General features: G+C 42.0%; 2 protein-coding genes across 6 annotated transcripts; both read left to right on the forward strand.

Annotated features, from left to right (window-relative positions):
- The first annotated feature begins 1,351 nt into the window (after nt 1-1,351).
- LOC104589730 (Transducin/WD40 repeat-like superfamily protein) lies at nt 1,352-54,580 on the forward strand. Of its 5 annotated transcripts, none has more exons than XM_010248143.3 (13): nt 1,352-1,700; nt 2,261-2,357; nt 3,212-3,273; nt 9,625-9,681; nt 23,919-23,978; nt 26,909-26,965; nt 27,122-27,164; nt 43,253-43,384; nt 49,890-49,967; nt 53,163-53,496; nt 53,590-53,743; nt 53,866-53,969; nt 54,079-54,580. In XM_010248143.3, exons 1-12 carry the CDS (start codon nt 1,590-1,592, stop codon nt 53,953-53,955), a joined length of 1,275 nt encoding a protein of 424 aa, XP_010246445.1. In that variant the 5' UTR covers nt 1,352-1,589; the 3' UTR covers nt 53,956-53,969; nt 54,079-54,580. The 5 variants fall into 5 exon arrangements, with proteins under 5 accessions (XP_010246445.1, XP_010246446.1, XP_010246444.1 ...); XM_010248144.3 differs by having other exon boundaries at nt 54,094-54,580; XM_010248142.3 differs by having other exon boundaries at nt 53,866-54,580.
- Nucleotides 54,581-56,992: 2,412 nt separating this feature from the next.
- Nucleotides 56,993-59,154, forward strand: LOC104589731 (receptor-like protein 51). Its single transcript, XM_010248146.3, has one exon. It carries the CDS (start codon nt 57,156-57,158, stop codon nt 58,737-58,739), a length of 1,584 nt encoding a protein of 527 aa, XP_010246448.1. The 5' UTR covers nt 56,993-57,155; the 3' UTR covers nt 58,740-59,154.
- The last annotated feature ends 12,935 nt before the right edge of the window (nt 59,155-72,089 follow it).

A 72,089-nucleotide genomic window follows, 5' to 3' on the forward strand; every position in this document is an offset into this window, starting at 1 on the left:
TACGCCATCTATTAGAGAAATGACAAAGCTAGTTTCTCAAGCTTGGTGTCAAGGCTTGTGGTTGCAATGGTTTGTGTTATACTCTCAATTACACGGGTAATTCAAAATTTTTTTAATTTCATCTATATGTGTTAATTTGATTATGGTGTTGTAAATTTTGACGAAACATTGATTACAGAGCACTTGATTAAAGAGCACAGAAGGGATTTAGATCTTGCTTGAAAAGTAGAAAAGATGCTCGAAGCACAGAGGGGATTTAGATCTTCATTACTGCCTACTAGAAGCACAGAAGATCCTTGATTACAAAGCACTTGATCTCCAAAAATTATACTCAAATGCTTCCGTTTACTACAATGGTGGCTTCCGTACCATTGCCAATCCACTAAAACATTTCCAAGACACGCTAAGGAGACTCTAGAAATGATTAAGGCCATGAGTATGCGATGGATATGGCAAACAAAAAGACAGTGAAACAAACTTGAGAGAGAAGGCCGGCGGATTTGGTTCTCAGTTCTCAGAAGAAAATGAACAGTGTTTTGGAGGGTATCTTAATAAATTTATATCTAAATAGATAGACATAAGGGCAAAATAGGCATTTTAAAAAAACAAGCACATTAAATCGGCTTTTCAACCGAGGAAGAGGAAGGAGGGGTAATTGCATGTTTTTTAAAAAGTACAGGGGAGGTTTCTATTAAAATGAAAACACAAGGGAGGTTTTTATGATTGTTAGAAAACTCAAGCGAGGTTTTTGTATTTTACCCTTAAAACAAAGAACTCATCGATGAACTCACCAGCAGAGAATCACAACCATCTGATCTAATCCAATTATTTTTTCTTTTTTTGTCTCCATTTTCTCTCCCCATTTCCTCCTCTCTTCTCTCCTTAGAAGAAAAAGAGGAATATCACCAGCTGAGAAAAAGTAGAAAAAGCTTTACAAACGTTTCCTTGCCTTTTCCTATCTTTTTTCTTTAAACTAAATACAGTATATTTAAATCAATTTATGAAATCTCAGGATATATCTAAGCCTTTAACCTTTTAACCTTTTTTTTTTTTTAATGATAATGGGCTACACAACAGGGGTAGCCGATTGCCCTCCCCAAACCCTTACACCCTTAGACACCCTCCCCCCAAACTGGGTGAAGGTGGGACTCCAACTCAGGCTTAGCGGCTAAATGCGATGACCCAACACTTAGGGTGGGCGTTTGTAATTTACCCTATTTTTCACATTCATATTCCAAAGCAGTAAAAATCTAAAAAGAAATATCAAATATTAAAATTATTTGTGAAAATTTAATGATGTATTTCCCTTATAAATTTTTATTAATTTTCTAAATGTATTATTCTACAACCCACCACATATCCTATCCTATACCAGCCCCATTTGATTCACTCACCTACCTTCCGATGTTTACCTTATAAACTCACGTAATGAATGGGCCATCGTCCATCAGCCCATCAAGGAAGGAAAGACCGAATGACCGATTGATTGGTTATAAGCTTTTTCCCGGTAGCATAGTCGAATTCGAGAACCCGCGAAGAATAAAGAATCAAAAAGCTAACAGCAGAAAACCGGTAGAAGGGAATCAGCCATGACCACCGAGCAAACCATGAAGCCCAGACGATTGAGAGGCCACAAGGGAACTGTGACGTGCTGCATCGCCTCCCGTGACAGGCCTGGTGTCGTCGCCACCTCCGGCGAGGTACCATTTTATTTCTCTCTCTCTTCCTTCGTTTAATGCATTCACTTATAACTTATATCAAGAAAATGAAATACAATGAACTTGCAGATTTCTAGGCTGGGCATGCCCTCTGTTCTCTAGTCATTTACCTCGACTACACAACCATTTCTTATGTCTAAAGCTTGTTCTATGGGAAAAGAAAACATTTAATGTTATGCTCAAGAATTGCAATAAAGTCCAGATGCCTGTAATTTAATATTATAATTTTTCAATCGAATTAAGCTCGGAAACTATGCATGTGCGACTTTAAGAAATTGCTTGTATCATAGAGTCATGTCCTCATAGGCCATCTTGTTGGATGAATGCGCTTTTTCATGAGACTTGTAGATGAGCCCGTGTTTTGTTTATTGGCTATATATGAATAACAAGCATGTTGTAGTCGGTTAAGCACGGTGCATCTTCTTATCATGTTCATGACCTTTTCAATTAAAAAACAAAGAAGGATTACTGTAACCTCAATGATAATGTCAAGAGAAAATTTTGTTTCACTTTAATTTAGTTCTATAATCTGATGGAAACAGGATGGTTGCATTTGCTGGTTTGATATGCGTTGCAAAGATGTTTTATTTACCATGGATCTAGGGAAGAAACCTATTTCAGCTATGTGTTTCAAGCCAGGTAAGTGTTTTGTTATGTGTAAATTTGTTCCTTCCTTCCAGCAGCCACGCTTAATTAATTTCAAGTATACCTTTTTTATGTGGAATTCAAGATTAGTTTTTGCAAAACTTGTCTATTCCCTCTAAGGGGCCATTACTTGGTGTAATGGTAAAATCTTGGGCTGGGAAGGGTGAGAACGCAGATTCGAGTCTCAGGGTGGCCACTTTGAGCAATAAAAAAAATCCAAGGTTAGGACTTTACTAAGTCTACTCCTCCCAAGACCTCGGATGGTTGAGTCTCACATTGGGTAGTTACCTTTGTCTGTTCTCTTTAAACTTCACATCTGTGAAATATATATGCTAGTGCCTGTTTCCAAATCTTGGGCGGAGATCATACTGTGAGAACTTGATCCACATATGCTTTTGGGGATAAGTGAAAATTGAAACTTGATACCTTTTCTTATCTCATTCATTGGTTTTATATGCTTACATGTTTTTGGATTATGAGCTATCAATGACAAATGGTTTAAGCTGCTTGTGTGCTTTCTGCATTAATGCTTATAGGTCAAATATATTTAGGCAACTATAAGGTTTGCATGAAAGAATATGTTCAGAACCCATTAAAATTTAGGAAGTGTTATGGTATCTCCTAATCATTATAGCTATTTAATGGGAAGAAAGATACTTATCAAAAAAAAAGGGGAAGAAAGACTCAATAAATGCATAGAATTGTGAGAATATAAATGTTATTACCATAATATGCTCCCCCCCCTTTCACTTTGAGTCATCTACCTCTTTCCCATATTGTAAAGTTAAAAGCTTGAGAAATAGGCTAAGAATGGTTTTCTTTGACTGAGTTGTCATTCCTTGAGGCAGGAAACGAAGATGTTCTCTATGCGTCTTCAGGAGCAGAAGTCATGTGTTTTGATGTGCATTTGGTAATTATACATTCCTTAACATCTAAAAATTCCAGTTTGCTTCTTCTGGTCCTTTGATTGTTAATAAAGTGTCTATATGTAATTTTTTTACCTGTTTTATTGTTGGCCCCTTTACTTTTTTCTGTTGATTAGTTTCCAGATCTTTGGACTGAAGTCTTATCAGTGTTATTTAATGTGAGTTGTCCTTTATACATAAAAACAAGAGAAGATTATAAACTTACATTGATTTTGCAAATGCTCAAAATTCAAACCTTGAAAATCTTTCAAATTGATGTTCAAAAGACAATTTTCCATTAAAAAGGCTCTACTGTATTACAAAAGGGAGTAAGTTCCAGTGTGTCTCCTTTGCTGGAGACCCATTCTTAACAGTAAACATTGAAGTTGATGAATGCATTCTACTCCTTTAAAAGCTTGAAGGCATTATTTATTTGGCTGTATAGAGGTATGAGATTGTTTGGAAGGAAGAGCTCGTAAGCAGCTTCAGTGAGATATTTTTATGTAGCCTTAGCCAGGGGTGGTTGATCATGTTGAGTGGACTGGGATCTGGGGTTTTGTGTTCCTCCTGGTGTGGAGGCTTCTATTGTGGCTTTTCTTTTTCTTTTGATGAATAATTTGAGTTTTATTAAAAGACTTTATGTAAAATCTTTACAATCATCCCTTAGAGAGGCACGAGCTGCTACCTCTCATACAAAAAGAAAACACATTACAATTGTACCCTGAATAAAATAGACCTGTTCATCCCTTGCTTAGCCAAAGCATCTGCCATCTCATTTGCTGATCTCCTTACCCATTGTATCCTTAAATTCATATTCCTAGTTACCCATGTAAACTTTTTCATTTCACTCATGTAGCACTGAATTATAGACTCAGGATTTCTTAGCCATTCTACCACCACTTTTGAGTCCCCTTCTATCACCACATTTGTCAAGTTTAGCTCACTAACTGTCTGCACCCTTTGAATTGCAGCATGCAGTTCAGCTTTGAGATAGGCACCCATACCCACAGGGCCAGAAAAAAGTGCTATAAGTTTACCTACTCCATCACCACCCCTTCAATTCTAGAAGGGCCTGGATTACCCCGGCTACTCCCATTAAATTTCAGTTTAACAAAACCTTCAATTGGTGGTATCCAGACCACCTCCACTCTATCCTTTCTCTTAGAGCTTTTAGCAACTACTTCCCAATTCCTCCAGATATCATCTAAAGAGAACTGGGAGAACAACTCCAAAGTCTTGATCCAGTGGGTCACCCTAACCATTACACAAATCCTGATTTCTTCCTTGCTTCTCTCCTTCTCTAAGAAGATTCTTGCATTTATCTCTTCCCAAATGGTCCAAATCAAGGCTGTTCTAACACATCTCCACATTATCCTCCTGGTGGAGATTGTAACCCGGCTGTTTTTCAGACTGCCTTCTTGGGTCTGATTTCAGTCTGTAATTGAGTTGTTGTTTTGAATAACATTACATTACCTTTCAAAAAAAAAAAAAAAAATCTCCACATTATCCTCCCTCTCTTCTTTGGCCAAGTAAAACAGGAGGGATCAAATGATCTTTCCTTCCATCACCTAGCTCCCACTAGAAATCTCTCATAATCTTCTCAATTTTCTTGGCTTCTTTTTGGGGGATTCTAAACACTGATAGGAAATAGATTGGAAGGTTAGCAAGCATGGATTTGATCAGAGTAATCCTTCCTTCCAAAGATACACAATTCCTCCTCCAAGCTGCCAATTTCTTTGCACATCTCTTCACTATGGGGTTCTAGAATCTGCTTTCCTTGAGGTTTGCACCTAGAGGAAGTCCTAGGTAGGTCAATGGCCAACTAGCAATAGGACACTCTAAAATATTTGCGGCAAAGTTCAGTTCCTCTTCCTCCAAGTTGATTCCTGCCATGCAACTCTTATCAAGATTGATTTTCAGATTAGAGATAAGCTCAAATTTCTTCACCAACTCCTTTAAATTCCTAAACAAAATTTTCTCTCCACCCTCACAGAAGATAGGGGCATTCCAATTCTTAATGAAGTGCGTCTATGTAAATCTTTTTTGAAAGTGAGTTACGTGCCTCTCGGAGTTCCTCCTTTATTTCCTTCAGAAGCTGAAATCATTGTTGTGTTTATTGTTGTTTGGAGGGAAGATTCAAAATACATGAATCTTTCTCTCCCTCTCTTTTATGTGTTTTGTCCTTCTTGCCCCTATTATCTTTTTATCTCTTGTTTGTTTCTTTGTACTTTGATGGTATTTAATATCTTGTCCTTTTGTCTTAACCTCTTATAGTTACATGGGAAGGCTCTTAGTCCCATATTGTTGGGGAAAAGAGGTGAGGCCCTCCTAATTAATTAACTTTCTCTCCTTATGGATAGGGTTCCATTAGAGGATACACTATACATTTTCCTCACATGTCATGGGTGCTTTTCATGCATGTGAGAATGCACTAAGCCAAGCCGTCAATGTCGAAATGGCATTTTCATACATATGTGTGTGCATTGTGCTATGCACGATCTTTTTACTGCTTTACCATTTATTGTTTTAACTTAATTATTTAAGGTAATTTAATTTTAATTCTAGTTGGTTAATAGGACAATTGGTTTAAATGTTTCTTTGTCTTCTTCCTTGTAACTTGTATCTCTTTGAACAGGTGTTTGTGCTTTGACAACCTGTTGTCATACAAAGTATTTACAATTTTTCCTATCATTTCACTTTGTTATTTGAGTACTTCAAGTGATTCACGAAGGTTTGGTAAGCAAATGCATGTCTACCAGAAGCCTGTTAAGTTGTTTCATTTTGGAAATTGATTCACAACAACCTAGATGGACAATAAGGGCAAATGTAGTTTCAAGAGTGACCAACGGCATGACTGAAGAGTTCCATTTCCCCCTCTTTTTACTAATTTTCTAATAATAACATTTGTTAAATCCATCGAAAAAGAGTAGAAGCAATGCTATATTTGACTCTCCTGAAAAAGACAAGGATAAATATAAGCTACAAGGACTAAAAATAAAAATAATTGCAGATGCATAATAAAAATAAAATCTCTCCTAGCAAGGCAGACTCCTAATATAGATCAATGATCAATCCTCTCTACTTCACCTGTTTATATGATCATTTCAATCAGCAAGGCTAAACTCTTCAACTTTATATTTCGTTTAAGGATAGAAAATGTACATGAGAGGGTGTACACTCTGGTACAAAAAGAACAATGCAACTCCATCCTCAAACAAAATTTAAGAGAAGAGTAGTTGCTACCAGTGTTTTAAAAGGCATGGAAGGCGTATGCTTGGAGGCGCGCCTCCAGGCGAGGTGCTCCTAAAACGCCCTGTGGCGTATGCCAGAGGTGCTGACACCTTTGAGGTGTACGCCTCATGCACACCTCATATAAAAAGACTGAAAAAAAAGAAAAAAATAAAAAAAGGAAAGGAAAGGAAAAGAAAAGAAAGGGAAGGGAAAGAAAAAGAAAGAAAGAGAAGGAAAAAAAAAGAGAAAAGCAAAGGGAAGGGAAAAAAAGATAAGGGGAAAGAAAGTGGTCTGCCCCTGGCCCCTTCGGCTAGGGGGCTTCGCCCCCTAGACCCCCCCCCCCCCCCGCTCCCCTTTCAATTAGTGCTATGCATCTTTATTCTTCTTAATATGAAAGATTTTTATTAAAAATAAAGAAAAATGAGATCCCCTCTCCCTCTTCTTCCTCCTCCCCTTCCTCCTCCTTCCTCCTAACCCCCTCCTTGTGTTCAGGAGGCTTACGCCTCTTACGTTCTGAACTACGCCTCATGCTTCTAGGTAGTGGAATGCCTCGTGTCACACCTCCGTGTTTTAAAACATTGGTTGCTACACAAAAATTCCATTCCTACACTCCTAGTTGAACCATCCACCTCAACAAAATTTAAGAGAAGAGTAGTTTTATTTTTTATTATTTTTTTTAATTTTGATAAATTTAAGAGAAGAGTAGTTGCTATACAAAAATGCCATTCCTACACTCCTAGCTGAACCATCCACCTCAACATTGAGCACTTTATGAATTTGGTGCATAACTGGATTTTGATTTAAGATTTTGAATATTTTGATTTGTCCATTTGATAACCTAATTAAAAATTACCATAAACTGTTCCATATTGTTAATTTGTGGGTTTTAAATAGACTTCTTAAGTGGTGTTTTGACATGGACCAAAAAAAATCAGTGAAGCTACTTTAGAGACTCAAAAATATCTATAGCAATTCTGATAGTAAATTTTGATAGTGATTCTTTTGTCTCAACTAGTCCAACCATTCCAAATCCAGGTCAGGCGAGTAGTGTTCCAAACTTCCAATTGCATTTGATAACTAATTATGGTTTCCTGATTAAAGGAGTCACAATGAATTCCTTATCATATGACCTACTTGAGAAATAAAATATCCGTAGGAGGATCATGGATATTTGCATAATTCTTCATCTATTCTTGATCTTTATCAATTTCAATTCATGTCTTCTCAATTTATTTGAGTACAGATGAGATTTCAAATTCACCCACTTGAGCATTTTATCTTTCTTTATAAAATAAAAACATCCAAATACTTAATTCAATTACAAAACTTGACCCCATAAAGGTTAGGATGTTCCCTACTGCCCCAGTCTTTATTTCTTCTACCATACTTAATGATCATAGCTATTTCCATGTCTATTACCTCCTTCACTCATGTACCTCTCAATATCACAACATCCATATCTCTGCTATTTTCTACAAGAACTTATTCACTTCAAATGACCTAATGCTTAATTGTTGTCCTTTGGATGATATTCTATTTTCCAATTAATCAAATAATTTTCCCTGTTGGCCCTTTTGTATCTGCATTAGAATTAGAGTCTTCCCAAATTCTGGCCACCAAATTGTCATCTTAAGAAAGAGACAAATAATATTCAAGTGTACTTGCCAAAATACTTGATGGGATTCTGTTCTCTATTTTCTACTTATTGACTTTACTCTAGGTGGCTTTGGGAACTGAGCTTCATGCATAAGAAGCTTTTCTGGTCCAGTTTCTTGAGCTAGTATGTTGGGTCTTGGAAAATAAAGGGGTTTAAAATAGGTATATAGGCCTAATTAAGGATATGTATGAGGGGGCAACAACCAATGTTAGAACACCAGTGGGAAAGACTTCAGATTTTACAGTTACGATGGGTCTTCACCAAGGTTTAGCACTTAGCCCTTATCTATTTGCACTGATCATAGATGAATTGACTAAATATATTCAGGAGGAAGTTCCATGGTATATGTTGTTTGCAGGTGACATTGTTTTAATTGATGAAACTAATTAAGGATTAAATGCAAAATTAAGATCATGGACAAATGCCCTAGAAACAAGAAGTTTTAAAATAAGTAGGACCAAAATAGAGTATATGACATGTAAGTTTAGTAATAATAGAAGTGTAAATAGGATACACTAAGACTAAGGATTGGAGACCAAGAGATAATTCAATGTGACCACGGTACCTTGATTCAATAATTCATAACAAGGGAGAGATTAAAGAGGATGTCACCCAAAGAATAAGAGCAGGTTGGGCAAAACGGAGAGGTGCATAGGTGCATTTGGACTTCTGTGTGATAGGAGAATACCATTTAGGTTAAAGGGAAAATTCTACAAAACAAATTATAAGGTCAGCTATGTTGTATGGAGCAGAGTGTTGGGGAGTCAAGAAACATGTTCAGAAAATGAGTGGCAGAAATGTGAATGTTAAGATGGATGAGTGGAAAAACTAGAAAGAACAGGATTAGGAATGAAGCCATCCTTAGAAACCTAGGAGTATCTTCGATAAGTGATAAAATGAGAAAGAGTAGACTAAGATGGTTTGGTTACATGCATAGAAGACCACCAACAGCTCTAGTTAAAAGAAATGATTTGTTACAAGTGGAAGGGGCTAGAAGAACTAGGGGTAGACAAAAAAGGTCATGGGTAGTAGTAAGAAATGAAGTACTAATAATTTAACAGGGGATATGGCTTTAAATAGAATGGATTGGCGAAACATGATTCATGTAGCCGACCCCATATAGTTGGGATAAGGCATGGATGATGATGATAATTTTAAAATGCTATATAATGCACCTTTTATCTTTGTTCGCAATTTAATGGGTTTAATCCTGTTTTTAACCAGAAAAATAGTCTTTCTGTGGTATTAACTTCCATTTACATTATGCATGCATCATTGCATGTTTAATACCATGTTAGCAGGGATTGATTCAGTAGGGTATGTTAATTTTATTCCTCCAGTTGGTAGTAACTATTGCCCTTATCTAGTTGTTTACTGTTGATTTGGTTTCTGAAGAAGGTAGACAGATTCAATGTCTTTCAACTCCTAAGTTCAGTCATTTAAATTACATACTTATTTCACTTTGCAGGCATCTTCATGGAAGCCTTTGGAAAGTTACAATTATAACAAGGATGAGATAAACCAGGTAATTGTTGTGGATGACAGCTCCTAGAATTTGATCTTTCCTTGTGAACATGTTTTTCTTAGTTTATACTGAATGATATGAATTGCTTTGGATTGCTATTGTATCTTTCTTTCCCTTTCTCATCATTCTGAAAGTGTCCTTTCGAGCTCTTGTTGGCATTTCTATGTTTGTAAATGTGACCAACATTACCTTTTCTCAAAAAAAAAAAAAAGAGTAGTACTCAGTTAAACAGGTCTAGCTGTTTATAAGATGCTCATTGGGCTTATCCAATCTAAATCTGAGTATAAAAGTAAAAAGGGATAATCTAGAATAACTTATAAAACCAGTGGTTACATAATTTAGTACAAAGAATTGTACCATCCCTTTTACCCTCTGTATGCTTGCTTTGGGCTGCCAATGGTGAAACCGTGCGTGATCTACTAATCTCCTGTTATTGTACCTCAAGGGTCTGGGGTCATATTTTTTATGCTTTTTTTTTTTTTTTTCTTTTGAGAGCAAGATAATTACCACCACAAATGACTTCAGCATGATTTTATTTGTCATGGTTTTGTGATTTTATCCTTGGACTTCTAGGGGCAGGGTTATGTAGAGATGTGGGAGACCAACAGTTCTTTGGTTGGTTTGAGAGGAAATGAATGTGAGAGTTTTTGAGGCACTTGACAACGGACCTGTTCATGGGCTTGGTAGCCCAACAGGCTGGCCTGGCCCGGCTCTTTCTAAGTTGGCCTTGGACATGAATTTAGGCCTGCAGCCTTGGGCTTGGGCCCAAAATACCAGGCCTGACTTCCTTTTCAGGCCAGGCATGGGCTTTCTCAAAAAAACCGAGCCCGAGCCTGAGCCCGACTTGATAATATGTTATATAATAAAAAGATATATTTTATATAACCAAAATATATAATATGTTCTTTTCTTTGTTTCTCTTTTTCAAGCTATAGTTAGATCTTTCATTATTTTTGGGTTTTGAAGTCTTTTAATAAAAATAAATCAGGTTTTTATTGAGTAAAAAAAGAAAAAAAAACTTTTTTCCCAATTTTTTTAGCTGGGATTGGGCTTGGGCCTGAATGTGTTCTGTTAATATAGAGACAAATCCTGGCCCAAACCTGGCCCTGCCCGGCCCGTGAACAGGTCTACTTGACAAGAGCCAGAGATTCTCATTGATCTTATCACTTTCAGTGTAGCTTCTTGGTTGTGCACCAGAGACTAAGAGAGGAGTTTAGGGACTTCAACAATGATGTTATTATCAGAGGTTCCACTCAGGTTGCAGCATCTACCATGTCCATGGACATGCCAATACAGATTTGTTCTCCCCTGTTCATGGATCCACCAAAATTGATGGGTGCACTTTGGGAAACCTAACATAATCACCATTTCCCACTGGTCCAGAAGAAACATATAGGAGCCATCCCCCATTAACTCTAAATACTCATAGGAACATCTTTTTTTTTTTTTTTCCTAAAGGTCTTTCAACTGGTGTACACTTAGATTTTCCAAAACGGAGGAAGATGATGATTTTACACAGGTGGTCATTGGCTGGATGAGAGGTAGATGGGAAGGTCAGTCGGTGTTTCATTATTGTACCAGAGGCTAGATAATTGGCAACCCATAGGAACGTCTCATTCAGCTGGATTGGCAGATTGGTAAATGAATTAACTGACTTTTTATCTAGGATTAGGGTTACAAGGAGTGCTTGCACTGGGGTTCCAAAATTGCTGACTAGTTTTTGCTTCCTTGGATACTGGGCATATGATGAAGCTGTTTTGGCAGCCTAAGGTCTTTTTTTGTTTCTTGTTGATCCTCCTTGATTGTACTTGTTTTATTTACTTCATTTATAAAATGAGACCCCTGTTATTTTGATATACTATTAATTCGATTTACCTTACTTTAATGGGACCCAGATCTTAATGGAGTGTTCTCTGTTAAGTCATTTTATCCAGCCCTTCTAGAAGATAGGGAGCCTTTCCCATGGAGATGGAGGACATCTTCCTACCAAAATTTGTTTCTAATGTGGGCATCATACTTCAATGAGATACTAATGAACAACCATTCCATATATCAGGGTGAAGATGTTAGAAATGTCTGTGTTGTGCTTTGTGATGCAGCCCAGAATCCGCCCCCATCTCTTGATGCACTTCAAATTTTCAATACAGATTTGGTATCATGGTTTAAATCTGTTTGTTAGATAATGGGGCATTCCAGGTACTTGGTGGATGCTTGGACAGTCAAGGGTTTAGTAAAAAATGTTAATATCCTTTGGAGTTTACCTTACCTTGCAGTCTATTAGTGCATATGGAGAGAAAAGAATTCTTAGATATTTTTCTATAGAATTTCTGATCTTTGATGGGATGCTTTGTTATATTTGACAGGTGATAGGAAAGATAGAGTGCTTAATATTTCATTGGGCATCTTTATAGGCTGAATTTGAAAGATGTCTCTCCAATTTTCTGTTATGATTAGTGTGAAACCTTATTTAGTCCTAGGTTATAGTAGAGAAGAAGGAGAAGAAGAAGAAGAAGAAGAAGAAGAAGAAGAAGAAGAAGGGTTCGGCCAGTAGAGGAAAATCAGTCCTCTCTCTAGTCGACCCACTTGTATTTATCTCCAATAACATAGTTACAAGAAAGACCATATTGTCCCTCATAAGTGATGGGACACATAACTTAAACTTAAATAAAACAGACCTTTCACTCTCAAATAGATAAACCCAAATGACCAAAATACCCCAGTTTTGTGTATTCTAACACTCCCCCTCAAGATGGAGAGTATATGTCATATAGTCCCAGCTTGTCACAAATATAATCTACTCTGCCCCGAGACAATCCCTTTGTAAAGAGATCTACCCACTGATTTCTTGAGCTCACATGAGATGTTGTTATCACTCCACTTATCACTTTCTCTCTCACAAAGTGACAATCGACCTCAATATGCTTGGTTCTCTCATGGAAGATTGGGTTGGAAGAGATGTGAACAGCAGCTTGGTTATCACAGTATAGTCTCATGGGTTGGTCAACCGAGAACCCCATCTCTTGTAGCAAGTTCTTCAACCATAATAGTTCACATATGGTATGAGCCATAGCTTTGTACTCAGCTTCTGCACTACTCTTTGCCACCACTGTTTGTTTCTTACTTTTCCAAGTTACAAGATTGCCACCAAGGAAGGTACAATACCCTGTAGTTGATCTCCTGTTTGATATAGAACCAACCCAATCAGCATCTGTATACCCTACTATTTCAAGAGTCCCTCCACTTTGGTATAGCAAACCACGACATGGAGCACCCTTCAGGTACCTAACAATCCTTAGATCTGCTTCCCAATGAGGAATCTGAGGATGTTGCATAAACTGACTCACCATACTCATAGCAAATGATATATCTGGTCGGGTAATAGTCAGATAATTCAACTTTCCCACCAACCTCCTGTATCTTCCAGGATCATCAAACTCTTCACCTGCATCAACACTCAACTTGATATTAAGTTCTATAGGAGTCTCTGCTGGTTTAGCACCTAACAGTCCTGTTTCTTCAAGTAAGAACATATTTTCTTTGATATAAGTTAATTCCATGCCTTGACCTTGCAACTTCTATTCCCAGGAAGTACTTTAGCTTACCCAAATCTTTCGTATTGAAGTGGTCCTGTAGGAATTTCTTCAACCTGTCAATCTCATTACTATCACTCCCAGTTATGACAATATCATCCACATACACCACTAGCAAGATTTTCCCATCTTTTGAGTCATGGCTGAACACAGAATGGTCTACCTGACACTGTTTCATCCCAGTCTTTCACTACTTCACTGAACTTGCCAAACCATGCACGTGGAGATTGTTTCAGTCCATAAATTGCCTTTTTGAGTCTACAAACCTTACCATCCTCCCCCTAAGCAACAAACCCTAGCGGTTGCTCTGTTATGGGCCCGGGCGTAGGATCTTGTCACGGGTCGGTCCACGGGGAGAACCTCTTGCTTCCCCTTGCGCCTTCCCTTGCGTGCAAACCCTATTGTGGAAAACCGAATGGGTGATTTGTCCAAGAGACCACCCGAACTGTCCTCACTCTTCTCTTAACTGGAAACTGAATGCTTTATTCCAATTCACAACTCCTTAAATAGGAGATTACAAGAGGGGGTTCCTTGTTGTATTCGGCTAGGCTAGGATAATCCCTCTTTAAATCAAACTCAAACTCCTACTTCTAATGGTAAACAAACTCCTACTTCTAGTGGTAAACGTGGTAAACAAAACTCTTACTAAGAACATAAGATAAGATAAGGATAGATGGGATAAGGGATAATGTAAGCTGGTGGCGAGTTGGCGGGCAGAGCTATCGTGGCAAGATAAGTGTGGGCCCCCTGATGAACTGTCGTGTGGGCCCCTCCTTACTGCTGCTGCCGGCGGCGGCAGTAAGCCTTTCCCACGAATGCATCCATAACATCACACCCCTCCTGGGCAACGAGCTTGTCCCCAAGCTCGAGATCCGGATAGGCATCGTGAAGATCAGACCAGGGAATCCAGGTGGCCTCCGCTGATGGTAGTTCGTCCCACTCCACAAGGACCTCTAAGGTACCCCGGTTGATGCGGGACCAGACAAGAGCCCGAGGCTGGAGAATGGGTCTGTCGTCCTTCAAGGGGGGTAGGGAAGGTACTTGATCAGGAGGAGTCCCTGTAAAAGGCTTGAGTAGGGACACGTGGAAGGTATCATGGAGTCTGCTGTGTTCCGGTAGCTCGAGTTGATATGCAACCTTCCCGATCTGTCGTAAAACCCTAAAAGGCCCGTAGAATTTGGGAGCTAGCTTAGGGGGGGCTCTGCGTCTGAGGGAGAGCTGCCGATAAGGTTGGAGCTTCAGCCAAACGAACTGTCCCGGCTCGAAGGTGACTTCTCGGTGACACTGATCGTAGGCGTTCTTCATACGTGCCTGAGCTTGTTGTAAGCGCAAGGAGACTTTGGCCAGGAGGGCACGATCTTGCAGGCTGCGATCCACTTCTTCCAACCGTGTTGAACCGGGTTCGTAAGATAATAGACGGGGGGGGGGGGGGTCCCGACCATAAACAACCCAGAAGGGAGTCATGCCAAGAGAGGAGCGGTATGAGGTGTTGTAACACTATTCGGCCCACGGAAGGTATTCCACCCAACGCTAGGGCTGGTCTCCCACAAAACAATGGAGGTACATCTCTATTGTTCGGTTTACCACCTACGTTTGGCCGTCCGTATGCGGATGGTAGGCTGAGGAGAAGGCTAGGGCTGTTCCTTGCAGACAAAATAGCTCCTTCCAGAAAGTGCTAGTAAAGATCGGGTCTCTGTCACTTACGATGGATTCGGGTAGCCCATGCAATCGGAAGATGTGGGTGAAGAAGGCATGGGCGACTGAAACCACGCTGTAAGGGTGGGATAAGGGAAGGAAATGCGCATATTTGGAAAAACGGTCCACTACTACAAATAAGACCGACTTCCCTCCAACTTTGGGTAGGTCCTCGATGAAGTCCATGGAAATATCTGCCCAAATCTGAGTGCAAGTGGCTGGAGAAGGCCTGCTGGGTGCAAGTTTTCCCACTTTTGCTGTTGGCACATAGAGCAGTTCTGAATGAAGTCCCGCACTGAAGCCTTCATACCCTGCCAGTGGAAGTCAGCGTGGATGCGGTGCAATGTTTTCTGGACACCTTCATGCGTGGAGTTGTGTATGCTGGTGATGACGGAGGGAATTAAAAGGCAGTCGGATGGAAGATAAATCCGCCCTTTGTATAGTGCCACCTCGTCGTGCACGGACCAGTTTGGGCTGGTCGTTCCTGCTTGTATTTTCTTGACTAGCTCGTTCCACTCCGGTGATTGTGGTAGTATGTTCCGAATGTCTTCTAGTAGGGTGACTCGGGGCTGTGAGATCGCATGGAGCAACATATTGTCTTCTTCTCGGTGAGACAAGGCATCTACGGCACGGTTCAAGGTTCCCGCCTTGTAGTCCACCCGGAAATCAAACCCAAGAAGTTTGCTGACCCAATGCTGTTGTGGCGAGGTGGTAAGCCGTTGTTCCAACAAATATTTGAGGCTGTAGTGGTCCGTCTTGACGACGAAGGATCTGTCCCACAAGTACGGCCTCCAGTACTGCACTGCTTTTTCCAGTCCAATCAGTTCACGTTCGTAGGCAGGTAACTTAAGGTGGCGGTCGGCCAGTTTGCGGCTGAAGAAGGCGACTGGATGCCCTTGCTGCTGTAGTATGGCGCCGATGCCCATGCCGGATGCATCGCATTCCACAATGAACTCGAGATCAAAGTTTGGCAACTGTAGAACCGGCGTAGAGGAGAGGGCTTTTCTTAAACTCACAAAGGCTGCATCGGCTGTACTATCCCAGAGGAAGGCATTTTTCTTGAGCAAATTGGCTAGTGGAGCCGCCAAAAGTCCATAGTTTTGTACGAACTTGCAGTAGTAGCCTGTCAGCCCTGGGAATCCGCGGAGAGCCTTGGCGGATTGCGGTCTGGGCCATTCCTTGATCGCCTGAATCTTGGAATCATCCACAGTGACCCCTTGCCCGCTGATCACATGTCCTTAGTAAAGGACCCGACGTTCCCCAAAGGAGCATTTGGATCGCTTAAGGAAGAGCTGGTGTTGTTGCAGGAGTTCAAGAACGATCCGTAGATGCTGCACGTGTTCTACCCACGATCTGCTATAGACTAGGATGTCGTCAAAGAACACCAAGACGAATCCGCGGAGGTGGGAGTGAAATACCTCGTTCATCAGGGCCTGGAATGTGGAAGGAGCGTTGCTGAGGCCGAATGGCATAACCAGGAATTCGAAATGGCCATGATGTGTTCTGAAGGCCGTTTTCTCTACATCTTCGGGAGTCATTCGGACTTGGAAGTAACCCGACCGGAGGTCTACTTTTGAGAAGTATTGTGCGCCATGGAGCTCATCCAATAGCTCATCTACGATGGGGATAGGAAATTTGTCCTTGACCGTCTGACCGTTAAGTTCTCTGTAGTCTACAAAAAATCTCCAAGTCCCATCTTGCTTGGGTACCAACAGAACCGGAGAGGAGAAGGGGGAGCGGCTGGGTCAGATGATCCCCTGCTGTAACATGTCCGCGCACTGCCTTTCTATCTCATCCTTCTGTCGATGTGGGTAACGGTAGGGTCGAACGACGACGGGATCCGATCCGGCTATCAGAGGGATCCGATGATCGCAGGCTCTGGAAGGTGGGAGCCCTTGGGATCTTTGAACACTGCAGAGAAATCCGTGAGGAGCCTCTCCATATTTGTTGCGCGTGAGTCCTCACCTTGAAGTGTGTGCAGCTGTGTTTTTGTTCTTATTCTGGTTCCTTGCCATGTAACTGGTTTCCCATCTAGGTGGAAAGTCATTGTCAGGGCGCTGAAGTCCCATAGGATGGGCCGTAGAGTGATTAGCCATTTGACTCCCAGGACGATGTCAAATTCATCCGAGTACAAATAAATTACCCTGGAAGGATTCTGATCCGACCTGAATTTCAGTGTCTTTGCAGATACCAGGGCTGTGAACTCTTTCCCCGTTGGCCACGACTACCTGTAACTGCGGCCTGATTTCCATCGGTAATTCTAACCGATGGGCAGCCTGTTCACTGATGAAGTTGTGGGTGCTTCCGGAGTCTACGAGAATACGAACTGGTTGCCCTGCTATCCGCGCCCTTAGTTGCATGGTTTGGGAAGTTTTGATCCCCGTGATGGCGTGGAGGGAGATCTCTGGTTCTTATGCTGCAGGTTCATCCTCGTCCTCTTCGAGTTCTTCTACCAGAAGACAGAACAGCTTCTTGCACCTGTGACCAGAGGAGTACAGATCATCGCAGTTGAAGCACTGCCCTCTTGTGCGCCGTTCTGCCATCTTGGCTCGGGACAGCCGTCTAATGGGGGTGCTGCCCTGCTACTTCCTGCACTTGATGCCGATCTGGAGGGGTTACCGACAGGAGGCCTTTGTTCCCTACTGGCTGTCGAAGAAGGAGACACCCCTGCTGTCTTCGAAGGTGCCCAGGTTGTTGCCGGTCGTCCTATACTGAGGTTTCCGTGGGAGAGCTGCATTTTCCGTTCGAAGGCGCGTGCGAGGTTCATCGCTGTGGCCAAGTTAGGAGGATGTTGCATCTCTACGTCCACTCTTAGGAGTTCTACTAACCTTGCTGTAAACATATCTACTTGCTGATCTGTGCGAACCGCTCTGGCGAGAAGGGTTTGGAACTGGTGTTGGTACTCTGCCACGGTTCCAGTTTGCTTGAGGTTGATTAACTCGCCTAGCGGGTTGCTTGTCAACAGGGGTCCAAACTTGAGGAGACAATATGATTTAAACTGTCCCTAGCTGAGACCGAGTTCTTCTTGCTCCAGTCGGTAGAACTAGAGCTGCGCCTCTTCTGATAGGTGGAAGGCGGCCAGACTGACTTTATCCTTGTCATCAGTGCGCTGATTACGGAAGAACTGTTCGCAGCGATACAGCCATCCTAACGGGTCTCCGATGCCATTGTAAGATGGGAATTCCAGCCGGCTATACTTGGGAATAACTGCGGCTATCGGGGCAACGATCTGCTGTTCGCTGGACGTCTCTGCCCAGTCCGGACGATGACTGTTTGTGGTGCCGGTTCCCTCCAAACTTCTTTCTTTGTTGGAGAGGAATGCTTCCAGTAGGCGTCACAACTCCCGGACATCATCCTTGACTTCACGAACCTCCATGCTGGTTTCTGCGAGCTTATGTTCCAGTTCATGGACCCTGGAAGACAGCGGCTCCTGTTCCCCCATGACGGTAGGCTCTGATACCAGAATGTTATGGGCCCGAGCGTAGGATCTCGTCACGGGTCGGTCCACGGGGAGAACCTCTTGCTTCCCCTTGCGCCTTCCCTTGCGTGTAGACCTTATTGTGGAAAACCGAATGGGTGATTTGTCCAAGAGACCACCCGAACTCTCCTCACTCTTCTCTTAACTGGAAATTGAATGCTTTATTCCAATTCACAACTCCTTAAATAGGAGATTACAAGAGGGGGTTCCTTGTTGTATTTGGCTAGGCTAGGATAATCCCTCTTTAAATCAAACTCAAACTCCTACTTCTAATGGTAAACAAACTCCTACTTCTAGTGTTAAACAAAACTCTTACTAAGAACATAAGATAAGATAAGGATATATGGGATAAGGGATAATGTAAGCTGGTGGTGAGTTGGTGGGCAGAGCTGTCGTGGCAAGATAAGTGTGGGCCCCCTGATGAGCTGTCATGTGGGCCCCTCCATACTGCTGCTGCCGGCGGCGGCGGTAAGCCTTTCCCACGAATGCATCCATAACATGCTCCATATACACTTCCTCAATGAGATCACCATGTAGGAAAGCATTTTTTATGTCAAGTTGCACAAGAGGCCAATCATACATAGCAGCTAATGAAATCAACACCCGAACTGAACCAATTTTAGCCACAGGAGAAAGTGTCTCCATATAGTCCACACCATACAACTGAGAATAGCCCTTGGCCACTAACCTGGCCTTCAATCGCTTCACACTGCCATCTGGAAGATTCTTCACTGTGTAGACCCACTTACACCCAACAACATGCTTACCAGGAGGAAGAGCAGTGAGTTCCCACGTGTGATTGTGTTGTAGAGCAGAGAGTTCCTCTTCCATGGCTTGCCGCCACCATGGGGAGGTAAGGGCTTCCTGGACAGTCTTGGGAATGGAAACAGATGATAGCAATGATATAAAGTTGCGATGAGAAGCAGAAAGGTGAGCAGCTGAAACATAGTGTGAAATAGGATGAGAAGTACAAGTGCGTTTACCTTTCTGTAGGGCAATAGGAAGATCAAGGTCCAAGGGAGAAGAAGCAATGATAGGATCTGTCGACGAGGGCCGAATTGGAGGAGGGGTTGGTGCTCTTCTGTGAGTATACACTTGTTTGATTGGTGGCCTCTCAATAGTAATTGGCACGGGAGGTGAATCTACAATTGGAATGGGAACCACGGGAAGGGGATCCGCAACAGGGACAAGAAGAGGAACTACGGGGGAAGGAGAAGAAACCACAGTATCCGAAAAAAAGGAACTGATTCAAAGAAGGTGACATCGGAGCACACAAATGACTTATGGAAGTTAGGGTTATAGCACTTATATCCTTTCTGAGTCCTTGAGTAGCCAAGGAAGATACACTTAGTAGCTCGTGCATCTAACTTGTCTAAACTAGGCCCCAAGTTTTAAACAAAACAAACACATCCAAAGACTCTTGGGGTGAGAGGAAACGAAGACAAGGTGGTAAACAACACCGAGAAGAGGGATTGACTTCCAAGGATGGACATGGGCATCCGATTGATGAGAAAACAGGATGTGAGGACAACATCACTCCAAAAATGGTTTGGGACATTCATATTAAGCATCAAAGACTGAGCAGTTTAAGGAGATGTCAATTTTTCCGTTTAGCTACACCGTTCTGTTGTGGGGTGTAGGCACAAGAAGTTTGATGAATTATCCCATGGTGCTCTAAGTATTGCTGAAATGGTATTGAGGTGTACTCTTTGGCATTATCGAAGTGAAGAATTTTAATATGAACACCAAATTGGGTACGCATTTCAGCATAAAATTTTTGAAAAATAGAGAACAATTCACTGCGATCTTTCATAAGATAAATCCATGTCATCCTTGAAAAGTCATCAACAAAAATTACAAAATACTTATAGCCATTGTATGACATCACTTTCATCGGACCCCAGACATCAGAATGAACTAAAGAAAAAGGACTCAAGACACGATTATCAACTCTTGGACTAAAAGAGACTCTATGATGTTTCCCAAGCTGACATGACTCACAATCCAAAGATGAAATATGACTCAAGGAAGGAACCAACAACTTCAGAGCCTTGAGAGAAGGATGACCAAGTCTGCAATGCCATTGAAGAGGAGTAAGAGATGACTCAAAAGCTACTAGAGGGCCACCACCATCAAGGTAATACAATCCACCTGCCTCATGCCCTCCGCCAATCTTCATCCTCGTCTTGAGATCCTGAAACACACAAGAAGAGGGATAAAAGGTTATGGAACCATTAAGTGACTTGGTTAATCTACAAACAAACATAAGGTTAAAGGGGAACTTGGGGACATATAAAACAGATGATAAAGACAAGGAGGAGAGATCAACATTACCAACACCATAGATGGGAGATGTAGAACCATTAGCAAGAGTAACTGTTTGAGATGTGGAGGACCGAGAAAGAGAAGAAAATACATTAGGAGTCCTAGACATATTGTCCGAGGCTTCGGAGTCAATGATTCAGTGTGAAGGCTTGGAAGCCAAGCAAGGCATACCTGAATGGGCAAGGGTAGCTGTGTTCCGCTGAGAAGATGTCTGGAGGAACTGCTCATATACTGCACGGGGTACACTCACCATCTCCTTCCTAGAAACACCAGTAGATGTGGAGGGGATCGGTCAGTTTGCCGACTTTCAGTAGCTGTACCACTACCCTTAGTCACAGCATGGTTAGCCCAAGTGTTGGGTGGACCATGTAAATCATAGCAGAAATTAACCGTGTGCCCCTCTAATCTACACTATGTACACTTTGTAGGGGCATTACTTCTTCCTTTACCACGACCTCCCCCTAAGTCTCAACCTCCACTCCGGCCACAAGCACGGTTAAACATGGGACCACCACGGTTACCTGGAAGTCCACAACCACCACGACCACCTCTATTTCCCTGGCCTCCTCCTCTAGTCACCACAAAACCAGTTCTGTCTGTGAGAGAAGAATGCTCTATAGACTCAATAGATGTCCTCCTAAGACGGGCAAAAACTTCTTCAAGTGAGGGAAGAACAGACCCCCCCAGTATTTGTGCTCGGACAGGCTCATATTCAGCCTTCAAACCCACCAGAAACCTTGTCACGTCAAATTGCTCACACTGTTGTTGCTGAATCTGAACATCCTGTGTCAGAGGATGATACACATTGAGCTCATTTCGGATATTCCTCAGACTTGCATAGTATTCCTCCAAGCTTTGACTGCCTTGCTTCAGATTAAAGTACTCTTGGTACAACTGATACACCCTATTTGTATTGTCTTGCGGAATACAGTTTCTTAGCATGATCCCAGATTCCTTTAGTTGTATCTAGGAACATAAAGTTCACGCTAATTTTTGGTTCCATGCTATTCCACAACCATGTCATTATTTGTGCATCTTCCTGTTCTCAGTCACTAAACCCTAGAGAACCCGATGAGGGTTTCTCCTCTCTCACATGTTTTACTTTTTTCTTGGCTTTTAAAAACACCTCCACAGATTTTGCCCACGGCACATAATTCTCACCATTCAACTTAATAGATGTCATTTGAACATTTAGGTAATCTGGAGAAATCATAACGCCTGTTTTATTGCCATTCCCATCTCCAATTGATGCCATCTTAACTAATTCACCTTACCTCACAAAGAAATCACTGCTATATGTAGAGTATTCACCTTCAAATATTCAGCACAACCTCACGCACTTCTACAAAACTTATCTCACTTTCAGCACCACCAACTTCTTCAAATACACATTACACATCAAATACAAAAGCTGAAATCACTCAGTCATTAAATCAAACACCTGTACTGCACACTGCAGAACCACTCACACACCAAATACAAGAGCTGAAATCACTCGGTCATTAAATGAAACACCTATACTGCACACTGCAGAACCATTCACACACCAAATACAAGGGCTGAAATCACTCAGCCATTAAACCAAACACTTATACTGCACTCTGCAGAACCAACTTGTACTCAGCTGAACACTGTTCACCCGAACCTGCTCTCTTCATACCATCGAATAGAGAGCTTCCTACCAATCACCACAAACAGCCACTGCACCACAAACTGGAGGCATGAAGGCCTCCTACAGAGAAAAATGACCACTCCTTTTCAACCTTTCCCTTAATTTCCCGGTGGTTCTTGAGAAATCTGAAAAACCCTAGAGAGGAGGGCGATAAAAAAAACTGGGTAAACCAGAATAAAAGAGCAAGACGAGCAGATCTGAACTTGTTACATGCGCTCTGATACCATGTGAAAACCTTATTTAGTCCTAGGTTACAGTAGAGAAGGAGAAGAAGAAGATGAAGAAGAGGAGAAGAAGAAGAAGGGTTCGGCCAATAGAGGAAAATCAGTCCTCTCTCTAGTCGACCCACTTGTATTTATCTCCAATAACATAGTTACAAGAAAGACCATATTGTCCCTCATAAGTGATGGGACACATAACTTAAACTTAAATAAAACAGACCTTTCACTCTCAAATAGATAAACCCAAATGACCAAAATACCCCTGTTTTGTGTAATCTAACAATTACGAAATCATCATTTTGCATATAATGCAATGCAATACATTACACTTGCAATTACAAAAGAGTAATTTAATTCCTTCAATTAGTTACTGAAAAAAGAAAAGAGTTATTTGGTATTGCATATATGAAATAATTAATGCATGTTTATCAAAACAAATAAATCTGGAGGTGAATCTTTACACTTTGGTATATAATAGTTCTTTACATAATTAAATACGCTAAATTGAAGTTCAACATAAGTAGAGCTATAAACCTGCATTGAAAGAGAGGAAAAAAACCTCCTTGAAGGTAAAAGCAGAAGGTTATCTAAACTGGAAGACAAGCTCTTGTCAACAGTCAATATCTGGATTCTTCCTTATAGGACTGAATGATTGATGTAGGCATATGTTTACTGAGGACCTATTTGGGAGGGCTTCAGCTTTGATTGATCTACTTTCACTGAGCCGCTTTGTAGTAGCTACTCAAGCCAGCTTTACAGAAAAGTAAATTTCTTGGCTAAATGAAAGCGTATTTGGGCTTTCCGGGTTTTTCACCAAACATAGCGTCTAAGCTTTTTGAATGGGTCTGGAGGGGTTCTTCTTGAGTTGCTAGAGGCTAGAGCTTGGAGGAGTTTTAATGGTGTGGTTTTGTCAGAAAAAAGGAAGAACATGACAGAATTTGATCTATAGCTAATATTAGGTTTTAACTTTAGAAATTTAGTAAAGTGATGCCTCATCTAGGAACACTGAAAATGCCTTTTCACCAGGATGATTCCTTGACTACAATGGCATGCCCTGGTAAGCTATTGTGAAAGAAATCTTCTATCATGCAATAGCAAGATAGTCATCCACTAGGTTCTGAAGCTTGTTTTCCATCTTCTCTAGCATGTAAAATAATGACCATATATAGATTCTAGTATACTAATTTCATTTGTGGAATAATATTTTTGCAAGCTAAACCTTTATGAAAATGAAGTTTCCTGTTTCATGTTTGCAGATTGCCTGCAGCTCCAAGGCATCCTTTCTTGCTGCTGCTGATGATTGTGGTGATGTAAAGGTATTGGTTATTTTTCTTCTTCCATTTTTTATGGTTAGCAGGTTTTAATCAATTAATGAGGGAATTTTTTGGTCACTTTAGCTTTTTACCCCATTCTATTTTTGTTTTGTTTTTCCTTCTTGAATTAATAAAGTCAGCACCTGATCCAAGTCCTGTCAACACTGGGTGCATTGAAGCTACACCATATCAAATTTATATAAACAAGGCATAAGGGTAGTATGTGAAATGGGGCATTATACAACAAAGGGACAGAGTTTCTTCTAGTAGGAGATTCCAGGAATGTGATTGGCTAGGTTAACAAGAAAGGGACTGAGCCTTGGAGGTTGGCTCACTTTTTCCATGAAATCAATTATATTTCAGCGCCCTTAAATTGCAGATTTAGATGGATCCCAAGAAAATTAAGCGAAGTGTCTGACTCTCTAGCTAAATCAGGATTAGGAAGGAATTTTTTTATATAGTGCAAATATTTTACCTGTTCGGTGAGTGAAAGTGATAAGTGGGTTTTGGGTAAGCCATGACATTGATGGGTTTTGAGGTTCAGCAATTTAATAATTGAAGGGGATTTGAAGGCTATAATAGGTTGGCTGGCAAGAAATGAAGAGGGACCATGGAAACACAGATATGAAACCAGAGAAAAAGAAATTTTAAGGATTTGGGGTTAACAATACAGTGGATACCAAGGACTGCAAATGGTCTGGCATGGGTTGGCAAAACAGGGGGTCACATGGAATTCAATATATTGGGGACTGGGGGAGTTGTGCTTAATATTGTTACAATGGATGGGTAATCAAGGATGACCATCCTGCTACTTCTCATGTACTCTTTAATTCCTATCAAGGTTAAAAATATTGATACACCCCAATACAGCAGAAGGGGTGTATTGATACTTTGAACCTTATGTTTTTTTTTTTTTTTTAAACTTCAGGGTTAGGCCTATTTTTGTGTGTTTTGACCCTTTTCATTTATTCTTTCCCCCCCACTTTGTAATGATTAAGGTTTAAAATGTCAGTGTCGGTGGAAATATCGGTCATCCAAACATGTTGGAAATGTAAGATGTATATATTATAAACATTATAGACATGGTGGAAACATTGTGAGATATATTAAAATATAGAATAATATTTTATAAAATGATAAAATAAGCATGAGTACATCCTTTCAAATTATTATCTTGTTCCAAACCATCAAACAAAGCTAGGAAACTAAGGTTATTAGACAAAATAATGTTCTACAAAGTTGTCTTATAAACTTTAAGAGTCAAAACTGCATGATAGAGTGAGCTCAGACAAAATTTGAACTCATAGAAAGTGCAAATGATTCTAATAGATCAACCGGATAATTTATTACAGAAATAAAAACTAAGACTTAATTTAATGTTTGATAAGAATTTTGAGCTGGCTTAAAGTGGTAGTCAAGTCCATTAGGTGGGCTATAATACTGCTACTACACATATGTTATAATGCTTCTCTTGTACTCCACATGGCACTGATAATTTTCACTAAGGAATATGTCAATTCCAGTCATATTTCGTGTTGGTGTCCATGGAAATGTAAATATGTTGTTGAAATAGTAGGGAATATATTAACATTTTAAACCATGGTAATGACACCTCATTGCCTTTCTAACCGTGATTAGAATATTGGCTGCACTGCTTCATTTTTTAACTTTGCAATTATATCCACATATACTCCCTCCCCTGCATATCTCTATCGCATTAGAGGCTTCATCCTTTTGTTTTTTCCTTTTCTTTTATTCTGTGATTTATCACAAACAGCTATAGTTCCTTTTTTTTTTTTTTCTATTTTGTTATTTCTTTTCCTTTTGTTTTTTTCATGTTAGATGATTAGATCATTATCATTGTTAGCTGGTTGCTACTTCACTAAGGAAATAAGCTAGCTCATAAAAAACTGGGGAAATAAAAGAAATTAACCATATGTTTATATGTAAATAATCCTTACCAGGCCAGGCCTAGACGGTGAGGCACTCTCTTATCACCTAGTCTCATCTTAGTGCATGAGAACGGTGATAAAATCATATCTTCATTGCTTCATAAATGACATATTGCAATTTTACAATTGCATCTTAGTTTTGTTCATCAATCATCTTGATTTGTTTTTGGCATAATGTGGTATACTGTTCCATTGTTTTTTAATAAACCTTTTTGCTATTTTCTTGTGTTTTCTCATATATGGAAATGGATACTCGTAAGGAAGTATTTCCATAAAAAATAGCACTTAAAAACCCCATTTGTTGCTGCAGGACAGAGCCCTAAACTTAATTCATGTTACTAATATTTGAGGAACTAACGCTGAAGATTTTGTGCACAACATTTTCCATGGAGACCAACTAACGATGTTGAAGTTAACCCAGTGATTTCTGTTAGCAGTTGTCCTGTCAATGATCAATGCCAGCTCATTGAAAGGTTTTAATTTATTTTACTGAAAACCTTGATTATTCCCTATTTATAAGCTTTCTAACATTAACTAATGTGTGATTATTTGTCCTTCTTTGAATGAGAATTTGCATCTTTAGAAAATTAAAGTTCCCAATATTAGAAAAAAAAAAACAAATAACTAATTGTGTGTGTGAAAATGAATAAATCAGACCATATACTTAAAACCATAAGGTTCCTAAGTGTTTATATCAGTTTCTTTCTTATTTGGTGTGGTGTACCTTGTAGGACCAAGAGTTAGTATACTTCCATGCTTCTGTGACTGTCATCTATCATATTGATAGAATTGCTTGAATAGTTTATATTCACTGTTTATTTCCATCTCCTCCCTCCCACATATGTACACACTCTTATCATTATAGCACTAGTATCTAAGTTTATTTGATCTGTAAAACATCCATTACTAGTATCTAAAGTTTTTTTGGTAAACCTATTATTTTTCTGTTATTGAAATGCTAAACTTTGGTCTCTTTGGCAGATCATTGACATTCGCCAGCAGTGCCTTTATAAGACATTAAGAGCTGCCCACACGAGTGTATCCTTTATCATTATTTTTTCAAGTCTCATATGAGCTTCTTTTGGTTCTTGTCATGCACTTTGAGATTATTAGTTAAATGGTTCATGTCTTCTAGACTTCTAGGAGATTTTATAACTGGGTGAACCTTGTATCCTTAGCACCATTTTCTTATAGATTTGTAGCAGTGTGCAATTTCTTCCATGGAGACCTTGGGAAGGTATATTATTAATATAACTATATTCTTTCACGTTTCTACATTTTCATAGCTAAATTTGCAAATAGACTTGTCCATGGGCCGGGTAGCCCAGGGGGCTTGCCCAGCCCAGCCCGGCCCGTTTGAGGCCCATGGGCTCGGGCTTGGATGTAAGTATTAGGCCCGATTGTTTTTCAGGTCGGGCTTGGACTTTTTAAATAAGCCCAGCCTGATAATATTATATAATAGGTATTAGGAAATAACTTGTATTATTATGTAGTCTTTTTTATTTTGTGTATTTTTTTTTTATGTTCGAACTTAGGTGTACAATTGTATCTTGGGCCAGGCTTTGGGCTTGGGGCCTGTACAATTTTTGTTAATAAGTGGCAAAGCCTGGCCCATGAATGGGCCTATATGCAAATATGACCTTTTTTTTTATATCTTATATGCAGAAGTTTGGTAAGATGCTTTGAAGAATGAAGGTCCAAAACTAATAAAAAAAACGTCCAAAACCCAAGGTTCAAAATTTCGATATGATATGCCCTATATCAGGTGTATGTATCATATCGGCAGGTTCCCATACTCTAAAAACAGGGGTTTTGGAGTTTTGACCACTTTTAGGGGGTAGGCACAGGGAGGCGTGACACCAGGTGTTCCACTACCTGGAGGTGTGAGATGTAGTTTAGAATGTAAGAGGCGTAAGCCTCCTGAACACAAGGAAGCATAAGCCTCCTTAAGAGTTGGGGGATGAGGAGGAAGGAGGAGGGGGAGGGGGAGGAGGAAGAAGAGGAAGGAAGATCTCATATGTCTATTCCCTAGTTTATGGATATGACCATATTAAATGCTTCTAAGAAGCTTTGTTTTGGAGAGATTTGTATCCTAGTGGAATTCAGTTCATTACCTTGAAGAACCAAGATTATATCTTCAGTAGCTTCATAATACTTAGCAAGTCCACATGGTTGCTATTGTTTCTTTTCTCTTTGAAAATACTAAATGCTGATATGGGGAATAGTGAATCCCTACTCATATCTTTCTTTTGGTGTTGAGATTATGCATTGTGGGTAGGGGTATTTATGTCTTTCACTGTATTTGTATTTGGGCACCCATTCAAGGGCATAAATGTAACTTTTCTCTTGCTAAGTAAAAGGAGATTTGTTTTGGGTGTGAACAAGAACACACCTTGTTTCTCACGAAATCTCTTCTCTTCTCCTTTTTCCTCTTCCTTCTCTCTTCTCTCTTCTTCTTCCTATACTCTCATTCCAACTTGGTATCAGAGCAGGTTGGGATATAAGAAAATCCTTTCTTTGTTGATCTTTGAACCCATGAAGACCTGTTAGTGTCAGACCGCCACTGGATGACATCAGCAGTCTATGCAGGTACTAGCGGCGACCCTTGAAAATTGTAGAAAAATACAGTTTCGATGTTTGAGATTTTTTTTCTTCCTATTTGGAGTTGTTTCTTGCTTGAGACTTACTACCTCAGGTCGTTTTACCTTTATGGAGATGTGGGAAGTGGTTCCACAATTTTTTGAACCCTAGTTAATTTTTGGGAGATTTTATTCTCCTCCTATATTGCGCCAATTGTTTTTGGCCTCCTCTTGGCTCCAAAACGAGTGTTGACCTATTTTAGTGGGTCTATTGGGTGCTGGTTGATTGTTGTAGTGCAGTAGGGTTGTCAAGTTGCTAGTCCAAAACTGGAATTGCCTAAGGAGGTATAGACTGTTTCCATAATGCTCCCAGGAAATGTTGATGCTTCTAGTGGTATGATACCACTGTAAAACTTGATGGAATCAGCTTCCTAGAGTGGTCTCAATATGCCAAGCTTACCATTGGAGGACGGGGTAAGCTGGGATTCATTACGGGCAAGGAGGTGAAACTGAAATCTGATGACCCTAAATTTCTCAAGTGGGAATAGAAAAATTCATTGGTTATGTCATGGTTGGTTTATTCAATGCAGCCCCATATTGCTCCCAATTACATGTTTCTCTCTACTGCTAAGGACATTTGGGATCATGTTATTGCCACATACTCCAATGTTAGGAATACAGCCCGAGTTTACCTACTTCGAAGGGAAGCCTGCAATATGTGTTGGGGGAGAGGAGTGTGATTATGTACTTCTATTCCTTACAATCTCTCTGGGAAGAAATGGACCATCTGGAGGCCTTGGAATGGAAGAATCCTGAGCATGGTGAACAATACCGAAAATATGTTGAGAAGAATGGAGTATTTGATTTATTAGCCAGCTTGAATGCTGAGTATGATTTTATTCGACAACACATTTTGAGTGCAAATATTATTTCCCTTACCACTGCATACTCCTTGGTACAGGAAGAGAGTAGAAGGGTTGCCTTGATGCAAACTTCAATAGTTGATCATCCGGCTTATATGTTCTTCAAACCCAAGCTAAGTGTAAATAGACAGTGTTAATAAATATAGCCAAATAAAGGTGACTGTACATGAGAATGAGATTCTGTAGAACTCCACAAATATTCAAGAATCCTCAAAAAATATATAAATTACTGCCAAAAAGAAGATGAAAATTCATTCTCCTTGAAATAATCTGACGCTAACAGCCATTGTCTTAAAGCTTCAACTGTGCCATCCACTCTCTCCACGGGATTGCTCTTCTGCTCAAAAACCCTTGAGTTTCTTTCCAGCCACACCATCCACATGACTGCCAATGGAATTGCAGCCCAAAAATAACTTCCTTTCTTTCCCATTCCAGCAACCTTCCACCCTTGTAACGGAGCCTGAATATCACAAGGCATGCACCCCTGATACAATATGGCCTTATAGAAGTACGCCCATATCTTATAAGTGAAACTACAATGCAGAAAAAAAAATGATTGAAAGACTTCCTCCTCCTCCTCCCCACGTAAGGGGCAGAAGGAGTCCAGCAGATTAATCCCTTTTCTTATTAACATTTGTTTGGTCAGACATTTCTCCCAAGACACAACCCAAATAAGAACTTCACCTTTGAGTGGGCAGCAGACCTCCATATGACTTTACTAGAAACTCAGAGCTAACTGCTGTATCCAGACCATGATAACAAGACTTAACAGAGAACAGACCAGATTTAGACCATTTCCAGCATATGGAATCTTGAGTATGAATATTAACTGAATGGGATTGAAACAGAACCAATGATTCTGATACCTGGGATAGCTTCCAGTCGTTAAAATTTATCCTGAATTCTGGGGCACAACCAACAGAACCTTCTTCCACCACATACACCAAAACAGTCCTGTTGCCAATTGCAAGCCAACATGTAGAGTTTGGAAAACAGCTCACATAGAGGTTTATCTTCACACCAAGGATCCATACAAAGTTTTAGCCTGTCACTAATTCCAAGTTTGTATTCATAAAGCAAGGGAAGGCCTTATAAATTCTTCTACATACATCACATCCCTACGGTTGTATGGGGGTGATTGTGTCCCAACCATTTCAATCAGCACCAAAATTGGTGAGGTGGTGTATGAATACTACAAGAAGCCCAAACACACTAAGGACTGGTGTTGGAAGCTGAATCCACATATGAAACCTCAGAAGTTTAAGACAACAAAAAAGGGAAATGCACATTTTGCTACTGTGGGAGTTCATTGTCCATCTCCTAGTGTTCAAGCTCCTTTGCATGATTCCTTTGTTGTGATGGAGAAGCTTAGTAGCCTATTGACTCAGCTTGCGAAATTTGGGTCCTTCACCTCAGCTTGTTCTAGTTATCCTTCCAATGCTTTTGCTAAATCAGGTACTACACTTGCTTGTCAATCTTCTTCTCCCAGCTCTTGGATTGTAGACTCTAGAGCTAGTGTTCACATGATTGGTATGCCTTCCCACTTCACCTCTTATAAACTAGCTCCATGGAAAGGTAAGGTCATTGTAACTAATGGATCTCAATCTCCAATCTTAGGTTTGGGTGAAGTCAAGCTCACTCATAACCATTCCCTAAGCTCTGTCCTTCATGTTCCTCAGTTGCACAAAAATCTTTTATTTGCTAGTTCTTTTACCAAATTCCATAATTGTTCAATGACATTTTTCCTTCACATTGTGTTTTTTAAGACCTGAGCACGTGAGGATGGTTGAAATTGGACAGGAAGCTGATGGAGTTTACCTTTTTGATCATGCCCTTGAGCAAGGATTACTATGCCAATTTGAGTCATGTCAAAGTGAAAATCTAAGTCCTTTGAAGTTGTGGCATTTTCATCTTGGTCATGTGCCTTTTAAATCTATTAAGTTTTTGTTTCCAAACTTATGTCAGTATGTGTCCAACTTGAGTTTGGAATGTGAAGTTTGTCATCTCTTATAGTGTAGAACTACATATTTTGTGAGTAATAGAAAAAGTGATGTTGCTTTCAATTTGATACATATTGATGTTTGGAGCCCATATTCTATTCCTTGTATGGGTGGCTATAAATACTTTATCCTGTTCATTGTTGATTACTCTTGATACACCTGGCTTTATCTGATGAAGAGTAGGGATGGAGTTTCCTCCATTGTTCAAAACTTCTTCAAAATGGTGAAAATTAAATTCGAGAAGAAAATCAAGATAATAAGATTTCATAATGCTAAGGAGTATATTATGATTCGGCCTGCCCTTGAGTTTTGTTAGTCTGATAACAGCCAAGAAGAGAGAAGAAGAAAGAAGAAAGAAAGAAGAAAGAAAGAGAGAGAGAAAGGAGGAGAAAAGGAGAGATGGAAAGTCTGGTTCGAATGAGAGAAAAAAAATTACCTCTCCCATTTGGCCAGATATGTTTTATATTACTAACATAATGGAAAAGACACATGTGCCCCTACTTAAGTGAAGGACACTAGTTCTAACGTAATATTACACATCAGCAGTTCTAACGTAATATTACACATCAACAACCTCAACATAAGTATAAAGACAAAAATACCCCTACATACTCGACACTAACACTCCCCCTCAAGCTGCTAGTATATATCATATAATCCCAGCTTGTTACATATGTAGTCCACTCTTCCCCGACTCAACCCTTTAGTAAATAAGTTTGCACTAGTTCCATGTTAACATATGCAGTGTCTATCACTCCACTCAGCACCTTCTCTCTCACAAAGTGACAATCAACCTCTATGTGCTTGGTTATCTCATGAAACACCGGATTAGAAGAAATATGAATTGCAGCCTGATTGTCACAGTAAAGTTTCATTGGAGTGTTAACATTGTATCCTATCTCCTGTAGAAGGTTCCTTAGCCACACTATTTCACAAGTAGTATGTGCCATAGCTCTATATTTTGCCTCTACATTGCTTCTCGCCACGATTTTCTGCTTCATACTTTTCCATGTCACCAAATTACCCCCAAGAAAAGTGCAATAGCCTGTGGTAGATCTCCTATCAGACATAGAACCGGCCCAATCAGCATCAGTATATTCTTCTATTTCAAGTTTTCCACCACTTTTGTATATCAAACCATGACCAGGAGCCCCTTTTAAGTACCTCAATTCTTAGAATCACATCCCAATGAGGAACCAGAGGTTTCTGCATGAACTGACTTACCACACTAACCACAAATGAAATATCTGGCCGAGTAATGGTTAGGTAGTTTAGTTTACCTACAAGTCGCCGGTATCTGCCAGGGTCTTCAAACACTTCACCCATATCACTGCTCAATTTAGTATTTGTTTCCATAGGTGTTTCAGCTGGTTTAGCACCTAACAAACCTGTTTCCTCTAGCAAATCAAGCACATATTTCCTCTGACACAAATTAATACCATGCTTAGACCTTGCTACTTTTATCCCCAAGAAATATTTCAATTTACCAAGGTCTTTTGTTTGAAAATGTTCCTACAAAAAAGTCTTCAACCTATCAATGCCCATTTTATCATTCCCGGTAATAACAATATCATTTACATACACCACCAATAGGATTTTTCCTACCTGAGAGTCATGACTGAAGACTGAATGATCAACTTGGCACTGCTTCATACCAAACTTCTTTACCACCTCACTGAACCTACCAAACCATGCTCGAGGAGACTGTTTAACCCCATAAATAGCCTTCTTTAGTCTACATACCTTACCATCCTCCCCCTGAGCAACCAACCCCGGTGGTTGCTCCATGTTTCTACTGTTGCTACAGTAGTCCGAACTAGTAAGGAGAAGAAGAAAGAGAAGGAGAGGAAGAAGAAGAGAAGAAGAAGAAGATGAAAGAACTGTCGAACCTGATAGCTAAACCCTATCAGTCGACCTCTTAATAGTGATTAGACTCTAATTAAAATGTACAAGGACTAAACTGCCCCTACTTAAGTATGGGACAGAGAACCTCTAATAAGACTGCCACATAAGCTCATAACTTAACCAAGGTGAGTTGACTAATCTACCCTTATTCGGCTAACTCTAACACTCCCCCTCAAGCTGGAGAATATATGTCATATAATCCCAGCTTGTTACATATATAGTTCACTCTCCCTGAGCTTAAGGCTTTTGTAAACAAATCTGCCCACTGATCACCTGAGCCTACATGTTCTGTGCTTATCTCTCCAGTAAGAACCTTCTCCCTCACAAAGTGGCAATCAATCTCTATGTGCTTTGTTCTCTCATGAAAAACAGGGTTGGATGAGATATGGAGCGCAGCTTGATTGTCATAGTACAACTTCATAGGTTTATCCATGTGGAACCCGATTTCTTGTAGGAGATTCCTCAACCACACTAATTCACATGTAGTGTGTGCCATGGCTCTGTACTTGGCTTCAGCACTGCTTCTAGCCACAACCGTCTGCTTTTTACTCTTCCCGCCCAATCTGCATCTGTGTATCCAACCACTTCAAGTTTTCCTCCTGGTTTATACAATAACCCACGGCCCAGAGCTCCCTTCAGATATCTTACAATTCTAAGAATTACATCCCAGTGAGATATACGAGGGTTCTGCATAAATTGGCTCACCACACTGACTACAAAGGAGATGTCTGGTCTCATGATAGTCAAATAGTTCAGCTTCCCCACTAGTCGTCTATACCTTCCAGGATCATCAAATATTTCCCCTGTATCACTGCTCAACTTAACATTTGGTTCCATAGGAGTCTCAACCGGTTTTGCACCTAACAGTCCTGTTTCATCCAATAGATCGAGAACATATTTTCTTTGGCACAGGTTTACACCTTGTCTTGATCTAGTAACTTCTATACCCAAGAAATACTTCAATGTCCCAAGGTCTTTTGTTTGAAAATGATTTTGCAAAAAGACCTTTAGTTTGTCGATCCCCAATTTGTCACTGCCAGTTATGACAATATCATCCACATAGACCACTAATAAAATCTTTCCAGCTTTTGAGTCATAGCTGAATACTGAGTGATCAACCTGGCATTGTTTCATTCCAAAATTCTTCACCACTTCACTAAACTTCCCGAACTAAGCACGAGGCGATTGTTTCAACCCATAAATTGCCTTTTTCAGTCTGCATACCTTACCAGCCTCCCCCTGAGCAACAAACCCAGGTGGTTGCTCCATATATACCTCCTCTATAAGGTCACCATGAAGGAAGGCATTTTTTATGTCAAGTTGAAATAGGGGCCAATCATACATAACTGCCAGGGAAATCAACACACGGACAGAGCTAATCTTAGCCATTGTAGAGAAGGTCTCCATATAGTCCACTCCATACAACTGTGAATAACCTTTAGCAACAAGTTTGTCTTTCAGGCGCTCCACACTACCATCTGACAAGTATTTAACAGTATACACCCATTTACAACCCACAACATGCTTACCAGGAGGAAGAGTAGTGAGCTCCCACGTGTGAGTATGCTGAAGAGCAGAGAGTTCCTCCTCTATTGTCTACCTCCACCCAGGTGAACTAAGAGCCTCTTGGACATTGTTAGGTATGGAAATAGATGACAATAGTGAAACAAACTGGCGATGTGAGGCGGAAAGGCGAGATACTGAAACAAAATTGGAAATGGGATGGAGAATAGAACTACGTTTACCTTTCCGTAAGGCAATGGGTAGATCAAGTCCTGAGGGTTCAGCAACAGGAGCAACGACAGGATCCACGGACAAGGTAGAAGCTGGAGGAGGGGCCGGTGTCGTTCGACGTGTATACACTTGCCGAATTGGTGGTCGTTCAGTAGGGATCTGCACTGGATGAGGTGACGAGTCAACTCCAACAGGAACACCCGGAACGAGATCACTGACTGGAAGAGGAAGAGGAAGTAAAGGTGGAGACGAAGATGCTTCAGTTCCCGAGAAGAAGGGAACAAACTCAAAAAAGGTGACATCAGGACAGACATAGCACTTCCGAGTAATGGGATTGTGACACTTGTACCCTTTTTGAGTCTGAGAGTAGCCAATAAAGACACACTTAATGGAGTGTGCATCCAACTTGTCTATTCCAGGACTCAGATTGTGAACAAAGCACACAGCCAAAGATACGAGGTGTTAATGGAAAGGGAGACAAGGTGGGGAACAAGATAGAGAAGGGAGACCGACCATGAAGAATAAAGGAGGGCATCCGATTAATGAGGAAACACGCAATAAGTACAACATCACTCCAAAACCGTTTAGGAACACTCATATGATGAAGAATAGACCGAGTCGTTTCAAGGAGATGATGGTTCTTCCGTTCAGCCACCCCATTTTGTTGAGGAGTGGATGCACATGAAGTTTGATGAATGATGCCATGCTGTTCTAAATACTGTTGAAAGGAAGTAAGAAAATATTCACGACCATTATCTGAACGAAGAACTTTGATTGGAACACCAAATTGTGTACGTATTTCAGCATGGGATTTTTGAAAAATGGAAAATAATTCACTCCTTTCTTTCATTAAATAAATCCATGTCATTCTTGAACAATCATCAATAAAAGTGACAAAATACTTGTAACCATTATAAGACTCTATTTTGATCGGGCCCCAAACATCTGAATGAACCAAAGCAAAAGGACTCAACATACGACTTTCAACTCTAGGACTGAAGGAAACACGACGATGTTTCCCAAACTGACACAACTCACACTGTAACACTGACAAATGACTCAAAGACGGAACTAGTATCTTGAGTGCCTTGAGAGAAGGATGTCCCAGTCGACAATGCCACTATAGAGGAGTGAGTGAAGTCTGAAGTGCAACTGACGACCCACCACCGTCAAGATAATACAATCCACCAGCTTCATGCCCCCCACCAATCTTCTTCCCCGTCCTGAGATCCTGAAAAACACAAGAGGAAGGGAAAAAAGTAACAGAACAATTAAGAGTCTTGGTTAATTTACTAACAGACATAAGATTGAATGGAAACTTAGGGACATATAGAACATATGATAAAGAAAGAGAAGCCATGTCAACATTGCCAACACCACAGATGGGAAAGGAGGAACCATTGGCAAGGGTAACAGTTTGAGATGTGGAAGTTTCAGAGAGAGAAGAGAACACACCTGGAGTCCCGGTCATGTGATCAGAGGCTCCAGAGTCAATAATCCAAGGAGAGGTTTTAGATGACAGACAAGCTATACCTAAGTGGGCAAGAGTAGCAATAGTGTGCTGTGAAGTGGACTGAAGGAACCGCTCATACTCATCACGCGGTACACTCACCATCTCCCTTCTGGAAACAGATGTAGATGTGGAAGGAGTTAGGTCTGCCTGTTGATTATCACTGACATCAACCCCACCAGCAACAGCATGATTGGCCCATTTAGAGGGAGGGCGGCCATGGAGATCATAACAGAAATTTACCGAATGTCCTTCCCTGCCACAGTGGGTACACTTCCTTGTAGAGCTTCCTTTTTCTTTGCCACGGCCTCCCCCTGAGTCATGACCACCACCACGGCCAAATATGGAACCACCACGACCTCCTTGGGAGGCATGTCCTCCCCCTTTCTTACCACGTCCACCTCCTCTGGCTGTCACAAAAGCTGATCTATCAGACTGTGTGGGATTCTCTGTCTGTCCCAAAGAAATCCTGTGAAGCCGAGCAAACACTTCCTCAAGTGTAGGAAGGGTAGAGCCCCCCAATATTTGGGCCCTAACTAGTTCATACTCTGATTTCAACCCCACTAAGAACCTTGTGACATCTAGTTGTTCCCTCTGTTGTCGCTGAACCTTAACATCTGGAGTGAGAGGATGATAGACATTGAGTTCATTTCTGAGGTTCTTCATACTGGCATAGTACTCTTCTAGGGTTTTATTTCCTTGTTGCAGACCAAAGTACTCCTGATAGAGCTGATATACCCTTGTAGTATTATCTTGCCCAGAATATAGCTTCTTGTCATGTTCCCATATGTCCTTAGCTGTATCTAAGAACACGAAGTTGGCACTTATTTTGGGTTCCATACTATTCCATAGCCATGTCATGATTTGAGCATCCTCTTGTTCCCAATCATCAAACCTTGGTGAGTCAGCCGGTGGTTTATCTTCTTTCACATGCTTCACTTTTCTCTTTGCCTTGAGAAAAACTTCCACCGACTTGGCCCATGGAACATAGTTCTCACCATTCAGTTTAATTGAGGTCATCTGTACACCTAGATAGTCAGAGGAAACCACCACACTAGGTTTTTGATCACTACAGCCATCTCCCATTGCTGCCATGATACTCTTTCAATGCTGCCTCTAATCTGACTTCCCAATCACCAACTAAGTGCTGTTGTCAAGAGTTTGATGTTCCAGAACCTACAACAGTCCCTAAACACAATGATAGATACACACGCCTTTGTTCTTATCCACACCACTACTAATTTCACAAAAAACACAGACTACACTGACATTAATTCAGCACTTACTAACCACATGCAAGCTCTCTTACAACTACTCAACAGAGTTTGTGCATCACAAGCACCACCACACAGCCATAGCTGTCACACACAATACAGACCTGCTTTAATGCTTTTAAGAGGGCACCACAAGACCAACAAGAACTCAACTAGTACCATTGCATTACACCTTGCACCATTCGGCCACCTACAGTAGCCCCTACACCATTCGGCCAGCAGCAGCAGCCCTTACACCATTTGGTCACTGTAAACACAGCCAGTTTTTTGAATTTTTCCAAGAACCAGGGCAACAACCAACCTAGTTCTCTAGGTTCTGATCAGTCCTCTCAAGTTCTTGAAGATTTTCAACCCAGAAATACCAACAGCACAAAGAGAAGAGATAACCAACCTTCGTTTGAGAGCTTCAGCCAACCATTCACTGCTGAAGTTGTTTTCTTAGGAAAGGAGGTTCTGCGCACCAGAAAAAAAGAAGAGCTGAGATGTTTCAGGCCTGGGACGAACCACTTTTCTCCATTGACAGCCCAGAGAAGAAAAGGAGAGAACTGAAGCACGAACTGAAGTTGTCACGAACCGAAACAGGTCACGAACCTTGCTCTGATACCATGTTTCTACTATTGCTACAGTAGTCCGAACCAGTAAGGAGAAGAAGAAAGAGAAGGAGAAGAAGATGAAAGAACTGTCGAACCTGATAGCTAAACCCTATCAGTCGACCTCTTAATAGTGATTAGACTCTAATTAAAATGTACAAGGACTAAACTGCCCCTACTTAAGTATGGAACAAAGAACCTCTAATAAGACTGCCATATAAGCTCATAACTTAACCAAGGTGAGTTGACTAATCTACCCTTATTCGGCTAACTCTAACACTCCATATAGACCTCGAGCAAATCACCATGCAAGAAAGCATTCTTGATATCAAGCTGATAGAGGGGCCAATCATACATAGCAACAAGAGAGATCACAACACGAACTGAACCTATCTTAGCAATTGGGGAGAAGGTCTTTGTGTAGTCAATACCATAGGTTTGGGAGTACCCTTTTGCAACCAATCTAGCTTTCAGTCGCTCTGCACTACCATTAGGTAAATACTTAATAGTATAAACCCACTTACAACCGACAGCCTTCTTCCTAGGAGGAAGAGCGGTGAGGTCCCAAGTATGATTATGAGTTAGAGTTGAGAGTTCTTCTTCCATTGCACGGCACCATCCTGGAGAGGCAAGGGCTTCCTGGACATTCTTAGGGACAACAACAAAGGATAACAAAGAGATAAACTGGTGATGGGAAGCGGAAAGGTGAGTGAGTGAAACATAATTAGAAATAGGATGAAGGGTACAAGTGTGTTTACCTTTCCGCAAGGCAATGGGAAGATCAAGATCAGATACTGGGTTCGGGGCTGGTGTGGGGACAATTGTCGGATCTGTTGACGTTGATGGAGCTGGAGTAGCAGCCGGTACATGTGGGCGATGTGTATACACTTGACGGATAGGTGGTCGTTCAATAGGTGGTGGCACTGGAGGCAAGGACTTGGTCACAACTGGAACAAGAGGAACATAATCCGCAACTGGAAGAGGAAGAGGAGGATGTAACATCAACACACACAAAGGAACGTCGAGAACTAGGATGATAACACTTGTACCCTTTCTGGGTCCGGGAAAAGCCAAGGAAGATGCACTTAATGGATCATGCATCTAATTTGTCCTTCTCGGGGCCCAGATTATGGACGAAGCAGACACACCAAAAAACTCGAGGAGAAAGAGGAAACGGAGACAAGTTCGGAAACATGGTAGTGAATGGGGAATGGTCATCAAGGATAGACGTGGGCATTTGATTAATCAAGAAGCAAGAAATAAGCACTGCATCACTCCAAAAGGGTTTGGGAACATTCATGTGATGCATGAGGGATCGAGCTGTTTCCAAAAGATGACGATTCTTTCTCTTAGCCACCCCATTTTGTTGTGGGGTGTAGGTGCATGAGGTCTGATGTATAATGCCATGTTGGTCCAAGTATTCTTGAAATGATGAAGAGAAATATTCACGACCATTATCGGAACGAAAAATTTTAATGTGAACACCAAATTGGTTGCGAATCTCGGTATAAAATTTTTGGAAAATGGTAAACAATTCACTCATTTCTTTCATTAAATAGAGCCACGTCATCCTTGAATAATCATCAACAAAAATGACAAAATATCTATACCATTGTATGACATCACTTTATAAGGACCCCAAACATCTGAATGAACCAAAGAAAAAGGACTCGACACACGGTTATCAACCCCAGGACTAAAGGGAACACGATGATGTTTCCCCAACTGACATGACTCACAATCTAAAACAGAAAGTTGACTCAACAAAGGAACCAAAGACTTAAAAATTTTCAACGAAGGGTGACCAAATTGATAGTGCCACTGGAGAGGAGAGAGAGATGACTAGAGAGTTGTTGATGTTCTTCCACCACCGTCAAGATAATACAATCCACCAGCTTCATGCCCTCCACCAATCTTCATCCATCTTGAGATCCTGAAAAACACACGAAGAAGGGTAAAAAGTAATAGAGCAATTCATTGCCTTGGTCAACTTACTAACATACATAAGGTTAAATGAAAATTTAGGGACATACAAAATTGAGGATAAAGATAAGGGGGTCATGTTACATTGCCAACACCACAAATGGAGGATGTGAAACCATTAGCAAGGGTAACAGATTGTGATGTTGAGCAAGGAGAGTGGGAAGAAAACACACCTAGAGTTCCAGTCATGTGATCGGAGGCTCCAGAGTCAATAATCCAGGGATTGGGTGTGGATGCAAAACAAGCCATACCTGAGTGTGCGAGAGTAGCCGTGTTCTGTTGAGATGTGGACTGGACAAACCTCTCATACTCATCACGGGGGACACTCATTATCTCCTTCCCGGGAACATCTGTGGATGTAGGAAGCATTTGATCAGTTGAACGACTGTCCTGTCTAAAATTGCTGTCACTAGTCATGGCATGATTGGCCCAAGTTGAGGGTGGACCATGCAAGTCATAGCAATAATTAATGGTATGTCCATCCATACCACAATGAGTACACCTCCTCGGACCCGAACCACATCCTCTGCCACGGTCTCCCCTTGAATCTCTACCTCCAGTACGACCCCCACCACTGTTATATGTAAGTCCACCACCACCACTCCGGCCATATACCGAACCACTGCTACCACTACGGCCAGACTGAGCTCCCCGAGCTCCACCTCTAACACCACGACCCCTCGATACTGCAAAGGCTGATCTATCGGAAACATTAGAGTTCTCAGTAGATCCAATGGAAATCTTCCAAAGTTGAGCAAACACCTCTTCTAAGGAAGGGAGAGCTGACCCTCCTAGTATCTGAGCCCGCACTGGTTCATACTCAGATTTTAGCCCCACCAAAAAACGAGTCACATCAAGATGTTCTCTCTGCTGTTGCTGAATTTTGACATCAGAAGTGAGGGGGTGATAAACATTCAGCTCATTACAAATGTTTCTCATACTAGCATTAGTACTCCTCAAGACTCTGATTGCCCTGTTGCAGATTAAAGTATTCCTGATACAGCTGATATACTTTGGTTGTATTGTCTTGACTAGAACACAACTTCTTAGCATGGTCCCACACATCTTTGGTAGTGTCAAGAAACATGAAATTTACACTAATCTTGGGTTCCATACTGTTCCATAACCACGTGATAATCTATGCATCCTCTTGTTCCCAGTCATCATACTCATGAGAATCAGTGGAGGGTTTTTCCTCCCTTATGTGTTTCACCTTCTTCTTTGCCTTCAGAAAAACTTCTACAGATTTAGCCCAAGGTACATAATTCTCTCCATTCAGTTTAATGGAGGTCATTTGAACATTCAGGTAGTTAGTAGGTATCATCACATTAGATTTGCTATCACTGCTATCTCCCATTGCTAAATTTTGTTATTGCTGAATTTGGCACACTGCACACTAGACCACACCACACACTGATCACACTGGTTTCAGCACTTGCTATTGCTGAGGATTGCACTCTTTACACCACAAACCCTGCCCCACGACTGTTTGAAATCTCACCACACTATATGAGGACCACTCTCCCTTCGAATCACACTAAAAACAGCATAAACCCTAGCACACTACAGTCTGAAATCCCACCATACGATCTGAAACATACTTCTTATTTGATTCATAACAAAAAAATGCATAGAAATCTCTTACCTCATCACCCGAAAATCAAACCACACAAAAATCAGACCACGCAAGACACCCACTACACCACACAAATCAACCCTTTTCTCTTCATCGATTAGGGGAGGGCTTCTTAGAAACCACAACAACCGACCACGGACAACACAACTGGAGGCATAGAGACCTCCAAGGGAAGAGGGCAACCACTCCTTTTCAGCCTTTTCTCTTATCTCCAACCGATGACAAAGAAACCAAGAGAAAACCCTAGACTGGGTGCGTAGAAAACAGAAATCTGGGCAGATCCGAGTTGCTTAGTTGTGCTTTGATACCATATTATGATTCAGCCTGCTCTTGAGTTCTGTTAGTCTGGTAACAGCCAAGAAGAGAGAAGAAAGAAGAAAGAAAGAAGAAAGAGAGAGAGAGGAGAGAATAAAAGTCTGGTTCGAATGAGAGAAAAAAAAAATTACCTCTCCCATTCGACCAGATATGTTTTATATTACTAACATAATGGAAAAGACACATGTGCCCCTACTTAAGTGAGGGACACTAGTTCTAACATAATATTACACATCAGCAACCTCAACATAAGTATAAAGACAGAAATACCCCTACATACTCGACACTAACAGAGTACTTTGAAAAGCATCTACAACTCTTCCTTGAAGGAGCAATTCATCAGAGCACATGTTCCCAAACTCCGCAACAGAATGGTGTAGCAGAGAAAAAATAGACATCTGGTTGAAGTTGCTAGAGGGTTACTTTTCTAGATGCATGCACCCACTCGTTTATGGGGAGATGCAGTTGAAACAATAGTGTATCTCATCAATAGCCTTCATAGACTCTTTACCTTTTGTCTGCTCATCAACTTCGTTTCCCTAATGATCCTATTTTTTGTCTTCCTCTTAAGAGTCTTTGGTTGTAGTTGCTTTGTTCATGATTTGAGTTCCTCTTGCCTTAAACTTGATCATAAGTCTATCAAGTGTGTTTTTCTAAGTTATTCTGTAGTCCAAAAGGGTACAAGTGCTTTGGTCCTCACTCTAGCTGATGGTATGTGTCTAAGGATGCTACATTTCTTGAGTCTACTTTTTTTTTTTAGTCACCTTGTCCTTCTCTTTAGGGGGAGAGTGTCAATGAAGATTGGACTCCATTTTGTCTTCTTGTTCTTGCCTCTGTGGAAATTTCTGGTTCATCTTCTTCTCTTCCCACTTGCAGCGATGGTATTTCTGCTCCTCCTCCTCCTCCTTGCTCCTCAACAACAGTCCTGGAAACAATGGTTCATAAGGCGCAAAAAGAAGGTTACTCGTGAGGCCGATTGTCCACAGCAATCTAATCACCCGACTCCAGGTAATTCTAAAAGCAACCTTGAACCTGAGCTTCTTATTCTCACTTTTATTAAGCCTTATATCTTACAATTTGATCTTGACCTCCCGATTGCAGTTTAAAAAGGAAAAAAGGAAATGTACAGCCTATCCCATCACTAACTATGTTTCTTATGATGCCCTTTCACCTTCCTACTATGTGTATGTTTCTGTCATTTCCTTTGTCTTTATTCCTCATAATGTTACAGATGTAGTGCAGTCCCCTCAATGGAAGGATGCTATGAACCACGAGATGGAGAACCTCATAAAGAACCAAACCTAGGAGATTGTTCCTCTTCCTAAGGGTAAAGTTCTAGTGGGTTGCAAGTGGGTGTATATAGTTAAACATTGGGTGGATGGCTCAATTAAAAGATAAAAAGCTAGGTTAGTGGCAAAAGGATACACCCAAACATATGGGATTTGACTATCAGGAGACCTTTGCACCTGTGGCCAAAATGAAATCTATTTAAGTGATTATGTCTCTTGGTGCTCACTATTCATGGCCTCTATACTAGATAGATGTGAAGAACGCCTTCCTCAATGGAGATCTTCAAGAGGAGGTCTACATGGATCCCCCCCCCTCCCCCTCCCCCTCCCCCCCCTAGGAGTAAGCTTCCATGATAGTGAAGGGAAGGTTTGTTGTATGAAGAAACCCCTTTATAGGTTCAAGCAGTCTCATAGAGCTTGGTTTGATAGATTAAGTAAGGCTGTTCTTAAAATTGGGTTCACTTAATCACAAATAGATCATACTCTCTTCATAAGAAGAGTTAATGGCCTAGTGACTTTTATGATAGTATATGTTGATGACATTGTTGTCACTGGAGATGATAACTTTGGAATAGTCCAACTAAAGTCTCTTCTTACTTCTGAATTTGAGATCAAAGATCTTGGTAATCTTAGATACTTTCTTTGAATTGAAGTGGCAAGGCCAAAGGAAGGGATCTTCATTTCGTAGAGAAAGTATGTACTTGACCTCCTTCATGAGGTTGGCAAGTTGGGGTGCAAACCAATTGAAACCTCTATTGACCCCAATCATAAACTAAATGTTGATAATAGAGACATTCTTCTAGACAAGGATGCCTATTAGAGACTTGCTTGTTGGTTTCTCGATTTGTGCTTGACCAAATGTGATATATCATGTTTTGTGAGTGTGGTGAGTCAGTATATGCATAACCCTAGAACTTCACATATAGGGGTGTAAGCGGATCGAATTCGAATCGGATCAGGCAACGCCCTAATTCGAATCCGACTAGAAAATCCGATATCTGAATTTGATTCGATATCTGACGGATATTGAAAATTAATATCCGAATTCGAATCCGATTAAATATTCGAATATTCGATTTGATTCGAATTTGATTAATTAATTATTTTAGATAATAAATATATTATATATAAGAATTAAATAATCGGTCGAATTCGGATATTTATCGAATTGAGTCAAGTCATATCCGAATTCGAATTCAAATCCAATTATCCGTATTTGATTCGATTATGTTGACTATCGAATTCGAAATCGGATTTTCGAATACTATTGACACCCCTATTCACATATGCAGGCGATTAATAGGGTCCTTGCCTACTTAAAAAGGTGCTTGGGCAAAGGATTGTGGTACTCCAACCATGGGTATCTCAAGGTTGAGGCTTATATTGATGCTGATTGGGTAGGTTCTATAGGTAATGTTGTGTCTTTGAGAAGTAAAAAGCAATTAGTTGTAGCTCGATCTAGTGCAAAGCGGAATATGGGGTTATGGCTCATGTTGTGTCAAAATTACTTTGGCTGAAGACCTTGTTATCTGAGATTGGAATCCAAGCTGAAGTTCCCATGAGACTGTATTGTGATAACCATAGTTTTCAAGGAGCCAAGGCGGCCCTAGGCAATAGGGGGAGTGCTTAGTCGCCTACCTAGATGTCGCCTAGTGTTTCAAATATAACCTCGCTTCTCCTAGTGTTTCAACTTTCAAGGTTTGTATCCTAGTGCTTCAAGGTTTGTTTCTTAGAAATAATCCTTCTCTTCCTAATGTTCCAAGGCTAGTGTCTAAGAAATATCATCGCCTAGGAAAAGAAGGGACTAAACCTTTGTTTTTTTCATAGAAAAAAAAAGAAAAAAATCAGAAAAATAAGGAAAAGGAAAGTCGGAGCACCTGTTTTTGTCTTAGAAAACTGAAAGCAAAAAAAAAAAAAAAAAACTCAAAAATGATGAAGGAGAAGAAGGGGCAAAGCCTCTATTCTTGTCTTAAAAAATGTAAGAAAAAACATCGAAAATGATGATGATGATCGAGCAGAGCCCCTATTCTTTTTTCAGGAAAAGGATAAGAAAACAAAAGCATCAAATGAAGGAGAATAAGGGGTGTAACCCTTGTTTTTGTTCTAGAAAAGGAAGGAAAAAAATAAAAAAAATTAAGAAGCAGAGTGGGTTATTTCCTATCTCAGAAAAGAAGATGTTGACAGAGGATCATACCTGCAATCAATTGATGTTTACGAGATGAAGTCATCATCCCATCGATTCTGGTTGCTCTCGTTGTTCGTCTCTTCAAGTCTTCAAACTGCTTTGTATCATTCGAACCCTTACAATACAACAATCTAACAAATACACACCGGTTTATGAAGTGAAGAAAGAATGTTATGGTGTATTGCCATCTATTTTAATATTATGAGCTCAAAGTATAAAAAATAAAAATATTGTAAAATAATGTAAAGTATAATACAAAGACTGGTTGGAGTTTGGGCGAGGTGAGTGATAAAAAGTGCTTAGTTGCCTAGGTGATGCCTTGGTGCTCGCCTTGACAACTATGGTGATAACCAAGCTGCTATAAACATTGCGCATAATCCATGCAACATGATCACACAAAACACATTGAGGTTGACAAACACTTCATTAGAGAAAGGATAGCCAGTGGAGAAATATGTGTGCCTTTTGTTAAGTCAGAAGATCAACTTGTTGATTGTCTTACCAAGGGCCTCAACAAGCCTAAGCTTGATAGAAACCTAGGCAAGCTGGGCATGATAGATATCTATGGTCAGAGCTTTAGGGGGAGTGTTGAGATTATGCATTGTGGGAAGGGGTATTTATGTATTTTCACTTTATTTTTATTTGGGTACCCATTCAAGGGCATAATTGTAATTTTCTCTCTCTTGCTAAGTAAAAGGAGTTTTGTTTTGGGTGTGAACAGGAACACACCCTGTTTCTCACAAAATCTCTTCTCTTCTCCTTCCTCTCTTCTTTCTTCTTCTTCCTATACTCTCATTCCAACTTTTGGTTCAGTTCTAGCAAATGGCAACATCAGCAGTACAGATAATGATGTCAACGTTGGAACTTGGAAGAAAAACAGCAACTTCTTACTCCCACTATTCATATTTTTATTTGAAATAATTTGATTTTATGGGCATTGAATAAATTTTAGGATTTGTGCTTGGTTTAATTCCATGAATGACAAAAGAAAAGATGATCAAGGGGAAAGGACAATTTGCAAAATCATTAATTTTTTTGACACTTGTTTACATGAGAAAAAGTGGAAGGAAATAAATTCTGACTAAATAGGGGTCCGTGGAAATTAAAATTCGAACTTCATATTCACTAGGCAAGACCTAAGCCAAATAGGTTGATCACTTAATTGTTATTATGCAGCTTAAGATATCAAATGCCATTTGCCAATGTGGGAAAGGAAAAAGAAAAAAAATGGATTCTTAATATCTTTTGCAAGTGGCAACAAAGCTTAATCTTACATGGGCAACAAATGGAAATAGAGGAAGGAAAAGAATAGTAATTCTTAGACAGTTTTGTATGCCCTTAGCTTCAATCATTTTGATGTACTTTTGTTATTTAGTGGAAATAAATAAAGTGCATGTTTGATTCATGTTGTTTGGTTTAATTCTGTGTAAAACCCTAAAACTGGACATTTGTAGAGACTCATGTTAGTTTTAAATGTTCACAGCCGTTGGATAAGTCTGGGGAGATTTATCCTGCCAAGGCTGATACTGGTGTGCCACCAAGTGTTGGGATGGCCTGTCTCAGCCATCAGGGTAAGACCCGAGGCACATACAGCATGGGATTACTTGAATCCTTGAACCGGACCAGATTTCCAGTCTTGCCCTGGACCTTGGAGATAGATGGGCAAAACTGGAAAGTTACACCTGACCCCTAGACTCGATTATGACACTTCACTAGGTGCTGGATCAGGCTGCCTTTGATATGCCAATCAGTGAGATCCTTAGTGGGGATCAAAACCTGGGTATGTTGGGGCAGTTTGAGAATTCATCTGAGTGGGTGGTCATAGTGACAGAATCAGCCACTTTGTCGGACAAAGGGTAATGATCGGGAATGCACTCTCTCTGATGGAAACCAGACTGCCGGCAGTTGATTTCAATCGTTGGAATTTTGTTTTTGCAAAATTAATATATTCACATATATATGTACGGTTTCAAAATGTTTGCAAATGGTTTTAATACCCGTGATCCATGTGAGAGGAGAGTGCGGCACTGTTCCTTGCAGCCGAGGGAGAGGTCCTCTCTTGTCGGGCAGTGCTTGATCATTAAGGGCTGAGAGGTTAAGTGTAAGACCATTTAGGATAATACCTGATGGGCTAATCTTGCACCTGCCCACAGTCCCTGGGTTTTTATAAGATGGCTTGGCCCAGGGACCACTTAATGTAAGTGTTGGGCCCATAGGGTTCATACGATGGACTCAAGGGGTTCATTGAGATTTTCAGTGAATTTGGCTGGGCCTTGTATTAAAGGCTGGGCCGAACCCATGTGGCTGGTGTGTAGATCAATGCTTGGGTCCCACGCCATACAAAGAAGCCCAACTGGGCAGCAGATTGGAAACTAATTAAACACTGAATACTTAATGGGCCAAAAGCCCATTTCGAAGTGGGCTGATATGATCACCCATCAATGGGGCGAATTTGAGATTGAAGTTAGCAAAAAGGATTGGGCTCTTAGCCTTATCCACTCTTAGAGACCAAATTCAAATCAGATTTGAATCTGGTAACCTCCTGATAAGATCAGGAGTAAGCTAACTCTATCTGGGAAAGGGATTAAGATTATCCCCTATCCAAATACTGATTTGGATTGGGATAACTCCTAATTAGGAGATTTCTTAATCAAGAAGAAAAGAGAGGAGATTTTCGAATGAACCAAGAGAGAGAAATAAGATTTCGATCCAAGAGGTTCTGGTAAGCAAGAAAGGTTCCTGCGAATTGAGATTAGATCTCATTCTCTCCAGAAAAGAAAACAGTTCAGCCTTTTCGTTTCTGGAAATCTCCTCCTGCCGCCGCCATCTGCATTGTTGCAAGATTTGATCTTTGCAGAAAAGAAAGTCAAGAAACCAGTTCTTGACATCAGTCTTGCAAGAAAGACTGAAAGAATTCAGTGTTTAGTACATCCAGGGGATTCTTGTGAAGGATCCAGTGTGTAGGACGCACCCTGCTGGTTCTGTTCCATCCACAGCTGTGTCATCTTCAGCAGGGACAGATCTTGGAGCATTCTTTGGGCGTGAACACCAACTTTGGGAGATACTGCTTCTCCGGATCAGGTATAATCCTCCCATTTATCTTTTGGTACAGATCTGGTTTGATTAGGGTTCAAGTAGATCCTTGAATATTGTATTCTAAATTCAGGGAATATGATTCCCAGTTGGGAGAAGGTAGGAAAGTTTTGAAATTCGCCCCACCCATTCCGCAACCTTTATGGCGTCCATTAGATGGATCCTACCATTCTTTCAGTAATAACTCTAGTTACTAGAAACTCCTGAATAGGTTGTATTTCCAGTGTAGTAATGAGGTTTCTGCAGTTTAGGTGGACAAACTTTTGCTTTCCCAGAAAATCTGGGAATGCAGTTTCCAATTCAAGGATCCTTCCATAGAGCCTGTACAATCTGCAATGCATTTGCCCTTCCATGCTCTCAGAGTGCAATAGAATCTTATCAATGTCCCTGGTTACTGATAGTACTGGACACATAGTCTACTTTAAGCATCTCTATCAATGCTACTGCACAATCTCTGTCAGACACCAATGGTGTACACAACTATTGGAAATATTCGATTTTATTGTTCAGACATTTTATCACTAATTTTTTTACTTATTTCCTGATTCATGTGTATGGTATCCTGCATTTTATTCCAAGTATGTTCTCTGTATCATGTATTTTCATAGTCTAAATTACTTTAACAATATTAATTGCTACTCGATTGTCATAGTTGATGGTACAAAATTAAAGGAGTCTAAAACTTGATTTCAAGCTCATCAATGTGCTAATACTTTTGGTACTTTTATGCTACTATGACATGCTGCATGTTAGGGGGGAAATTCCATATCTTGATGGGTTTGGAGGGTGAAAATTTATTGCTTATCAATTTCTCTATTTCTTTGTATTATGCAATGCTTGAACTTATTTTCCCATTTGGCAGTGTTAGATGAAAATATCGTACTTAATGCAGTTCTAAATATGGGATTCCCCCCTTAACATGTTATGGTTGGGATGTTTTTGGCAGTCATTACTGGTGGACTTGATGCAAAACTTGTAATGTGGGACTTTTCCAAAGGGCGGCCGCACAAAATCGTGGATTTTGGTATTTTATACCTCAATGCTTATTCTTAACTAGGAAGCATGTTATTTACAATTGTAACATGAACTATCCAAAACTTGTATGCTAATTTTTATTATTCGATCTTGGTAAAGTTCCACTGAGAATTATAGTCTGATGTGATTGCTTGAGATAAGAGAATTTGAAATAATATTTAGGAGCATATTTACTTTAAAAGTTTAGGCTTTTATGTGTTGCACAATGTTATCCAACACAGGCGCTGCATGGGTATACGTTGATATGGATTTTTCACTAAAAGTTCAAGTAACATGCATGCATAACACATCTTGAAACATAGCTGTCACAATCTTATGATTTATAATAATGATATCATGATTTATCATGATTTTAATCATGAATTCTGAGGGTTCTGATTTGAATCTGTCTGAATAATTTTTACTAAAAGTGCAATAACACTTATGTCTTCTTGAAAACCCATCTAGAAACATTATTGAGTTTATTTTCCATTATATGTAGGTTAAAGTGCCACAAAATGTGGAGTAATTGACATTCAAGTTGAACTTTATCATATCATCTTGCTTTTCTATTGTGCAAGTGGTAAAATCAGTTGTATTAAGTATAATGAATATGGGTTACAAATGGGGTGAAACCAATTCTGTATATTGTGTTTTAGCATATTTATTTTATTTTTTTGACAAATTTCTAAAAAAAAGTAGAAAGTCATGATTTACAATATAGTTTGATCAACCTTCTCTGTGATTTACAATATGATTACAATTTTCAGAACATTGTGTTGAAGGACTTGATTAAATGTGATTGTCAAACATAGTCATCAAATTAATTGTGCTGTCAAAATATTGAGAAATGCCTTGAACTAGTGATGCTTAGCGTGGCTAATGGTTGTGTGAGGGTGTTTGCATGGTTTCCCCCTAGGTTAGAATGTGTCTAGGCTAGAATGTTTCCTTGTGTGTGAGAAAGGGGGGGGGGGGGTTATAGATTTTTGGAGAGGATTCTAGAAGGGAATGGAGGGCTGAGATAGGGAGATCAATGGCTGAGGTTTAAAGGGTTTTTGGAGGGAGATTGATTGAGGGAAGGGGCTATGAAGACAGCTTTGGGAGAGATCCTCTCAATCAATCAAGAAAATAAGTGGAAAATTTCACCAATTTACCTAAATTGAACATTCCAAGTTTAGGTGATTGGTTTGATTGATTGGAGGCTCCTTAGCTGGTTAAATTTTAAATTTTAAGATGGCTCTAGAGGTTGGGAGAAAGATCTGGTCGTGAGGGTCCCTAGTTTTGAAGTTATAGTGAAGAAGATTCCAAACGGAGGGGTCTGAATCGGGTATAGCATTGGGTTTCAAGATGGAGGGGTTAACGGTGTTGGAATCGGATGATCTTGGCATTGTTGGACTCAGAATTTTGAGCTCTATTCATCTACAAGGTTGGATTTTTTATTTCATGTGGCATATGGTTCAGGATAAAAAATGATCCTTATCAGACGGTTAGAATCGGTTTCGGCTTCGGGTCTTGAGATGAAGGGGTAAACAATGTCGGATTTGGGTGATCTTGGTGTCATCGGATTTGGAGTTTTGGTCTCTATGTATTTATGGTTTTGGATTTCTGATTTGACGTGAGATGAGGTTCATGATCAAAATGGTCCCGATCGGATGATCGGTATTGGTTTCAGTTTAGGGTTTCAAGAGGATGAGGTAAACGATGTCAGATTTGGGTGATCTTAGTGTCGTCGGACTTGGATTTTTGGGCTCTACGTACTATGGTGTTGAATTTCTGATTTGACGTGAGATAAGGTTTAAGATCAAAATGATCCTGATCGGACAATCGAGATCGATTCCGGTTTCTGGTCTTAAGATGAAGTGGTAATTGGTACCGGATTTGGGTGATCTTGGTGTCGTCGGATTTGGATTTTTGGCTTTACGCATCTATGGTGTTGGATTTCTTATTTATCGTGAGATAAGTTACAAGATCAAAATGATCCCGATTGGACAATCGAAATTGGTTCCGGCTTTGGGTCTTAAGATGAAGGGGTAAACAATGTCGGATTTGGGTGATCTTGGTGTCATTAGATTTGGACTTTTGGGCTCTACGTACCTATGGTGTTGTATTTCTGATTTGTAGTGAGATAAGTTTCAAGATCAAAATGATCCCGATTGGACGATCGGAATCGGTTCTGGTTTCGGGTCTTAAGATGAAGCGATAAACAGTGTTGGATTTGGATTTTTGGGCTCTACGTACCTATGGTTTCGGATCCTAGAGGTTCAAACTTCTGTGAAAATCCAAGAATGCCCCCGGGTGGGCTGAGACGTTAGCTGAAGAATGGTTGAAGCTCGAAGTGCTGCAGAAAGACTAAAGGGTGCAAAAATGGAGTGTCTACACTTAGCAAAGCTCTTTTTTATTCAACAGTCGTGCAATAGTGACCATTGAAAATGGCAGGAGACTGTAAAAGTAGCTTACCACTAGTATAAGAGGTGATCTGTTATGAGCAAACATCTGCTGTGATCGTTGTCACACAAATTCTTGCGACTTTTCAATAAAACAAAGAGAGCATCTCTGTTTGTTTTAAATTGAAAACACTTGGTGATCTCCTTTTTGGTTGGAACACTAGCATGTCCATGTTTTATTAGGTGATCACAAGATTTTGACATTTTTCTGCAACCATTTATGCATATCCTTTCGGGCTCTTAGAGCTCTCAATATTTCCTTTTTGTATGAAGGTTTTTGTTGAGATGGTTAAACATAGCTGTGGCAGTTTGTCAAAGGCTGGTTTGAATTTGGGTGGTCCAGATCAAGTTCTAGCTTCTACTTTTGAACTATCTTTAAGTTGGACTGAAGCAGAAATTTAGCATAAATATTCTGATCAAATCAAATTTCAAAAACAGAATTTTAATCCTTGGCCTCCAGATTGCTAACCTATTATGTAAAAGATTATTTATTTTCTCACCTGGATTGTCGATCAGGAAACCGGGATTTTGATTGCTTACCATGCCTTGTATGCATCAGTTTCCTGCCATGCTATAGATTATGTTGAATGGACTAATATTCCTTAGATCTTATGATTCTAGGAAATCTAATTAGTCATGAAATTTGAAGTTGCAAAATGCTTGCAATAAGGTCTTTGACAAAAGTCATCCAGTACAACTTCTCTAGTTTGGCATATGTAACTTGTATGTGTTAAGTCTTAAGATCATTTGATGCATTGCAGGTATGCCTGATGTTGATGTTCATGGTAATGAAAGTCAATGTTTCAACCCCGCTTTTGTTCATGCCATAGCAGTTCCTGAAGTGGATATGTTAGAGAAATCAAGCAAAATTTGTGTGGTGGCTAGGGGTGATGGTGTTGTCGATGTGATAGATATTGAATGTGAACTTGCTGCTGCTGCTAAGTCAAGGAGTTCCTCACAACAGCGAAAAGGATCTCAACCAAGATCTAGAAACAGTGTGCCAACTGAAAATGCTGCAACCAATGATCAAAGCAGAGGAAAAAGATTTCATTTAGACTATGCTTCAGGAGGACATGCTGCTGCCGTATCATGTGTGTAAGTATTTTCATTTCATGAATAACTTTTGAAGAAAATTTAGCTTATTGAGGGTGTTTTCATTCACTCTTCCAAAGATGATCAAATTTACAGGGCATTCTCATTGTTTGAAGAGAGAGGAAGGTTTATAATTTCAGGTGGAAATGATGCACTTGTAAAGGTTTGGGATTGGTCTAAACATCTTGATGCAGGACAAAGCAGCAACAACAGTGATCTTTTAAAGCTGAACATTAACATAAGCAAAAAGGTGAGATTTTTATTTCTTATTTTGCAGAGTCTAGATTGTAATGTTTCTGCTTAAATATTGCTTGACTTGATAAAGGTATGCTTCCATAGCAGATCCTGATCAAGGATTCTTCCTTCTGGCAGGTAAATTGGCTCTGCACCACTCCGACCAATTCAGAAAACCTTGTTGTTTGTGACACATCCAAAGTAGTGAAGGTTTACTCAATTTCATAGATCAAAACTGGCAGGTATAGCCGATTGGCAGCCATCAGAAGCAAGATTTGTAGTGCTTTGGTTTTCCCACTCCCTTGAATCATCATGAATGAATTGGTGCTTGCATTCCTTTATTATTTGCAGCTTTTTCTGTCATAGGTGAAGATGGTCAAAAGTTTTGTACCACACAAGTAACTGAGTTCCTTTTGGGAATTTAAAGGCAGAAGCTGAGTTGTAGCATTGTCAATCCTTTTGTTGTGTTGAGTTTAAACAAAATGAACTGGAGAGTATAACATGGCTTGGTACGCAATTTCATCTTTAGAAAATTGAAGCCTTTGAAATGTCAATATGTCAGAGTGTAGGATCAATTGTACTTTTGTTGATGTAATATTGAACGATGTTATTTGGGGGTTTCTGAACACACTCAGCTACATATATGTTATAGCTGGAGTTGCATATTCTTGAAAGATAGGATTTTGAGTTTCTATAGGCTATATAGCTGTTTTTTTTTTGTGTTTTTATTTTTTCTGGGGAGGGTGACTTCAATTGACATGCTTAACTTACCGACCCATTCCATTGATGCTATTGCTGTATCACTTGCTGGAGAAGAAAATGAAAATTGAGAATGGTGAATTTGGTATTATTATCCCTGAAGTTTAATTCATGACTCTTCTTGCCAAAACAAAAAGGGAAGTTTAACTCATGATCCTTGTATAAGTAGAATGAAGATGTAAAGGTGTAGCTGAAAAATAGTGTGAAAACACCCTTAACGGTGTGAAGTCACCTTGTTACGGGGTCATGTTATATAATATTATAGACTTTAGGCCTTTGGCCTAATTGGGAAGTTATATCTATCATTTGGGGTTGGATCCGTTTTTTGTGTTAGGTCTTGAGTTCTAGATAGGTGGCAAGTGTTGGATTTTGATCTCATAAGAGATTAAATCCAATGGGTTTGATTGGTCAATTACATGAGAAATTGCACTTGCACACTTGATTGAAAAATGAGTTTTTCTCTTACAAAACCCAGTTTTGAACTTGTCCCACATTGGAAAATTATAAGTTTTGTTTTCTGTATTTCAATAAGAATTGATTTACACTCCTTAGAATTAGTAGAAGAGAGTATGGGGATTCGATACCGCGCAACGCGTGCGCACATGTGTGTGCGGCGCAATGAGGCGCTTTAGAGGCACACTTTGCTCGCCTCTACTAATTGATGAGATCAACTAGCACCCACGTGGTTAGCAATGGACGGCTTTGGTTTTGGTGCGTTGCTGACCGTTGATCACCGTTGATGAGATCAACAGTCACAATTCGATCGGGTGTGATCAAGAGGCACAATTCAAAGTTAACAGTCATTAACTGTTAATTACTTTTTAAACAGTCGCAATGTTTGAAATTGTGACTGTTCAAGGTGCCTTCTCTAAACCAACACCTACCTTTTCTTCATACCTCTTCACAAATTATTTAAGGAGCATGAATCAGACTCCAAAACACACAATTTCGAAATTCACATACTCTCTCTCTCTCAGTCCGGTCTGCTATAGTTTCACAGAAGGTTTCTTTGGAGACTCTTCAACTTTGTTGGTTGCAGATTCTCGCCCAAGGCTCTATTGTATCCCGAGAACGAATTTGCCTGTAACCCAAAAACTCAATAAAACTGAGTGGGGGCAAATAACGTTCTAAAGACAGTATCTTCAGACGCGGCTCAGAGCTTCTCCTCCAAAGTTACAGTGACCCCATACCCCATATTACCACAACCCTGTTTTCTCTCTTTTTTTTTGGTGGGGGGGGTTGGCTACAGAACATTCATGAATTAGAAAAGAGATCTGGTGTACATTCACCATGTTCGTCCACACTCCACACAGAAGAATTTGTTGAACTTCGGTATTAAAAATCTACTAATTATACATATTGTGGTATGTTGCACTTACTCTCATGTTGTAGCAATCAATAATGGCTCAGATGGTGGGCCCTTTTAAAATAATGGTCCATGGACCCAATTTGTGGATCTTGCCCACAATGATTATCCAACTTTTTAGATGACGTTCCACGTTGATGGGTGGATAGGTACCCACACATATGATATGTGTATGGATTGGATATTTGGATCTGGATAGTGCAGTATAGTATTGAATCGTCTCCCTTTCTGTTTGTGATCAGGGCTTTTTGGTAAATGGCAATTGGGAACTTGGCATGGGACGAAAAGGTTGACCAATCGAAGGCGGATTCCTCGCACGGTCTCCAACGGTCACTTACATACGAACATACTACGTACATAAAAAAAAAAGAATCTACAACATGCATCGGAATTGGTTACTCATAAGTTGCACCTACGGCTATGTTGATGCTGTCTTGGATGGGTCAGATGCTAGGGACCATCCCCAGCCAGGACCAGGAGCAAATCCGGTTTCCCCCAGGCCCCAGGTTGTGATTATCCATGCATCTTATCCTATCCTCTAGTACTCACAGACTCACAGTAATTTGTTAAACCCTAAACCTCCAAAGAACTCACTCTTTGAACAGGATAGAAGTTGAAAAACAGAGGCTCTTACCTTTTGATCTAACGAGTATACTGTAAAATTGATGCGTCCAAATCAAATTCCTAAATAAAGGATATTTTTTCTAGCTTGCTTGGGGGGAGAGTAAAGTTTCAACTATCACCATTAATGGCTTTACAAGCTGAATTAGGGCTCCCCCCTCTCCCCCATTCCGATCTGGAGATTAGGAAATAGGAACCTAGCGATTTAGGCTCTTCTGGGGGGCCACGGGACCAATAGTTTTGATCTGGGGTCCGCATCCATCGGATGCTCAGAGTTGAGGACCCAGATACGTATGTGCCAACAATTACTGTGGTCATATGACTTTAACCCAAATGGTTTATGCACTATTCCCAGAGAGCTTTTACCTTCTAGAAATCCTATTTACCTACCCAGATCCGAAATTTGCCTAATTACTTATCTTAATCCTAAATCCTTTCTTCGTATACCAGAAAACCTCTAGACTCTTAGTTATTATAACTCATGATTCATAGCTTTGGGTTACTTTATTTGCATACTTCCAAATTCCAACCGTCTGTCCCTTCTTCAAGCTCGATCTCCCCTTTTTTTTTTACTTTTTTACATTCAAATACTCGTATCACAGAATTTATTGCTTTAATGTCACCTCCCTGAACCTGAAATAAAGCAGACAACCCAATCACATCCTCTCTCTCTCTCTCTGCAATGGAACCCAAATCCCCATTTCTTCTTATCCTACTCCTACTGCTCTTATCCTCCACCGTCACCATCTCCTCCTCTCTCCCCCGCAACTCAACCTCATCACCACCACCGGAAACCCCTCCAATCAAACCACCCTCACCTTCAGCTCCGGCAACAAGACCCACAAAACCTTCACCTTTGCCTTCAGCACCAGCCACAACACCTACAAAATCTTCGCCCTCACCTCCAGCTCCAGCTACAAAACCTTCTTCACCTTCATCTCCAGCTCCAGCTACAACACCTGCAAAACCTTTGCCCTCATCTCCAGCTCCAGCTAAAGCACCCACCAAACCTTCACCCACCTCTCCAGCTCCAGCTGCAACACCTACAGAAGAGCCTTCTCCCTCATCTCCAGCTCCAGCTACAACTCCTACAAAGCCTTCACCCCCATCCTCCTCATCAACCCTTGATCCCAAACAGCTCACTGCCCTCCAATCCCTCAACATCCCCACCGCCAAAGACCCCTGCATTCAACCTTCCCTCCACAATGCTACTGTCTGTGACTCCAGCAGGCCCTTCCGCCACCTCGTCACTCTCCGCCTTGTCAACTGCTCCGACGACGTCGAGATGTCCATCACCGCCTTAAAATCTTTAAGTACATTGCAAGATCTCGAGTTCCTCAACTGCCATATCCCTCCGGTTCACTTCCCCGTCGAGCTCATCGCCAATCTCCGCTCATTCTCCTGCATCAACAGTCTGCATAAATTGTCGGGCGTTTTCCTCGGCCGCTTACAGAACCTCGTGGATCTAACTGTCTCAGACGTGACAATTAGCGCCAGTGGACCGTTGATCATACTCAGGAACTTGAAGAAGCTCAGCTCAGTAACGATTTCAAACACCAATCTTACTGGTTTTCTCCCCAAAAGATGGCATTCGAACTATACCCACATAGATATTTCCGGTAATCGACTCAAAGGGAAGGTGCCCAGTTCGCTGACACTTCTGGCCGACCTTGAGTTCTTGAATCTTTCTTCAAATGCACTTACTGGTGAGCTACCCACTTCGCTGGGAGATCTGATGTCACTCAGAAATGTGTCGTTTGCCTCCAATTCCTTGTCAGGTCCGATACCCGAATCAATGTCGGAGATTCCAGGTTTGGTTCACCTCGATTTGAGCTCGAATCAGTTCAATGGGACCATTCCGAAGTTCCTCTCGGAGATGAAGCATCTGAAGTATCTCAATCTCGAAAACAATAACTTCCGGGGGGTCATGCCCTTCAATGGGTCCTTCATAAAGAGATTGGTCGTGTTCAAAGTAGGTGGAAATAGCAATCTCTGTTACAACCACTCAATTATTTCGTCAAAGCTGAAGCTTGGAATTGCACGCTGCGATAAAGATGGGCTGCCCGTATCGCCCCCGGCTGAGCGGTCATCGAGTTCAGACGATAGCAGCAGTGACAGCGAAGATGATAGTTCAGATAGTAGCGATAAGGGCAAGAATGATCATCACCATGGACCGAGTAAGGTTGTGCTTGGAGTGGCAATTGGGCTTTCATCCATAGTTTTTCTAATTGTTTTCTTGGTCCTCCTCTCAAAAAGGTGTGGGTGAGAGAAAGTACAGATTCATGTTTCTTCTTCTTCTTCTTTTCAGAAAGTAGAGATTGATTTAGATCACCAAAGAGAAAATTAGGAATCATGTTCATAAGTTGGTTTAATTTAATTTGGTATAAATTAAAGCATCATAAAGGGTAGATGCAGAGGGAAAAAGGAAAAGGTGAGTAATCATCAAAGGGGTGTTATTCTTATGTATCTTTTTTTTTTCTCTTTTATTTTTTCATTCTATTACAGCTGGCAAAGAGAGCTCTGGTTTCCCTTTTCTGTGATGAGAAAAGGACTCAAAGGAGATTGTTTTTGAGCATATTACTGCATTTTAGTTTCTGTGTTATGTTGCTTGTAAGGAGGTGTTTAGAAGAGTGGTTGATGTTTCTTTAGAGGAGCTTTATTGCTGTTTATCCTGACTGAAATGGACATTCTTCTTTGATTTTTCTTTTTTTTTTTTAACTTTTGGAAGAATTTCTTGTTTCTTTTTCACATTTATCATTAACTCAGGCTGCTTTTTTTCGCTTTATGGAAGTAAATGATTTTTTTTCTCTTGAAAGTGTGTTTGGGAATTTGAAGGTTTTTTTTGTTTATTTACAACTGTGGGTACGGTTAATCGTCTACAGATTTCTTCATTTTCGTTTTATATGCTATTAGCCCAGAATACTTGAATTTCTAAATACTATGTATGCCTCTGGTTCAGTGGGCGTTTATAGATAGACCATTATACTTTTTCACTTTAAATGTTTCTGTTATATGCTCTCTGCACAAAAATCAAAACGTTTCAATTTTATATTATTTATTTGATAAATAATGAAACTAAACAATTGTTTCAATAAACGTCCACGGAATCAAAGACAGGTTATATGTCTCTATTGAGTCCATTTCAGTTGATGGGCTCATGGTCCCTACGCAAGTAATAGACTCTAGGCATGCCTGCTGGTGCCAGGTTGTTGAGGAATTGGAAATTAGAGGATAGTCCTTGAGCCTTGAGGGGAGGGGACCCGCATCCCCTGTTACTTGACCTCTCTGTATTTGGTTGATTGAGACATTGAGTTGAACATCAAAACTGTCCAAGCCCAAATTTATCCAAATCTGGTGCTCCATGTTTTCTACTTTTGTTTTGTTGGGCAGGTGAGAATCTGACCCAAATAACCCAAATCATCTCATGACGTATCAAAAGCCCTAAATAGAGGTTTTGGTCCAACCCATAGTAAACCCTCTTCAAAATTGGTCCACCAAATTGCTATCTCATGACTCATAATGTAGACTCGTATACCTACCGACTCCATATTTAGTCATCATGGTATTATATCAGGTCAGATTGGACCCGTTTAATAAATTCTTCTTTCCTTACCTATCACAATCACAAAGCTTCCTAGTTCCCCTCAACCCCCCCTACCCCCCAAAAAAAAATTAATTAATTAATTAATTAACAAATAGATATAAATATGGGCTTAGCTGACAAAGTTCTCTCTTGTAATGGGTCATAGTCACAGACAAATGTTCTTTTTCGGCCTGAAGCACCCTTTTATCTGTCTTTTTTAGATATTTCATTATTTCATGGGTATATTCATCAAAATAAGGAAACTAAAAGCTCAGTTTGGCAGAGTTTAGATGGGGACGTGCTGGAATAAAACCAGGGTCAACACTCAAAAGCTAGGATTGAACAGGTATATAATAGAGACAGCTGTAATTAAGGGTAAGTTTGGGAAGAGTGCAAATATAAAAAAAAATGTTTAGTGTTAAACCTTGTATACAGTATTTTTGAATCTTCTTTTGTATTTTAAATCTTCTATTTGCACACTTTCCAGAGTGTACATATGGTTGTTAATTTTGAAAGAAGTAAGAGTGAAAAACCATATATTTTGTAATATTTTATATGTGCATAGTATTTGTTCTTTTCCAAAAACTGAACCTATATAAATATTTAGTACAAATATAAGGTTTATAAATACAATATACAAGGTTTTGTATTGTAAATACTTATATTTGTATTCTTCCTAAGGCTATCAACGGATCAGTTCTGCCTGAATGTCCGAATGCCAGAACCAAATGGATTATGGTGATTATGGTTTCATGGTTTTGTCCCAATTAACAATTGGGTTGGTTTGGTTCTTGCCTGTTCCAAACCAAGAATTGGAACCGATTATATTATCATTTTTATTAAGGTTATATACTCAAATTTTTAATTTTTATTTATTATTTAAATAAATAAATATAGTTTTCAGTATGAATGGGACTATTAACCGGGACTGTTCTGAGTCTGATTTTGTTCCAATTAATATTTGGTTCGGGACTGAGACCACTCTATCCCAACCCAGACTGGACTCGTTGATAGACAATTTCCAAAGTGAGCCTATACAATGAAAAACAAATGGTCAGAGCAAAGCCCGTTTCAACAACCTTTATAATTCCGTACTTAGATTTATTTCATGGGAGATATTTGCAATACAAGATTGCAAGGGACTGTTCGAACGGTGTTGCCCTGATAAAAGCCGAACTGTTTTTGTCTATGGTTTTCTTTTGTACCTTCTCAATAGAAATATAGAATGTGATGATGATTTGGACTATTATCTAGCTAGATTACAATTTCTCAAACTGAAGCCTCTCTATCTCCAAAGCTCAAACTCAAGTCATGGAGCTTACGGTTTCAACAACACTGAGCACCGATTTGGTTAAGCCATCTTTAGCTGTTATTGAAATCAATGTTTATGGCGCCTATAACAAAGAAATGGCGGGAAGGCTGCTCCAGAGGTTTTCATTCCTTGCTCAGCTATTGAAGTGGAGACGTGTTTGTGTCTATCCTAGGAGATGGGTTTCTGTAACTCACCTTCGTGAATTAGACCAACCATTGCCCATTGTAGAACACTTCTTAAGCAATCTCTTATTGCTCAGTTCAATATGTCCCATGCTCTATGCAAGTACATGTAGTTCTTTATCACCCCAATCACCGCAAATCTAACATTATGCAGAATCTCCCAGAACTTGCGATGAGCTTAATAACCATTGCATACTTGCAATGAGTTTAAAAGTTACCTGGGATTTGTGATAAGCACAGAAGGCCATCCAAGACATGCGATAAGCATAAAACTAAGTTTCAAAGTATCGAAAACGTAAGGTGTATTAGAAAGATAATTTTAAGAGACGTATCGGGATATGCTTTGAATATATATGGATATGGACGAAAAATCAAGATACGCATTGATGGAGGGTGATTTGGCCCGACATCGTAGCACGGGAACACATGGGTACAACCTGGCATAAGTGACAGCTTAGCGTGGCAGCCTGGCCATAACTCGGCGTACTGAACTCGCCGGAGCCCAGCAATGCAACTTAGTGGATGTAGCAGCTCGCCAAGAACAAACATCTAGCGTACTCCAAATTCTCCCTAAGGGGGGAGGACTCCCGAGACCCGAGCTCCTCCCAGTGGGCCCCGAATAGCCCCATTAACGCTCCTGCCCATACTTGCCTAAGGCTCGCCTCAAGCACTCGCACCTCAGCTACCCTAGCACCTCGGTGTAGGGTAGCTCGGACCAAGGCAGCTCGATGCAAAGTAGCTCGGCAACCTATAGAAAAGATATGCCTGACAATAGTACCTACCGAATCTGGAGGTTGCGCCCACGTCTCTTGTCAGGCGGCGTCGTGCCTGCCACTTCTGCCAGATGTGGCACGCCTGACAGGTCCGTACCCTGCAACGGCTGCCCACATCCGCCACCTCGGCTTTGGCAATAACGGTTGTGGCAGAGGCGGTTACGCTTGATTTGAGAGATCTTCAATATAAAAAGACCCCGACCCTCGAAGAGAGGAGGTATTGAACTTGCGCCATCTACACTCTCAGCTCTTTGTATTCTTCAGTTTTCTCAGAGTTCCAACTTAAGCATCAGAGTGTCCCCGCCGAGCGAGCTCCCCGGGAATTCTTCACCTTCCTCTTCGCCTCAGGTACCATCTGTCACCAGCTAGGAGCTAGGTTTCCGCCAGCTAGGAGTGCCCGGATCGCGCAGCATCATTTGGCATCATCTGTGGGAAACGCTGCAAAAAGCTTTCCTCCAACCACTACAACTCTCAGAACTCAGCATCCATGGCTTCTTCCAGCAATGCCGGACGAGGTGCAAACTGAAACGCCTCTAAGGATCAACCCCAGCTTCCCACTGTCTGCATTGGACAGTTCACCATCCCCCTCTCTGCGGACGGAGTTCCCAGTCTGAATGTGCCTCAGACAGTGACACCCGTGAATGTTCCACTCCCCTCTACGATCGGAAAAACCTTCGTTGAACCCTCCATCATCCCTCTGGTGGCCAGCCAAAGCCAGCTTGAGGACTTCATGCAATGCATGTGAGCTATACAAGCTCAAATGCAATAGTTCCAGCAGCTTCAACTTTATCAACAGCAAGTGTTGCACCAAGTCTCCCAGTATCAATATCAACAGCAGTTTCCACCACTGCCTCAGACCCAGCAGCCACTCCCTCCTCGGCATCCGGCCACGGAGCAGGCCAAGCCCCGTCGTCGGAACGAACTTCCTTCTCGCCGGGGAGAGACCTCGGCATCATCTCATGGCAGGAAAGAGAGACCAGCTACCCCTGCCTCGCAACCTGCAGTCAGGTCGGGGGCCTCCCAGCCAGTTAGGCCCGCGTCGCCTTAGCATTCGCAGTTCGGGCTCCCACTTGCTAAGAACCAGTTCGAGGTGCTGGCCGCAGACTTGAGGCAAGGGCCCTCAGTTTGCAGCTACCAACAACAGTCTGAGCGCCTCCCTGGGCCCATCAAGCTCGGTCATATTGAAGTCAGCAGCACCAACGCCGAGCCAACAAGGAAGCAGCGGAGGCGCCGTCGAGCTCGCCGAGCTCCCACTCACGATCAGCCCGAGCTCCGGAGTAAGGAAGAGGTAAGCTCGGGCGAAGTAAAAGTTACTCCACTTCTTTCAGTTCCTTCTCCTCTGTCGCCAGAACTTCTTGCCATTCCTATGCCGAAGGATTTCAAACTTCCCCCACTGGATAAGTATGATGGATCCTTTGACCCGAACGACCATGTGGATGCCTTCCAGTCCCAGATGCATCTGGCAAGGGCCAGTGAATCCTATATGTGCGTGGATTTCTCCACCACCTTCAAAGGGTAGCCCGTACATGGTACCGAAACCTTGCGCCCGGATCGATAAGCAGTTGGGCACAGTTTGTGCAAGTCTTTGTTTCCCACTTTGTCACCAGCAAGAGATGCCCAAGAACTCAAGAGAGCCTCCTTGGCATAGTCCAGAAGGAAGGGGAGTCCATCCGAAGTTATATCAAGCGATTCAACGACGCTTGTTTGCAAATACCCGACCTGGACCCCGCAGTTCGGCTCACTGCGGCCAAGCGAGGCATCATCTATAAAGAATTAAAGTGGCATGTGGTTGTTAATCAGCCCAAGACTGTGACCGAGTTCCTCAAGCTCGCGGATCAGTTTATAGGGACGGACGAGGAGATCCACCAGAAAGGTGAACAGGCCCTTGAGAAAAGAAAAAGGGAGACAGAGCCCCCAACCCAAGGCGATGGTAAGAAGAAGAAGGACCAAGCTCGGGGGGCAAGGCCAGGACAGCCTTTCTGAACTCCGGCAGCAGAAAGGGCGGACTACACGCCCCTGAATGCGAAGCGGGCCAAGATCCTTATGGCCATCAAGGGCGCCCCGTATGTGAAGTGGCCGCCTTGGTTGAAGGCAGACCCTAATGCAAGGAATAAAAATTTGTATTGTAATTTCCATAAAGACCACGGTCATAGTACCGAAAACTGTAAAAATCTCCGTGACGAGATAGAGGAGCTCATCCGTCACGAATACCTGAGGAATTTTGTACAGAGTAATAATAATAATAAAGCAGGTCGGTAGGGGGAGCAGAGTAGAGACACTCCCGAACCCAGCAGGCAGGAAGAGCAACCGCAGAGGCAGCCCCTGGAAGAGAGACCAGTTCGGGGGACTATCCACGTAATCGTTGGAGGTTCAATTGTCGCGGGTTGCACTTTGGCAGCAGCTCGAGCATCACCTCACAAGGCCGCTATGGAAGAGCAGAATCCCCCGAAGTGGCCAAAGAAGGCTATGAACTTCTTCATAAAGGACGATGCGTGTGGGGTCCACTACCCCCATGATGACGCGCTTGTCATAAAGATAAAGATTAACGACTTTGAAGTCAGACGTGTCCTCGTCGACTTGGGCAACTCGACATATATCCTTTTCAAGGCAGCATTCGACCAGCTCTAGCTCCAAGAAAGTGACCTGAAGCCTGCAAATACTCCCTTGCTAGGCTTCAGCGGAGAGGAAGTCAGGCCCCTGGGAAGGATTACAGTACCTGTGGAAGTCGGCACTTGGCCTAGCATAGTGAGGCTCAACCATGACTTCTTAGTGGTCGCAACCCCCTCCCTGTACAATGCCATAGTAGGTCGGCCGATCACCCATGCCCTACGTGTTGTGGTCTCCACTTACTATCTGGCAATGAGTTCCCCATAGACTTCAGAATTGGGATAGCGCGGGGTGACCAACTTGAGTCTTGCAAGTGCTATGTCGCTGCCCTCAAAGGGAAAGCTAAGGTGGTCAACGACCTTGAGCTGGAATGACCTACGGAGCAATGCGAGGAACGAGCTGCATCCACAGAAGAGACCGTCTCCATCCCAGCATCGATAGAGGACCCAGCTCGGACACTTCAGATTGGCGCTTCTATTGAGGAATCTCTGCAATCCCAACTGGTAAGTTTTTTACTTAAAAATTTAGATGTTTTTGCATGGTCCGCGGTAGAGATGCCCGGTATAGACCCTAGCATTATGACTCACAAGCTGAATACTGATCCTGTAGTTAGGCCCGTTAGGTAGAAGAAACGCAACTTAGCCCCAGAGCGATGGAGGGCAGTCGACGAGGAGGTCGGGAATCTCCTTCCTCGCAGCCAACTTTATCAGGGAAGTCCATTACCCGAGTTGGGTGGCCAACCCCGTTCTGGTAAAAAAGGCTAACGATAAATGGTGCATGTACGTCGACTACACCGACCTAAATCAAGCTTGCCCAAAGGACTGCTTCCCACTCCCTAGGATCGACCGTCTGGTAGACGCGACTTCAGGGCATGAGTTGTTGAGCTTCTTAGATGCCTAATCGGGCTACAACCAGATCAGGATGGATCCAGCTGACGAAGAAAAGACTGCCTTCATAACCGAGCTCGGCTTGTACTGTTACAAGGTCATGCCCTTTGGGTTGAAAAATGCTGGGGCAACCTTTCAGAGACTTGTAAATAAATTATTTGAGCCACTGATTGGCAAGAAAATAAAATGTTATGTAGACGACATGGTCGTCAAAACCCAATTTTCACATGATTTAATACAAGATTTGCATTTGGTTTTTGAAATTCTGCGTAAGTTTAACATGAAATTGAACCTGAATAAGTGTATCTTCGGTGTCACCTCGGATAAATTCCTAGGGTACATCGTTAACCGGCGTGGCATTGAGGCTAACCCAGAAAAAATTAAGGCCATCCTAGAAATGAGACCTCCCCGGAAATTGAAAGAGGTTCAGAAGTTGAACGGCCGTTTAGCCGCTCTGAGCCGTTTCATGTCCAAGTTGGCAGACCGTTGCCTGTCTTTCTTTAAGGCAATAAAAAGCAAAGGCTTTGAATGGACTGAAAAGTGTCAGCTCGCATTCGACGAGCTCAAAAAGTACCTCGCCAGTGTCCCCGTCTTAACCCAACCCGAAGAGGGTGATGTTTTAGAGTTGTACCTCTCGGCAAGTGACGAGGTAGCCAGCTCGGTACTAATAAGAGATGTAGATTGGGTCCAATGACCCGTCTACTATGTTAGTAAAGTGTTGCAGGGAGCATAGACGAGATACCCAAAGATAGAAAAACTAGCCTATGCAATACTCATTGTAGCTCGGAAGCTCTGTCCGTACTTCCAAGCTCACACCATCGTCGTCCCTACCAACAAACCTCTAAGGCAAGTCCTGCTCAAGCCCAAGATCTCCGAAAGGTTAACAAAGTGGGCCATCGAGCTCAGCGAGTACGAGCTCCAGTACAAGCCGCAAACTGCTATCAAGGCCCAAGCCTTGGCAAATTTTGTCGCAAAATGCATATTCAGCTCCGAAGTCCCCAGGTCGGTTGAACACGAGGCCCCTAGCTCGAGCGAGCCCGAGGTTCCCAGGCCGGTTGAGCTCAAGCACCGTGAAGTAGCAACCAGCGCGGCATCTCTCCTAGTCAGACCAAGCGCGAACTGGGATGAGGAGCCTTGGATCCTTCATGTACATGACTCGTCAAACCAGTAGGGCAGCGGAGCTGGGATCGTTCTGTACGGGTCGAGCGGTGTGAAACTGGAGTATGCACTACGCTTCAAGTTCGCGGCATCCAACAACGAAGCAAAGTACGAGGCGTTACTAGCTGGGCTGAATCTAGTGAACGAGGTGAAAGCTAAGCACATTGTCGTCTGTAGTGATTCTTAGCTCGTGGTCAACCAGGTTACAGGTGAGTACGAAGCTCGCGAGCCAACCATGATAGCTTACTTAGCCAAAGTAAGAGGGGCTCTGCTCAACTTCTAGTCACACTTCATCCAGCGGATCCCGAGATCAAAGAACGCTAAGGCCGATGCCCTATCCCGGTTAGCCAGCACTAGTGATAACACCATGAGAACCGTGTATATAGAGAACTCACCTTGGCCTAGCATTCTCGGGGGGGCAGAGGAGGTCGCTCCCGTCGTTCAAGCAGAGCCGAGCTGCATCGATCCGCTCGTGAGCTTCCTGCTACACGAAACCCTCCCTGCAGATCGTAATGTTGCTAGGAGGGTAGAGCGTCAGGCAGCCAAATACGTCATGATAGACGAGCGGCTGTACCGAAGATCCTACACGCTCCCCTATCCGAGCTCGTCCTCCGCGATACTCATGAGGGCCTGTGCGGCGAACACTTGGAGGGCAGGGCCCTCGCCCAGAAAGCACTACGACAGGGGTACTACTGGCGAACGATGAAGGCAGACGCAACCGAGCTCGTCAAAAGATGTGACAAGTGTCAGAAGCATGCCAACATCCATCACCCGTCTGCTGCCAACCTAAAGTACCTTACCAGCCCATGGTCATTCACACAGTGAGGGATCGACATACTCGAGTCATTCCCACCGGCAACAGGGCAAAGAAGATTCCTAGTGGTAGCAGTCGATTATTTCACTAAGTGGGTTGAGGCTGAACCTCTCACAACAATCACAGCTCAGAATGTGCAGAACTTCTTCGGGAAGAGCATAGTGTGTCGTTTCGGACTACCTTGGGTATCGATCTCTGACAATGGTAAGCAGTTCGAGGACATCAAATTCCAGAACTAGTGTCAAGACATGGGAATTCAATAGAACTTCACCTCGATGGCACACCCTCAAGCAAACGGTCAAGTGGAAGTCACGAACAGAGCTATCCTCCACGGGCTAAAGGAACGCCTAAACCGAGATAAAGGACTATGGGCAGACGAGCTGCCCAATGTATTATGGGCTTATCAGACCACAGTAAAGACTGCAACAGGCGAGACTCCCTTCAATCTCACTTACGGCACTGAATCCGTCATCCCAACCGAGATCGAGGTCCCCACGCTACGACTAGAAGTATATAATGACAAGGAAAATGAAGACGAGCTACGTACCAACCTCGACCTACTTGACGAGGTACGGGACCTTGCATATATCAGGACCGCGGCCTACCAACAAAGAGTAGCTCAGTACTATAACGCCAAGGTCAAAAAGCAAAACTTCCGCGACAGAGACCTGGTTCTTCGTAAAGTTGTGGTGCCTGAGCCCGGCGTTGGTAAGCTCGGGCCTAATTGGGAAGGACCCTACCGAGTAAAGCGGGTGCTCAGGGAAGGTACATACGAGCTCGAAACCCTAGAAGGGAAACAAGTACCTCGAGCATGGAACATTGTCAACTTAAGGCAATATTACCCATGATCGTCGAGCTAAGTAAGCTACAAGTCGCTCTCTAAGCCCAAGGGCCAAAATGCCGAGCTAACAATGACCTCGGCACTATAGGACCTAGTCGCCTCTTCGGCATGGGCAAACTCCAGGAGGGGGTGGACCGTAGTCGCTCCCAGAGCCTAAGGGCCAAAATGCCGAGCTAACAATGACCTTGGCACTATAGGACTCGGTCACCTCTTCGGCATGGGCAGACTCTAGGAGGGAGTGACTAAAGTCACTTCCCCCAGCCAAAGGGCTAAAACGCCGAGCTAACCAAGGGCCTCGGCACTACAGTGCATAGTATGCCAAGGACGCAAACAACTCAGGTATGGACCCTACAGCGCTTAGCCCACCTCGGCATACAATGGGTTGGACCCGCTAGGGACAACCAGTAAGTCAAGTACTAGAAGACAGTTTGGGCATATGCCTTACTATATCGCTACTTCGGAAAACCCTACTTCGGACACTTAATAGTTCGGATAAAGCAGTCACTCTGGCAAAAGTATAAAGTGCGCAGTACTTAGCAAAAAAGCAAAATTCATTGATTGAGAGTTCCATACAACGAGTTCGGTAAAAAAAAAGAAAATAAAAGAAACTAAAACTGAGCTCACAGGCTCAAGGTACAAGGACTACACAAACTATGTGGGGGACTCGTCATCTTTACTCGGGACCTCCTCAGGAGCTTCTGCCAGGTCGGTGGCATATGCCTCTTCATCGCTGCTCTCCTCTTCAGAATCTAGGTCCTCTGTGGCCTGGCGGGCTATCTCGTCCGTGATCCGTGAAGTGGTGATGGCGCTCGTGTCGAGCTCGGGGTATGTGTGCCTTATCAACCACTTACTAAGCTTGAAGCCCTTACGATAGGCCTCCATCAGCACGGTGTCAAACTTGTCCGATCTGACATAGTCTAGGGTGGCCTTAACCTTGGTCTCCTCTATGGCCTGGTTGAAGATCTCAGTTTTCTCCTAAATATTGGCCTTGAGGAACTCCACCTCGTGCTTCAGGACCCCATTATCCTCCTTACGGCCTTTCACCTCGAGCTCTAAAGCCCCCTTGCCTTCTTGGAGGGTGCTCACCTTGCTCTTCAGCTCATCCCTCTCGCGTGTCAGCTCCTCCTTCTCCGCCATCAGCGCCTTGATGACATTTTTCTGAGTTGAAGCATCGCTCTCCAGCCGATAGATTTGGTCGCGAGCTGCCCTCAGATCGGTGTGGGCTGCGTGAGCCGAGTCCTCGGCAGCTAGAGCCCGCTTCAGATACCTCTCAGACTGAAGGGTCAAGGCGTGCACGGCGGAGTTCACCTGACCAGAGAGGATTGGTTAGCGCCGAAGAGATGTACAAATAAAAGGGGGATAAAAGAGGATAGAAAAGGGTCTTTATAACTTACCACCATTGTGTGGGTGGCAGCCTAGGCTCCGAGCTTAGTAGGAGTGAGGTCGGCCCAAAGGGAGACCTCTTCAGTGTAGACAGCCCCCTTGCTCTTTCGAAGGCTGCATTGAGGAATTAGGAAGCTCTGGTCTCTCTCTTGACTCCCCGAGCTGGAAATGGCCGTCTCGGCTGTGCGAATGGCCTCAACGGAAGCTTCAGCCGCTGCATCAATGGCCTCGGTGGCGATCTCGGGTTTCGCAGCTGCCTGTGGAGCAGGCTCTACCGATTCTGCCGATATCTTGGGCTCCCGAGGTTGTAGGATCTCCTCCAAGTCGATGATTGGAGGTACGTCAGGGAGCTCAGGCTCAGAGGTAGGAGCTTGCGGAAGCTCGGGTTCGGAAGTGGGGGCCTGCGAAGACTCGACACGAGCTCTCTTGGCAGCTCGCTTCTTCCTCCCTTTCATTTGGCGGAAAAGCCTCTCCCCCTTAAGCTTCTCTTCTTCCATGGGCCCTGCAACATAGCTCGGCATTAGTAAACTCGAAAGTACTAACTATTTAGGAAAGGGAGGTGCAAGCCAAGTGACTAAGGTACTAAATAAGACTACCTACCAGAGCTCAAGCCGGCCTGTATGAGCTTGCTCTTGGTGATATAATCCTTGTAATTAAACCCAAGCTCAACCCATGATTGGAGTGTCTCCCTTGTCTTCTTGTCCATGATAACGCCGGGGTCTTGAATAGCCGCCCTCCAATGAGTGGGGAAGGGCCACCCCGCGGTGTTTCGGACTACAAAGTAGTCCTGCTTCCAGGCTGGGATTTTGCTAGGAAGCTTGTGCAGTAACCTAAAACCTGGGCGAGGGGACAGATAATAGGCCCGCTTGTGCTCGGGTAGAACGCTTGAAGCGCTCTTCTTTATTGAGAGGATCGAGCAAAAAATATCTAAGTTCAAAAGGAAGGACATACTCGAAGCAAAGGGATATGGTCCCGACCACGTTACAAACGGAGTTCGGGTGAAGTTGGTCTATTGTAACGTTGAAGTGGTTCAGGACCTCTACGATAAGAGGGTGGAAAGGAAGACGGAGCCCGGCTATAAGTTGCTCCCGGAAGATCACGATCTCATCAAGACTGTGCTCCCATGGGAAGTTACCCACAGGAAGACTGTAGGTATACTTCCTAGGTAGATTGTATTGCTGGAGGAGGTATCAAAGTCTCTCCATGGTCATAATGGAGGGACCGAACCTATCTAGCATCCGACCTCGGTGAGAGGTGGAGGCCAGATTACCCGAGGCCTCCCGTGCCTCGTGAGACTAGACTTCGATGGGGTCACCCTGAGCCGAGGTACCTACCTCGGGCTCATCCAGTTGGCTATCAAAGCTAGACATAGTGGAGAAAACCAAACGAACTAGATGGAAAGGAAACTGAAAGAAAGGCAAGGGGACTTACCAAGGAAAAGCAACCGAACTGGGGAGAATTGACCCGAGCTGGAGACCTTAGACGCAAGCTCAAGACGAGTGCAGAGGACTTATGGCGAGGGAAAATGACCAGGACCCCCGCTATCTATAGCCATTGTAGTCGAGCATCAATGATCAAGATCAAGACGATCTGACGGCTCTCAAGAAAACCGGCTACGTGACCCCTGAGGCGAAGTCAGTTTAGCGCATTTTTTGACGTCCGCGGGGTTAATAGATCGTGTGACATCCGTGCATAGACCGTACGCGACCCGGGTTGCCATTGATCGAGCCGAGCAGTGAACTGGTCTGACCAATAAGCCGCCTGACTAGGAGGCCAGAGCTCCGAGCCAAATCCACCCGGCACACTGCAGACTCCCCGCACTAAGTAAGAACCCCCAGCACGGGGAGTGGGGGGCAATTGATGGAGGGTGATTTGGCCTGGCATCGTAGCACGGGGACACGTGGGTACAACCTGGCATAAGTGACAGCTCAGCGTGGTAGCCTGGCCATAACTCGGCATACTGAACTCGCCGGAGCCCAGCAATGCAACTCGGTGGACGTAGCAGCTCACCGAGAAGAAACATCTAGCGTACTCCGAATTCTCCCTAATGGGGGAGGACTCCCGAGACCCGAGCTC

This window comes from Nelumbo nucifera, chromosome 3, assembly GCF_055504915.1.
Source record: "Nelumbo nucifera cultivar China Antique chromosome 3, China Antique-T2T, whole genome shotgun sequence".
In the NCBI taxonomy this organism is placed as follows: domain Eukaryota; kingdom Viridiplantae; phylum Streptophyta; class Magnoliopsida; order Proteales; family Nelumbonaceae; genus Nelumbo; species Nelumbo nucifera.

Coding starts and splice junctions, on each gene's coding strand:
- LOC104589730 (XM_010248142.3), top strand. CDS start 1,590: ATGACCACCGAGCAAACCATGAAGCCCAGACGATTGAGAGGCCACAAG. Junction 3,274..9,624: donor TGTGTTTTGATGTGCATTTG/GTAATTATACAT, acceptor TTCACTTTGCAG/GCATCTTCATGGAAGCCTTT. Junction 53,744..53,865: donor ACATTAACATAAGCAAAAAG/GTGAGATTTTTA, acceptor TCCTTCTGGCAG/GTAAATTGGCTCTGCACCAC.
- LOC104589731 (XM_010248146.3), top strand. CDS start 57,156: ATGGAACCCAAATCCCCATTTCTTCTTATCCTACTCCTACTGCTCTTA.